At 30.8% G+C, this 72,089-nt stretch overlaps 1 protein-coding gene and 1 long non-coding RNA gene across 4 annotated transcripts; one reads left to right on the top strand and one right to left on the bottom strand.

Annotated features, from left to right (window-relative positions):
- The first annotated feature begins 34,546 nt into the window (after positions 1 to 34,546).
- Positions 34,547 to 37,796, top strand: LOC127718380 (uncharacterized). Its single transcript, XR_007989807.1, has 2 exons — positions 34,547 to 34,665; positions 35,643 to 37,796. It is a non-coding gene; the product is annotated as an uncharacterized LOC127718380 (long non-coding RNA).
- A 1,705-nt stretch (positions 37,797 to 39,501) lies between these two features.
- On the bottom strand, positions 39,502 to 57,248 carry LOC127718370 (low-density lipoprotein receptor-related protein 8-like). 3 transcript variants are annotated; one of them, XM_052224358.1, is made up of 7 exons: positions 57,098 to 57,248; positions 49,504 to 49,568; positions 46,391 to 46,562; positions 44,494 to 44,706; positions 42,625 to 42,740; positions 41,826 to 42,083; positions 39,504 to 40,987 (listed from the first exon to the last, which is right to left on the bottom strand). In XM_052224358.1, exons 2-7 carry the CDS (start codon positions 49,562 to 49,564, stop codon positions 40,794 to 40,796), a joined length of 1,014 nt encoding a protein of 337 aa, XP_052080318.1. In that variant the 5' UTR covers positions 49,565 to 49,568; positions 57,098 to 57,248; the 3' UTR covers positions 39,504 to 40,793. The 3 variants fall into 3 exon arrangements, 2 of the variants coding, with proteins under 2 accessions (XP_052080318.1, XP_052080319.1); XM_052224359.1 differs by having other exon boundaries at positions 39,504 to 40,551; XR_007989787.1 differs by having other exon boundaries at positions 39,502 to 42,083; positions 42,625 to 42,721.
- Between the last annotated feature and the right edge of the window lie 14,841 nt (positions 57,249 to 72,089).

Below are 72,089 nucleotides of genomic sequence, written 5' to 3'. Positions count from 1 at the left end.
ATCTCAACTTTTTATGAAAAAAGAGCAACAACTATCAGTAAAAATGTTATAATAGTACCAAGTTTACCATAAATAACAGGATTGCACTTTTAAATGTGATGGAACAGGCAGAGAAAAAGAAAAGAGACCTCAATTCTGACTTAAATGCTATAAAATACATTGCTTCTTCCAAAAAGGAGTTATCATATTTTCAATCTTTTTTTTCAACATATATGAATATACTAGCAATGTGCCGTACCAGAACCAGCAGTCCCAACCAACTTTTCTTTATCACCAGAAATCTGCTTATAAAATGGTGCCGTCATACATGTCTGTTATTCTTAGGGTACCACAAAATCATCAAACCGCAGCCATTTTTTGATGCAAAACAGTATATATAAAAAGTAAAATTACAAAAATACCGAACTCCGAGGAAAATTCTAAACGGAAAGTCCCTAAGTAAATGGCAAATTCAAAAGCTCAAACACATCAAACGAATGGATAACAACTGTCATATTCCTGACTTGGTACAGGCATTTTCTTATGTAGAAAAATGCTGGATTACACCTGGTTTTATAGCTAGCTAAACCTCTCACTTGTATGACAGTCGCATAAAATTCCATTATATTGACAACGTTGTGTGAACAAAACAAACCGACATAATAGGTAAAAATGTCAAAAATTGAAGTACAGCAGTCAACATTGTGTTAAAATCTTAATCGCAGCCTGCATTTAATTCCAGTTATCCTAATGCTTCGTTGTCGAGTAATTCTTTACTCAACTTCAATCAAATGCCACTCTAGGTAATACCGCAGTCGCCATTTTCTCTTACATTAAAGCTGCAGACGACATCTATCACAGCAGCACCAATAAAGACATCCAAGAGTCCAAGAGGATAAGTTAAACCCACCCACGATCTAGTCATCCCTTAGCCTGCATCTCTGCTAGCCAAGGGTTACGAACCAGTTCTATCCACCAACAACCAACAAACATTGAATTACAGGCTCCTGACTTGGGACAGGCATATACAAAATGAAGCGAGATTAAACTGGTTTGTTGGCGCAAAATCCTTCCCCTAACCTGGGACAGTGGTGTAACAGTACACCATAAGAACAAACTATAAAAATCAGTTGAAAAGGGTTAAACTCATCAGATCGATACAAAGAAGAAAACATCTAACACAAACACAGACCAGACGTGGCAGGGTATTTTCACATCCCCACATTAACAAAGTACTGATCTGAGAGTACTCGCAGTTACTGACATTCTAGTAGGTTTTAACGACTTTCAGATATGATCCTTTGAGAGAAACAATTACTATAAAAATTGGCCCTACTCCTTTCCAATATATGAAAAGAAGATGCTAGACAATTTTATAACGTCTGTATTATAGGAGTAAACACATTTTTTCTAGAGGCTATTGATGTGTAAACTGGAGCGATTAACTCACAAACTGAATAAAAGTCCGAAGGACTTCTATGTAAAGTTTGTGAGTAAGCGACCAAGTTTTAACATCAATTACGTTTAAAAAAAATGTGTTTAATCCTTATAATTCTTAAGCAAATTTTTTTTAATGAACAATGTTTTGTTTATTGGGTACTATTTACCATCAAATCCACAACAGACATGTCGCCATATTAACTTTGTGATATCCATAACTGTTTGATTAATGCAATAGAATCTAAAATGAAATTACACCTACCTCAAAAACTTCATTTTATTGAGATACTATCCGAATTTGAAGCGTACAAGTAATGGAATAAGCATCAGCTTGAAAGTTTTCATTCGTATGACGCCATGTTTTGCCATGACGATAACGCGCCAAGATCATTCATGACATTTCGCGGATTTTTATTTTATTTCAATTTCATACATTTTCCAAGCTTTAATACATTTTTCTTTTTTTATGCGTTAAAAAAGAAATCTCAGTTATGTTTTTGTTTTTTTTAATTTCAACTTGATTAGAGAACCCCAATTGAGTATCGCGAATGAAATGATCTAAGTGAAGGTTACGAAAGTAGTTTCGGCAACATGGTTTATCGAAGTGTAAACCAAAGGAAAATATTCTTACGGACCATTCCGATTCAAGTATTTATAGATATGTAAATCATATAAGAATTATATCGTTATGCCTTTGGAACTAATTTGGATATGCTATCCGTATTTCCGATTTACCCTTACGCGTACGTCCGTCCAGTGGACTATTATCTTGTGAAACAGCACGTTACTAATTTGGCTCAGCGTGTCGGTCTAATACAAAACATGGTTAATATTCATAACCATATCAAATTATCATGCTCTCGTGTTTGATATGCATTTAATTTACCACTGGACGTCACGAAGCCATCCATCTATTCATTAATTTGTACGTATGTGATTCAAATGATATGTTATTCGGTCACACAAGACACATTTGCGTTTATAGGAAGCAAAATATGCACCTGTAGTTTACTTTATTTCATGTTCTACAAATTGTTCAATATACATGATAACGATATTCAAACCGATTGCAGTTATCTAAATCAGGCCAGATGGTGTGAACAAGTACTATTGTTTCAACAATTTAAAGAATTACGACATCACGCGATGTTCCGTTATGAAAGTTCAATCTTAATATATATACATGTATGTGGATAAACGCCCAATTCTCTTAGACAGGAAAAGAATTTAAACTGGATTCAACTAAAACTTATCAAAAAAAATACGAATAAAAATTGAAAAAAATGCAAATGAATTAACAAAACCGGTCAAACCTGCATCGTATAGTCAGCTATAAATAGAGGGGCGAAAGATACCAAATAGACATTAAAACTCATATGTCGAAAATAAACTGACAACGTCATGGCTAAAAGAGAAAAAGACAAAAAGACAAGTAACAGTGATAGGAAATACAAGCCCTGGAATATCGTATGAATTGGGAAATATATACTCCGTATGGAGGCGCTGTTGGAATGTTGCTTCATTGAAATGGAAAGTTCAATTGGGACCTCGAAATCATCCCTTTTGTCGTAAAGTTTTGTTTTCAACCGACCCTCATTGTCAATTTGTAAATGTAAGTCAAGATATTAGACTGACGCAACTGTATCAGTTATATCCTTTATCTCAAGTTCGATGGGATAGATGCGTTCAACATACATGACATAGTCACCAAAGATTGAATTATTTAGTGAGTGAACATCATCTATACAGCGGAAAGTAAAGTTAAAGGATACTGCTAACTTCTTTTCTTTCTTCCTACGACGTTCCTGTATAAAGTCATAATCAGCATCATATGAATAAAGCAACAAGGAGGAGCACAGTTGGCACAATTTATGAAAACCAAATGTGACTGACCTGAATCAACGACAATCACTATATTGTAGGCTTGTGTCTTGGGGTGGTGGGGTTAATCATGTTTGTGAGCGCTCAACACTCCCTCTAACCTAGAAGGGAGGTGTTACAGAACAGCATAAGAACTAACTGTAAAAATCAGTTGCAAATTGCTTAACTCTATAGATCGGTAACGTAGCACTACTAACAAGTAACACAAAAACAATAGACACAAAGCACTTATAACAGAGTACTCGGAGTTACTGAAAGCTAGTTGAAAGACAACTACAACTATTACTTGTTTTGTTTCACTTGACTGGCCGGTGTTTAACCGGTTCGCTTATCATAGACCAGTCCATCTATAGACGGCTGTTATGGGATAAACTCATCAATAAAGTGTCCAGTTATGTTCTTTGATCCGGTTAAAATATGTTAACACTGTATGTATATTCTTAAGGGTGCAAATAGTGTTTCGACCTTATTAGTTTCCTTATTGCGCAGAAAGAAGAATTTTCTCTAAAAAATGTCCCTTAATGATTTTACTTGATGCATATTAGACATGTTAAATGTAACCAAAGGTTATAAATGGGTTTAAGTAACAAATGCAAATAAATCACAAACAGAATTATAACTTTCGTTCTATACCATGTTTTAGGTATTATCTTTCTTCTTTTTTGCTCTCTGTATTCAGTTTTTTTAGGGGATGGGTTGAGTGCGTCTTTTTGGTTCTTCTGTATTTTTAAGCATCTTTTTATTTATTGTAATCTATTATCTTTTCTGTCTATTTTTTCCTGTCCCATATCAGTCAATTAGTTCTTTTGTATAGCTCTTAGTTGACACTGATATTTGATTAGAAATCAGTAAAAGTAATTGTAACGGTAATCATCTTTATCACACATCTTCAAATAGACTGTCTGTCCATATGTAAATTCAAACGTAAGCTCCGCCCGATCAGTTGAACAAACATTGGTCATTGGTAATAATAATCTTGTTCTCCCTTACTAAAGTCCATGAAACAGGAAGCGAACTTTGTAATCGTACATTTATGCCTATGTATTTTATTACGGATAACTATTTTTTGGGGACATGTTTAATAAAATCATTTAATGAATGGTGATTTTTATGACGATGGGTAGTGTAATAAGTCCAGTGGCAAATAGTACAGGCATATCAGGACTAGAATATGTAAATGCTATATGAACATGATTCCTGCTTTGTACAAGACCAAAACACTTTTAACGTGAAAATCTACAAGGTAAAGTTTGCAGACTAGTCACTTTACAAGGGTAATAAATTGTCTTCCAAATCCTACTTCACGCAGGAAGATTGGGTTCGCCAAAAACATGCTACATTGTGCCAAAAAACAACAACAACAAATCAAAACTAACACGGTTATAAAATGTAATGAATATTGGACAATTGACAAACAATAAAACGACCAAAAAAGAATTTGTTTTAAATCAAATACTTTGCACTTTTGAATTTAATACCACATCTGCATACACCATAGTAAGCTATTCAAATATTGACTGATTTGAATGATTAGTTGTTCTCTTAAATGTAAATAGTATTGACAAAAAGTGTTTTATAAATGAATTAGAAACTAAAATTGGGCTTTATTATTTACTTAATATAATTTGAAGTGTGATACTCCGTTCTGTTAAAACGCAAAATAAGTTGTCACGTTTCAGTTACGCGCTTAATAAATATCAAAAGGAAACATACAAAATTGAACTATTCTGACAATGGAAATATTGTCTTTCGTTTAAGACAAATATGTAGTGTAATTTCTTAAATGTTATGAAAAACTGCAGCCATGAATTTGTTTTTTTTTTTCACGATGAAAATATTCACTATTTGATATCAGTTATTGTTTAAAATATAATATGGTACAATAAAGATATAATAATCAACAACAAAATAAAAACAAATATACAAAATAAAATCAACAAACATCAAAGCTGATCAAGGAATCAAAGGCTTGCATGTTGAAAATTATTCCTTACTTTTAAATAATACCCAACACATCTATAACAGTAGGATACTTGTGCGTTACTATTTGAATTTGTTTTAGTTTGAAAAAAGGAAAATTAATAAAATTTGATTTATGTTTGTGTCATGATGACACGGGTTCTTTTATTTAGAAAATTCTTGCATTGATATTAACAAAAATATGTTCACATTGTTTTGTATCCACTGTCTCTGTATGTCTTATTTGTCTCTTTGTCTAAACACAAAGTAAAACAGTGCTACAGGAACAAACTTTAGATTACAACTTAGATCGTACATATATCAAAGTTGTAACATTGGCTCAACAATACTCTCAGATGAGCAAATAGTCATTAATTTAGTTTTGTACCGAAATACATGATCAAAAGCAAGAATTTAAACCCTTGGTGTTACTGCTTCATCGTTCAATAAAAACCCAAGCATTTCACACTGTATACATTACAAAAAAACATGTATATATATTTTTTTCTCTATTATATTTTTCCACTATTTCATATTCATATATTTATTGCATAGCATGCCAGAATTAATATGTATGTATTTCAATAAGTGTATTATTTGTGAACTAGGAGACATATTTGTAAAAACAGAATTGCTTGTTTCTGTATCCTAGATATTTATTTCAATTGTATCATATAGTTATGTGATAATTTATCTGAATAGATATTGTTTAAACTAAAATTGATAGAATATCTGATCGTCTTCAACTACATTCTAGATGATAATGAAAATTTTGTGTTAAACATCATTTATTTTAATTTCTTTATCAGGATGAACTCATCTGTGTCATTTAGAAACGCATTCATCTATTTTTCACTTAAAAACAAGTAATTATTTAAGCAGAGTTAACGAACATACTTGATGTAACTTATGAATACATATATCTTTCATAAGTCCCTCCTTTCATATACCATCTGCTAAAAAATGATTTTTTTCAAACTATTGAAGTGCATCAATGACCCCTACATAAAGTGTTTAGTGTATCATTTATTTAGTAGTCATTAGAATTTTTTGTAGAGAGAAGTATGTTTTTTGGAGTGAAATATTTGTTGTAAAAAACAATCACTGAAGGAGAAAAGTTTTTAAAGGGAAATTTGGTAAGTTTAGAATACAAAATAATACATTTTTTTCAACATTCGGCTTGAATATGTTTTCTCGCTAGTATATTTCCTGTCTCAACTCGGTCAATATGCGCAATTCAAGGGGTTGATTTTTCGAATATTATGATAAATATACGGAGTGCCCTGCCTTTAATATTAAGACTAATATTATTCCTCAGCATTTTTATTCATTAACTTTGACATAATTCTGAAATAAACTCCTTCTACCGGCCACGAATTAAGAATGGGATGTGGATTCAGACATACTAACACATTAAGTCCAGCATACTGGTAATACAACACGTGACATGCTTCATTATTGCTACCTGAATGTAAATGCCGCTACCAATAAACAGTCAGCTAACTAGGTAATATTTTCGTTATAGATTCATTGCTATACATGCCTTTCATAAATTTATCGCTCGATCATGTTGATTGCCCATTAGTGTATTTTATATGCCTTTGTTGAGAAGAGTAGTTAATTTGTCCTGTTTACAATAGCTATCCATTTGATTTAATCATTTCTGTATGACTGAATCTTTTATCTTTGTTTGTTGATTGTGATCTATTCATGCGTGATACGTTTCACTTATTATTAAATTTACAAATCATCTACAACCCCTCCAGGATAGCATATACATTTATAACACAATACTACAGCCTTCTTAAAAAGAACTCTTATGGTATATCGTTTGTCAAACACTTGTTATGCACTGCTTTTGTCAATTCTTCTCTGCATGTATTATAGCAAAACGAAATTATGTCTGACCACCAGAGAGAAGGGCGTCATTTTTATGACTTTGTCTTGGCTGATATGAAAAAGAGAGTACGAAAGTTGTTTTATTCATTTATCGTTTACATATTTATTAATTCATTATTCTATAATGATTTGCACATCTACAAATACTTGAATAGCTAAAATTGGCTCGTTAAAACATTTTCTCTTTGTTTACACTCCGATAAAGCATATTGCCAAAACTGTTTTAGCAGTAAACACTTTGTCGATTTTAACTTGGGTCTATTTATGCGTGATTCGATACACATCCATGCAATCCTATGGTTCCAAGAAAATTGAAATTGAAAAAAGGAACAGTAGTTCCTTTTAAAATACTTATCCAAAGGAAATGATGTATAAGGGCTTGCGAAAATATATAAATTGATGATTTATCAAAAATCATGCGAAATCACATGCATGGTCTTGATGCAGGGCTTCATATGACGTCATACAATAAACTCTCAAATCCAGAGTTATATAAGCTTTGAATTTGGATAATATATCATTAACATGGAGTGTTTAGAGTAGATATTGTTTCATTTGGAATTTGATTGCATTAATGAAAAATTAACAGATATGGTGGCTCTCTCATTATAGAGACTTGACCATTGTTAAATTGACGGCAAATGCAGAAAATGCAAATATTTGCGTTAAGAATTAAAAGGATAAAAATATACTTTTGAGAGGTTACTGATGTCTAAATTAGACCGCTGACTCACAAACTTAATAAATAAGTCATGTGGTCTTTCATTCAGTTTGTTTGTTAATTACCCCAGTTAACACATCAATAGCCTTTATCAAAAAGTGTGCAATCTGATAATAAAAATAATATCCCTGTATTCCTCAATGGCTAGTAATAAATTGAAAAAAATAAAATTACAGAAATGAAAACTTATGAATTTCTTCCTTACTTTTAAAAATAGTGATTGTTTTTCATTAAGTGACACTTTCTGTTTGAGCGATTCATCTTTTGTAATATTTCTTCCGTGTAAATCATACTACAATCAAGTAACTTCCATTGAATTTGTTTCGCTTTCCTGTTATCAAAATTCTTATTCAAATTGTCCAAAATATCTCCCCATGGTAGTTCATTTCCAAAATGTAAATCCTACTTAAACTTGCTATTTACGGAGTTGTATTATATTCGTAAAAGTACCTAATATGTTTAAGGCAGGATTTTTTGGCATTAATAATAGTTCTGTTTTTTTCTCAGTTGATAAGAATTTGTCATTTTCATTTGTCTACCAGATTGACTTTCAACGGTTAACGGTTTTTTAAAAGTCAATTTGTTCAGGCGTTAATGAAGCTTAAATGTGGCTATCCAGTTCCTTTTATCTGTTAGCTTGTTTAAAATTTCGAAAGAAACTGAAATATCCAAATAAAGAAAGGGAAAATTAATGCTTGTATTAGATTTATTTAAAATTAGTTCATGATGGTTAATGTCAGCAGTAAATTAAGAAATTAAAAGCAAAAGTTTAAGTGTTTTTAAAATTATCAATTAGATATAATTTAGACAGATCTTTACTGAGTTCTGTCGTCAACTATGATTCATAACAATATAAAAACTAAAATTGAGAATGGTAACGGCTAAGTGTCAAAGAGACAACAACCCGACCAAGGACAGAAAAGTCTGCCATTCAAGGGGTGCAATTAGCGTCCATAAAAATACCTAAAACCTATCGATAAAGTTTATTGCCAAAAATTACATAGATATTGTCAAGAAGAGAATGAACAGCTTTAATTAATCACATTTGTATCACGTATACAAGGTATTTGGTATATCTCCCTTTTTGCGTGCATTAGAAGGTTTTATATGAGTTGCACTTAAACATTTGCAACCAGATTTTTCCAAGGATCATTTAATTAAATACGATAAATTTTGCATGATACAGTGTGTAGATGTGTGGAGTACAGAAGGTAAGGATCATCGCAAGAAAATAGAGTTTTTGCATTCAAATGAAAGTTAATTCCGTTATTTCTATATGTTTTATTACAAAAATTGAAATTAAGTTCATTCATAAATGTAATAGAAGTAAATGAAGTAGTCAGCAGTTAACAGTTATTTTTTTTAATCTAATTTGATATTGTTTAAGGAGTTTGTGTTCATCAAAATTCAAGTCACCATTGAAACAACATGAGATTAAATCAGCCATGGCTATACATACAATTATTAGTTTACGCAGTTTGTTGTATTTATGGTAAGTATAATTTATATATAAAAGATAATAGATAATTGATGTTTGCAATAGATAGTGTTCCGTTTTGTCAGGTAATTCCTTAAATCCAATTAAAACCTTAAGGTTGACCACATTTTACATAAACTTTGATTTATTGACCATACATGTTCTTATTATCCTTCCAAGATTTTATGTGTTAAAATGATATGGGGTTATTGCATGAATATTGTTGAATGTTGTCCCGAGCATATTTTTATATTGCACTAACTTGTAAGCGCGATTTACATTCTACAATTGAAAATATTCATTAATATTAGGGATGTCAACGTGACTCGAGTACTCGAGTATCGCTCGGTAGTACCGAGCATCAAATATCAAAATGATACTCGACTAATCAGTCTCCTGTTAGAATGTTGTTGCTTTCCTAAGCTTAAACAAAATATATTGTAATTGAGAGCGCCTCCCGGGAAATTAAATACTAATTAAAATTAATAAAAATAAAAAAACGATACGATTGTTTGCGTTTAACTGTCATTTAAAATTCACCCAAACAGAGGTAGGTTTTGAACAAGAGGAGTTTTCCAAATCTTACAATTTTAGTTAATCTTAGTCATTCCTCCATCTCTATACCGTCAGAGCATATACTTTCATCAGCAGGACTGTAAGTAACCTATCAAAATTGAGAAATCGCCTCGTTCCAGAAAAGTTGTCAAGATAATACTTTTAAATAAGAACAAATCCAATGCATCCTGTGTCGACCCTCAGAAAATGATTAAAGGCATCAGTACGTATTTATTACCACCCCTTTGTTAATTATTGAATGTGTTTTTTTACGGTTCCAAAATACTGTTGTTAGAGTAATCATTTTTCTATAGATATTAATTAATTACTTGATTAGATTATTGCCCGTTTACATAATTAGTACATGTAGTAAATGAGCTATTAATTATGGTATAAAATTCCTGGAACTATTATCTAGTCCTAGGTAATAATTTTGAGGGTTTACATTCATAAGACAACGACCCACAATACATAAAATGGTGATATATATAAATCTTCACCGAGTTGACATCCCTAATTAATATTCATACATAGGTTGAACAGCTGTTTCACAAACAATTTTGCCACTGACGACTTCAATAACTACAACTTCGTATTTCATGTGTCCTTCAAACTGATTTCATTGAAGTTCCACAGAATTGTCTGATATGGACATACGAAAAGTCGGGTGTAGTACATTTATCCTTCATTAGTTCTTACAACCACTGTGTTGCTGCATCTGGTAGTTATTTTTTGTCAGCAAGGGTATTACCAGCCCAACCACCCCAATTTAATGTTGATATAAAATATCATTGTTTGGTACCTTTCCAGAAAATTCAGTATTACTTTGTTATGTATAATATAGTATCAGTGTAGAGATATAGTCTCTATTTGCAGGTGCTGCTGTCATGTTATTACATATCAATGGAAACTTAACAAATGGAAAGATGATTATTCTCAACTGACTCTGCTTGTCAATTTTGAGACTTTTTAAACATGTTTTACCTCGCCGCATTTCTGCGCTTGTCCCAAGTCAGGAGTCTCTGGTCTTTGTTAGTCTTGTATGATTTTCAATTTAAGTTCATTCATATTTTTTAGAGTTTAGTATGACATCCATTTGTATTGAACTAGTACACATGTTTGTTAAGTTGCCAGCTGAAGCCCGCCTCCGGGTGCGGGACTTTCCCGCTGTGTTGAAGACCCTTTGGTGACCTTCTGCTGTTTTCTGATCTTTGGTCGGGTTGTTGTCTCTTTGACACATTCTTCATTTCCATTCTCAATTTTATTAACTGTATATGTGGTACCCTTTATTTCAAGTTCTATAGCATATTTTTACAGTAGATAGGTTCAATATAATCACCAAACTTCGAATTATTAGTGAAGGTACATTATCTCTATAGCAATACATTATACAGTAAAATAATAATGCAGACCCCATTTGACATGTTTGATGGTGCTACATGTTACAATGTGCTTTTAAATGATATTTGTAAATAATTCAGCTCAAGCCGGTGCTAGGAGTCGTCTTAAAATTGCAGTGAGGTGAGACTTTTTTTTTGTCCCGTGTTGAAGACCTTATTGTGACTTTGAGATGAAGAACAGCAATAAAAGCGCACTGTCTGCAGAAAAGTGTTTATACGAAAAAAATATATTTGTTTTTGTTTTTTGATATCTTGTAATTACAATGGAAGATCTAACGGATATTTGGGTAATTTCATTTACACTTAGGATGTAATTTTTCAACATTTGTTTGAGGTGTAGTTAACTTTAAGTTTTTACTGTTTTCCTTACTCTATATTCTGTTTCGTAAATACTAGTTACAATTTACTAGTTATTTTTCATCCTCAAAGGTTTTGCCATTGCAGGTAGACAAGAAAGATTGTTGTTTACCACAGCGAATAACATTAAAGAGATAGATCTGGATACAGGAGTTGTGAAAGAACTTGCTTATCAAAATACAGAATCACATTCTCTAGCTTACGACGTGAAAGAACGATATGTGTATGCTTCAAGACTTAATGAAAATGCCATAGTTAGGTATTGTCAATTGGTAATTGTTTTAGACTGACATTCTCTTACCTGTCGTTTTTGCTATATAAAACAAACCAATATGTTGCCATCACGAAAACCATGTTACATGCTTCAGTAAACAAAAGAAAAAGTAAAGAAGATTAAAATTAAACAAAATCACATGTTGTTAAATAGAAAAAAAAACAAAAAACAGTTAAAGATGTAAAGAGATTATTGTAAAAAGAAAAATATCTTCTTTATATCTGAGCACAATTCTACTCAAAGAGCAGTATTATCATATAGAAAAAAAGATAGTTTAAACCAAACAAACAATTGAGTAAAATATAAAGCTACATTTATAAAAACAAACAACAACATGATCGAAGGTTGATATTAAACTAATATATATTTGCTTACAAAATCTTTCATTTTTACAGATTTCCTTATCCAAATAATCAAACTGTAAATTTTGAAATTGTTGTCTCTACAAACCGTCCATATTACGTAGCATTTGACTCAGAAAGTAGTCATCTGTACTGGACAGGATTGAACACGTTAGGAAAAGTAAAGAGATGTAATTCCCATGGATCTGATGTAACCAGTATTTTTAATTAAACTTTCACAATTGCACTTACATTAGACACACATGATAGGTTTGTTATTTTAGTTACTATAGCTTCTTGGATGTTTCTTATTTCTTTTTTATAATGCATTTGCAATCAGCCAACTCTTGTACAAATAACAGGTACACAAATAAAGTCATCTGTTACATGTCTTACTCCATTTCATAATTGCGCAAAGGGTTATGCATATATTTCTTTTTGCATGATTTATTTAAAAACACTATATGGATTTACTTGAACTAAAAAAAATTGCCTCTTTTATTTATTGCAACTTCTTTTCAAAATTCAAAATGAGGCAATAAAAAAGATAATTTTCAATATTTGTTTTAACTACATAATAGATGGATATACTATAGTACAGAAACAAGTGACTCATTGCTCAGGGTGAGATTTGACGGAAAAGAAAGACAGGTAGTCATTAACCTGCAATCATGACTGATAGATATACAAATAGGTATGTTATCTATTGAGAGGTTAGAAAATTCAAACTATTACAGGTCAGTGTGACCGTATTGTATCTTTTTATTGAAAAAGTAAAAACATCAGCATTTAAAAATAGACTACTGAACGTATGCATTGAATATGTCCGATCAAATAATAAAATAATTACCACGATTTCTCGTAAAAGAAGGGAATGCATGCATTTAAAGGGGAGTTGTCTCATTGGCACTCATATCACATCTTCTAAAAGTGGATAAAAATTATTTGTTAATAAGCGAAAATACTATTCTTAACACACATTTTAGAATGCAGTAAATGTGGTTCTTTTTCAATGTAGGTTAGCCATGGCGTTATCAGTTTATTTCCGATCTATGAGTTGAATGTCTCTCTGGTATCTTTAGCCCCTCTTTGACTTATCCTACCTGGTTGTTAATTCAGATTTTGTTGAAAAGCGAGTATATTGGATGGAATATGACACGGGTGACTTGCAGTCGGTTTTGTATAATGGGTCTGATGACAAAACAGTGGTAAACACCAATGTAAAAATCGATAAACGGGAAATTGACATCGGCGGTGATTACGTCTTCTACACAAGTTCTAAGAAAATTCTAACTGAACATAAATCTTCAGAACAAATCCCAGCTGTTATCCGCACAGAACAAATACAGATTGATGGACTTTTATTTTATAAACAAGAAGGTAAGAATTTATCAGGAATTTAACAAATACACTTTATCATTTATTTCATAGAATAAGATTATTTTATCTTATACAATTTCAATAACATGTATAAATTATATATAACGTACATATTTATCATCATCGACCGAGACATAATTTTACAATTTACCATGCAAAAGTGTGAACCAAAACTCAGTCTTTTAAATAAACATGAAATTGAGAAAAGACCGACATCGACAAATTATACATTGTAGAAATATCTTAAACTAGTGTTATTTTCTGTTTCAATTTTATGCATTTTAATTGGTACAATGCCCATTACTATGTTATAACTTAATTAGTTGTACTTGTGTTTTTGCAGTACTATAAATGTGAATTATCTTTATAAATGTAAATAATGTTAAAACTAAACAGCCTTAATTGATTCATAATTGTGGTAAAGGTTCAAGAACATTTTAAAAATTTAGCGATCAATTTCTGTAACTATTTATCATATTGATTATTAGATATTTTATATTAATTTTTGTTAACAATATGTACTTAATTATGCTTTAAAGCTTTATATGTATTAAAATGCTCTACTAATTCCAACTATGTATGCTTATGAGTTATATACGCTTCTTTATTATTTTATTTTATTTTCAATTTTCCGTTGTTGTTAAATAGTTTAATACATGTGATTTCGAATTTAAAATTATTTTAAATTGCATTGATATAATTGCAATACAAATTCATGTTTGATTGTGCCAACCAATACTATGTCTGTTAATAGAATGATTTTGTCAAACTACACAAGTATATAATCACCCTAGTTACGTTAACTTTGCACAAAATAGAGGCTATTATCAATTAAGAAGTAAATTCGTTGAAGGGTCCGATTTTGCTTCGCGTGTACACTTGGTACAAATATATATTAGTATACTTTTTAAAACAAGCTGAAAAATGTTTGGCATATATTTTATTAATATTTTCATTTATTTTGTTGTATGACTAACGTCCAGATAAATGCACAAATGAGCGACTATAGTCGTACAATGAAAGGTAGATAATATTGAACTGACCATACATTAAGACAAAAGCATACCAACTACACTATTTTTCACTAAATTAAATGTATGAAAATGTCCAACCAATGTAATGTATTGAGTTAAAGGGTCTTCAAGTATTCATCAACAAATGTTATTTTAGTTATCATATAACGTTAAATGATATGATGACAGTTTGCATATTCTTTTTGTATTCATGTTTGTAAATGAGTATTACATGTAATTAATACAAAAGCTCCACACCTTTATGTACAAAACCTGTGATCCATTCAAAGTTCTCACCTAACATGTGTATACGTATATTTATTATTCTAAGAAAAACTGTAAGGAATAAATACATGTATTGATCATTGATTAATACCAAAAGCGATTTTTTTTTCAATTTTATGATGTTTTACTTGAACGTATTTTGTTTTATTTTGATGCATATATTGAAACCGCAAAAGGGGTAACACGATCGAATCTAGAGAATCGGGAGAAACGAGCATATTACAAAAAGAACATAGTAAGTATTATGAGCTACGCAAACCAGTTTGTTCAAGATTTGAACTAGATTTACAAATGGATTACTTATAAAAATTGTGCAAACCATTTTCCTCTATTTTGACTTCCACATCGACTCTATCTAGTGGTTGATATATTTGGAAATTGTGTCGTTATTTCAGCATGTCTATGTTATTAAGCAATGACCCAAGGTTTCCCACTGTTGATTGAGATCTTTATCGAAAATTGATTTTTTTACAAAATGGGAACGAAAATAGAATAATAACTTCAATGGGTTATTATATATCCTACAACTCAATATTATCCAAACATATTAAAGCGTGTTAAATCTTCAAAAATGGAATAGCAAGAAGTACGATGTTACGTAAAAAATGAACATCGAATGACAGGGTTCTCACTTTTTTCGATATGACGTAACACACCTTTCCTGTTTACTTAATATCATTAATAAGGTGCTCCGTATGTGATAGTAACAGGTACATGAACCCTGCAACGGTTTAATTTTAAACTATATTAAAGGTAGGCATCATCCCTTTTCTGGCATTCTCAAAGATACCTATATGTATATAATTGCTATATGAACATAAAAACATGCATTATGATGACAATGAGACAACTATCCACCAGAATAAACGCTTCTAGATAACCTTTATGTCTAAATCAATGACCAAACCCAACACCGTAATGCAAGGTATAACAAAATGTAACAAAATTCTACTACGAAAATCGACAGTCTTATTTACAAACAAAACAATATATAAAAAACAAATGAAATAGACAGCCGAAACCCCGACAATCACTGAACCAATGCTCTTAATATGAGACAGGAACATACAAAATATGGCGGGTTAGAAATGTTTGCCAGCGCTCAACTCTTTCGTAACATGGTAGAATGACGTAACAGCACAGCAAAATAACAAATTGTAATAATCTGCTTGACTCATCAAATCGTTTTAAAACACACACACTAAAAAAATAACGAGACTAAAGACCTTAATGTCTGCAAAATCTCTTTCATTACTTTTGTTTTCCTAGCTCATCTGTAAAGTTCAGTCGTGAACTCCGCAGGAATAGTTTTGTTATTTGAATGTATTGTTATAAAAAAGAGGCGAAGATTACCAAAGGATAATTCAAACTCATAAGTCGGAAACAAACTGACAACATGGACAATGACATGTCAAAAATACGAAAAATGTTGTAAAGACAAACAAAACTTCACAAACAACAGCAAAGAAAACTAAAGACTGAATTACACAAACCCCACCAGAAATCGGAGGTGATTTCATTTTAACGTGTTAAACATACAAAAAGAACATTAATTACCAATATCAGTAATATTATTAAAAGCTAAAGCATACATGTGCGTATTTTCATCATTCAAAGGTCTTCCTTTCAGAAAACAGACAACAGACTACTACCAACAAATTAAAGATCTTAAATGGTAAACTACATGAAAATGTTGGAATTGTTAGACTTAAACGATACCCTTCTGTTGAAAATGTTTTGCTTAATCAAAATTGGTTTCAACTACTGCAGACCATGTTTTATGTATTTTTAAATGTACTATTTGTCTTCATAATCTTTTGGAATGTCATACCGGGTACCAATTACGGTTTCGCTAAAATAATTCTTTTTAAACATGTTAAACAAATAAACTATTTAATAAATATACGGATCTCCTGACAAAATATCGTATTTCGTAACTTATACCCCCGTCACACTAGGCCACAATCGCACTACGATCTGTGAACAAATGCAAATTTTGACGATCGTAATGCGATCGTGAAGATCGCAATAATGTCGTAGTACGGTCGTGGCTAGGTCTTCATGATTGTGATGAGCGTGGCCAACTTCGAACATGTTCAAAACAATCGTGGTGTGGTCGTGGTGAAATCAGGTCGTAGTAGAAGTATAATGAGAGCTCTGTAAGGTCGTGGTAAAATCGCAAAGGTCGCTATACCATCGTAGCGAGAGCGTTGCGAAAGCGCGATTCTAGTCGGATAGACTGAGCTACGATCTCACAGCGACGTTACTACGACCTCACTACAATCATCAGGTTCTCACCGCGACCCACCCACGCCTCCACTACGACTATGCTACGTTTGTACCACGTTGTTCAAGACCATAGTATGATTCTAGCACGCCCATGTTGTCCTCAACACGCTCTTCTTACGATCTGACTACGTTCATACTACGACCATCATGCTCATTGTCATTGTCACATAAGATATATAAAAGCGCTCCAGGTTTTGTTTGTCTGTATGTAATTTCCTTTTTCTCCAACGGCTCAACCATGCTTGAAACATCTCTGTCATCCCTACTATCGTTCACTAAAACATCGTCATCTGATCTTGATGGACCAAACAAAGGTTATGATTCAGGTTGGATTGGTCGGTCCGGCATCTCTACTGGGTCAGGATGCGTTACTATCAGAGCTCCCTCTGCCTCTACCTCTACCCCTAACACCACGCCCACGAGTTCTGGTAGATTTTGGTGGCATGACTGTGCTGTTTCCGACAAATCTACGTTTTAAAGAGAAATAGAAGGAATGGAACAGTACTTAAATTGAAAACGATGTTGACATTATTGCTGAGAGCGTAGTAAGATCGCAGTATGAACGTAATATAATCGTGGTAAGATCTGTTGCAATCGGATAAATCGTTGTACGGTCGTAGTGGAACGTGATGAGCGTAGAAAGGTCATGATAATCGTAGTAAGGTCGCAGATAAAGCGTCGTGAGAACGTGGTATAATTATAGCAGGATCGTTGTAGAAGCGTAATGAGGACATAGTAGCATCGCGAAAACAACGAAAATTAACATTTTCATGCCGCTCATACCATGTATACCACAACTTCATCACGATCTGAATTTATTTAAGATCGCGGTGAGCGTGGTGAGATCGTGGTTAAGTGTGACGGGGGCTTTAATGTTACATTTTGGCTTATTTAGATCTCTTTTTGGTTGAATAAGACATAGGTAAATTAGTGATATTTTGAATGTCAATGACAATAAGTTTCCTTTAAATTTTGAAATAAAACATCAAATGATTGCTTTCTATTTATTGGTTTCTGATCTGAACTATATTCAAACTTGCAGCATTGTTTAAAACAGTATAGATAGATGAAATAAAAATATCAATGAACACATTATCGAACGAAAAATATCATAGGCATCATATAAATCTGACAAGAATTTTTCAATCAAATCTTGTGAGATTGTAAAGTAAAAGTCAAAAACAAATTCCAAGACAAATAATACAACAGTTGTGATATACGTTGTATTTGATAAATATTGATTTTCAAATGTCCTTTGTTATATTTTAATCTTAGAAAAATCCTTTCTTAAAAGAGGTGAACGAAAAGATCATATAAGATTGCCTGCTCTGTTTGAAGGTTGGTTCTCTGTACAGTTTAATTTTTAATTGCAACAATTCATAGCTGTTTTATGATAACTGTACACTGATTTTATTTTTAACATAACCTTATAAACTATAGCTTATTGTTGTTCATCACTTTTTAGTGTGACATTTTTTTTTATCAAATATACTTTGAGTATTTGTTAACATACCATGACATGTACTTGAAAGGTTCTTTATATCTAATACTAAACTGTGTTCCCTTTATATTTTATTGTATGTGTAATTATTATGTTTTAACTGAAAATAAAACTGTTCAAAAATGTCGAAAATCGTTTAATTAGCTCATGTAGTTCAAATGATCAATAATGTAATATTGGACTTATTTTTTTTACATCTTTTGGTTGTTTGAAATGAAATCATACACAATAATCCATATTGGAGGTACATTTGCTTCATAATTTTTTCTATACTAGATTTATATAGTTCCAGCACCTCAATGTATTTACCAGTAAAGTGAATTGGTGGATTGTTAGACGTAATATTCTGAGTAACAGAAAATATACGACATCAAAACTTTGTGTGCAATCAATCAGTATCAGTTTATCGTGGACCCCGCTGGAATATAGGTTCTTCAATTAGAAGTCTCAGATGACGACCAACAATAACAACGTAGACAAACATTAATACCTTACAATACACACTAAATAAAATACTGTAAATAATAGTGCAAAGAAAGATAACTCTGTCGAGTCTAAGAAACAAGTATAGTTGCATTATATAACATTCTAGGTAAAGCTTGCTGTTCGGTGTGAGCCAAGGCTCCGTGTTGAAGACCGTACTTTGACCTATAATGGTTTACTTTTATAAATTTTGACTTTGATGGAGAGTTGTCTAATTGGCACTCATACCACATCTTCTTATAATATATAACATTAGTGATGTAATTCATGCAAAAATATATGTCTACATGCGATCATAAATATTGTTCAATGAAGCAAACATGCAAAGCATTAGATAAAGGCAACAGAAGTATACAGATGTTCAATAGTCATAACTCGATTAAGCGAAAACAAATCCGGAATAAAAACCAAAATCGAGGGGAACACGTCATAAAATACACGTATCATTCTGCAGCAGCAAATGAAATATATAAAAATAAGGTAATGTGGTGTGATTGCCAATGAGACACCTATTTACTTTAGTTCCAATGAAGTGGATGTAAGCAACTGTAAGCAACCGTATGGCATTCAACAATAACAAAAGGTCATTCTGTAAAGTCGGCTGTAAAAGGCCCCGACAAGCAAAAATATGAATAATTTCAATTGGAAAACTAACGGCCTAATTTATTACAAACTATAAACGAAAGTCTAGCAAGCAAACTAGGCAAATTACTAACAAAAATAAAGCAAGTAACGAGCTGTCAAGATGACAGGAAACTTGGTTTCTTCATTTCAATAGGCGCTTTCAGGCTGTTGTCACATGCGACATTCTATGTCCGTTTACTTATTTATCAAGGACTATAACTTAAGAATGGCCAAAAAAAATATCGTCAAAATCAAACTTTTTTTATCAATATCATTATATTACGTGACGATTTTTACTATATTATTGTAATTTTGAGTATTATCACGAACACTATAATACATAGATACAAAATTTAAAAATCAAACATTATCATCAGCAAAGCAGATCTACAAATAAGGCAAGTTACCGACATCTTAAGTCGATTCCATAATAATGGTGTTGTCCTTTAATAATGTGTTTCACCAGCTTTTACCTTTCATCTTAAAGACTATGATAAGAAACATTAAAGGCAAAAACTGATCAGTAACACAAGATCTAAAGAGGTTTATAATGCGGAATCTTCAGTTAAGACCTTACATGAGTTATTTCAATTTAAAAAACGATTTTTTTTCACTTTTTTAATGCAAATTCTATAGAAGATAGAGAGAAAAATGTAAACTAAAAAAAAACAAAAAAAACTAGCCAAACAAAATCAACAAACATCAGATTTAAATCATGAAATATTTTCTAATCACAATATTCTTGGAGAGTTTCCATTGCTTAATATACACATAGACCTAGATGAGCGACTCAGGATTCTTAGAGCCTCTAGTTGATATTGATCATTCGATCTGTGTGTCTTACAATGTCTTCCTCGTTCCATTAAGATAATGCTATATAACGTCCAATATATCTTTTTAAATTCTGTTTTGTGTAAGAACATATTTCCGTCGAATTGATTTTCCATAGTCCTCGTCCTTGACATTTTATCCACGACATGATTAAAATTTTTATCGAATAAGTCTGACTGTGATTTTATATTTTTTTGTAGTTTTGATCTGCGAAACCGTTTGAAACAAAATGGAAACACGTTAGTATTTTAAGAACCTTCGGAATCGAAGTAATTTAGATTTTGTTTTCGATTTGAGTTAATTTACCGAAAATAGAAAAATAAAAACATTTCAGAATATTTTTGGACTTGGTATTATGGTATATCGCAAAATTTAATTCTTTAAATAAGTCAAAGCGTTGTTATGTTTGGAGTGTGAAATACAAATCAATGGACAGAATAATGAAAAACGTAATTTCTTGTAAATTTCGCATTTTTTACCTTACCTTGTATCCATAATTTAAACTATTTAATTCAAATTACAGATTACTAATACATAAAAGGATATTTTGTTACTTTTAAGCGAAAATCTAAATGCTATGATTGTTATAATTTTTTTAAAAGCCTAACGATAGTCTTGTACATTTTTATACCACTAAATGTGATTTGCTTCATCTTAAAATCATGAAACGCATACACAATACTATATTTCGCAGATAAAGTACGAATTTTGGCAGTGAGTCTCAATTTTTCCAAATCCGCACTCTCACATTAGTTTCCTTCTTGTTAATTTTATTAAGCTCATACACAATTCTTATAACCACAATGCACAGACATAGTTGGCATTTGAACAGTATGTCATTTACCACTTTAGAGCTATCCTTTTTTAACTTTAATTGCAAATCTAGAGCGTAGTGATTTGTGTTATCAGACATACTCTTCTTTTATAATCAAATAAACCAGCAAAAAAAAAGGCTTCTTTTTTTGCTGTTTTCGAGAAAATTCATCTGTAAATAAAATGCCGTTTTATTTTGACATGCAGTATCATTGATTTGTTCTTTCTATTTAAATCTTCTGTTTTACAATGCTTAATTACTCGAAATGGAAGGTCGTTTGTTGCCTTAGTTGAATTTTGGAATTTCTCCGTTTTAATGTTCTGCAACTTTGTATTTGATTTTTCTTACCAACTGTTTTGAATGAAGCGACACTCATCAGTTATATATAGACGAAATGCGCAAATGGCATAGCACATTAAAAGCCTGGTACATATTTATGTCATGAGTGTTCACAGCCACTGTGTTGATACCACTGCTGGAAACTTTTCGTTTCCATCGATTTACAAACCCCGTACTTTTGCTACGCACTTTTGTGTCAACAAAAAAAAGTCATTGCGAAATATTTCCTTTTTTTGTAAATTTATTGTTTACAAAATCTTTAATTACTTGAAATTCTTATGTTTTAAATTGCTTTATCCGTATACGTAATTTTCGGTATATAATAAATAATCTTTAACTTCACATCAGATTTGACCTTTTAACTGTTTTGATATGAGCGCTTCTAATGAGTCTGATGAAGACGAAAAACGTATCTGATGTAACAAAATATTAGCATGTTGACTATGATGAGTTTTAACACGTCTTGTTTAGACCAAACGCGCATGTTGTGTACACTTTTATAAGATTGTTATCTAGGTATGTAAAGTTAGCTACCATCGTTACTCAATATTCAATATCCAACCGGCTGCTAGCAAAAAGTAAATTAACAAACATACCGAAACCCCGAGGATAAATTTAACGGAAAGTCCCTAATCAAATGGCAACATCAAGAGCTCAAACACATTAACCGAATAGATAACAACTGTCATATTCCTGACTTGGTACAGGCATTTTCGTATGCTCTATGATATTTGATAACATTAAAATCATGATAGTCATAAATACATCGAGTTAAAAGAATAAATCTATCGTGAAATATAAACCCGTATGTCAATCGCATATTTGTCTTTATGAGATTTTAATCAATAAAATGCAATCAAAGATGTACTTTTAAACATGATATTTATTGAAACAAAAGCACTTTAGTAACAATTAAAGAAATTAAAAGGAATTATTATTGAAAAACAAAATCAAATTGTCACTTTTCAGTAAAATAATGGTATAACATTCAGGTAAATAGTTATCCAAGGTAAAAGGGCACAGGGCGATGACTAGACTTCCCTGGTCCTTCAATCTTCAAAATATTGGGAAAAAGATTAAACAGTTTTGGCGTAAAATACGTTTTTTTTTAATTGATTTTCAATGATTCTAAACTTCTCATTAACTTTGTCTTCGATGTATAGAATTATCACCTAGTATATTCGATAAGTTGTTCCACCACTGCAATTATATAACTGTCAATTTTTTTTTCTTTTTCTGTTCGATGAATATCACCAGCAAATTGGTCAGCACTTTTTGACTGACAAGCATATATTGCATACCTTATTTAAATCTTAGCCTGGTATCTTTAGTGAATTTTTATGAAAGTGTCGAAGAGAGTGAATATATCTCTTAATACCGTAAAAGTATATTGAGAAAGAAAAGAAGCAAGATCACTTTATCGTAGGTAGGCCAGTCTTACCCGTTTGATTTTATGACTTTTCCATTCCTGTTAATGAGACCAATTCAGACTAGACATTCGCACATATCTGCTTATGGCGATCCAGGGGAACAAGTCTCGTTTCGGCTGTAAGCTCGAATGACTTTTAAGTCTTTTCCATATTTTTGTGTTTTAAAACGTACATTAGAATAAATCTGTTCCTATATTTTTCTTTGCGGTGTGTTTTCTCTCCGTAGAAACGAAGAATATGAAGAAAGTCTTCTAATCGGTTCAAAATGGCCCTTTTATCAAGTTGTCAAAATAACAGTTATAGCTGTCAAATCGGAGAAGTCCGGTAGAAGTTTATTTTAATAAATGTCCTATCTAAATGTTCGTAAGTCATAATACCCGTATTATGTCCAAGTTTGCTGTTAGTCGACTGTGGTACTAGAACATGTCCTTTATTTCTGGTTCGATAGTTCTATAACATAGACGTCTTTAGTCAAATGACCTCCTCGAATTGAGATTTCGTTTGTTCCATTTTCTTTTTCTAACATCGTGACTGATATTTATGGTATGTTGTTTGTCAACATTCTTTTAAAGTGCACTGTGCGATTAAAGTCTTCTATAGTAAGTTGCAACTTTCTGGTTATTTCGTAATTCAAATTATCTTAATTATTTTGTTTGCCATTGCAGGTAGAGAGGAAAAACTATTGTTCTCCACTAATAATAAACTGAAAGAGATTGATCTGGATACAGGAGTCGTGAAGGAACTAGCTAATCATAGTACAATAGTATATTCCTTAGCTTACGATGTGAAAGAAAGATATGTGTATATTCCAAGATATCATGAAAATGTCATCCATAGGTACTCTCAATTAGTAATTAGTATTTAATATCTGTTTATATACTGGCATTGTCCTGATATTGTATTAAATAAAGCAAAAACATATGTTGTCAAGAAATGCATTATATGTGTTTCGAAGAACAAAATGAAAGAAAAGAAGATTATAATTGTACAGAAACATATTTTTGTTAACTAGAAAATCTGATTAAGATGTGAAGGAATTATCGTAAAATGCTCTCTTTTATCAAAACATTCAAACACAAAAACTAACCAACTCCCACAAAAACAGATAGTTCTTTTCAAAAAATTTCAAAATTAAAAGACTAAACCCACATCAAACAAATTGAAAGAAAAAAATGTCATTTTTCTGACTGGTACAAGCATTTGATAATGTAGACAACAGTTTCACAGCTAGCAAAACCTCTCAGTCGCATGCAATGTTATTATATGTACATCGATGTGTTAGCAAAACAGACATAATAGGTAAAATGTCAAAAAATGGGGAACAGCAGTCAACATTATGTTATAATCTTAATCACTATAAAAGCAAAAAACTATTTCAACACAGATAATCGAAATGGCATTTACACATTCTATAGACAAAGCACATAAGCAAAAATGAAAGACAAGAATACAAAAAAATAACCATAGCATAATGACTAAATGGCGGATGTACAAATACAGAGCAACGTTAAAAGTATATTACATAAAAAAGACTAATAACATACAAAGACAACTAAAAAAGAAAACTACAACAGATAATAAAGGCGATAAAAACGGTCAGTATCTTGAATCTATAGTTCAATACCAGCATATATTATTTGTGAAGTTGATACTACTTTATTATCAGCAAGGTCTTGGTATTATCTGATAAACTTTCAAAGAAAAGGACGAAACAATCTTTGTCAACTTTCTGCTCGAACACTGGTGATCTCTCATAAAGTCTGAGCAGCAGCTTTAAGCTCTTGAATACCTAATGAGTTGGGAAATATATATCCCATATGCACGTGTTGGTATAAAGCTGGTAATGGGAAACCACTCAAAAGACATGTGAAAGTACGAGGTATAAGTCTACAAATAAGGCGGAGGAAGCCGTGTCTATTGCTTCTTAATTTCTAGTTCTTGAGGAAAAATTAATGGAATTCAATTAGAAAAGTGTGTATCATAAACATATCTGAATGTTAAATTAAACGAGATGACATCTTTTATTTACTTGAAAGAGCTTCAATTTATATGAAAATGGGAAGAGGTCGGCAAGGAGAGGCGCATATATCTCAGCATAACTCATCTATGCATGCATGCAGCAGTGATGTCATCCATTATAGTTTAAAATAAAATACAATTGTCTAAATGAGTAGATACTGAAAACTGCCGGGATAAAGAACATCAAACATACTGTAATACGATCGAAAGTCAATAACTTTTGTATTTTTGCTTTAAAGACAAATCCTTCTATTCAGATCTACCAATAATATCATCTTTATATTTTATTTTTACTTGAGGCTAGGTAAAATCTTTACAATAAGCAAATAAAAAAATGGGGTCACCGACCTCGTTTTCGATTAAAAACGCCATCCTTTTTATTTAATTTGGAAATCGGGACTTGTAGACAATAGCAGTGTAACATTTTATGAAAAGTTTGAACCCGATTAAAATTGTTTGTTTTGTTAACCTAGTTGTTAGTACAAACTATATATTGTTGATATTACTATCTTCTGAGGGGAAAATGATAACGATAAGTTGCTATAATAATTTTCCCGTATTTTTAATTGTGTAATATCTATAAAAAAAAAGTTTTATAAAGATTGACCAATGTTTTCTCGATGAGAATTCAATAGAGTATGCGTTGTTTATATTTAAACAAAACCAGGAAATAAAAAGGTAGGGTCATCATACTGGAACAAGAGATATTTCAAAAAAGAAATTGGCGGGAATTCATTGTGCCAATTCTAAAAGCAACGTCGAATGACGTTAGGCCGGTTTTGGCGATATACTAACAAGTTATGGATAACTCAGTTCCCGTTATTTGCTATTTTGTTTGTTTGTTTGTTTTCAAATACAATAAATGCACATTAATATACACAGTTCTCTCGTACTCCGTTTTAGTTATCACAGACAAGTAATGTAAAAGCGGTGGGTGGAAAGCAATGCATTGTACATACGAATGCTTCTATGCACATTTTGATTCAATTAATAAGAGTGTTTATTTCTTGAACAGAAATTCTTCTTTAAATAGCGAAGAATTCTTTTCATATAATTAAATAAACAACGATATGAAAGTAACAAAAATATGAATACTGACAATAAAGACTGTGAAAGGAAATAAAAAAAATGTTTTACGATTTGTATCATTGTATTCTGAAATACTTCTAAAATAAGCTTTAGTTAATCTGCTTACGCTGTATCGAAAAACGGTATATGTAATTTTCAATACTCTGCAGACCAAGTGCATCTGAAAGACAAGGCAGAATTTTGCTTTCGATAATTTTAATTTTGGTTAAGAATATTTGTTTTTAAATTTAAACAAAAATTGTGCACTTGGTAACTAAAAATATTGATGTTCCATTTCACAAGCGTTCAAAACACAGTAAATCGGAGTAGAATGGTTACATTAAAAAAATGTACCGTGTTCGATGCCCATGTGTTAACTTCTATACAATTAATGTACTTTATTTGCAAGAATGCGTCGTTGGGTAACTGTAACCGAAATCTATTACTATATGCGTGTAAAAATGTCAGCGCCATATACATTCAAATACGTCAGTGCAATTTGCAATATCCATATATAAGTACGTAAAATACCTACTGCTATAGATACATTGAATTTAGATGGCATGATTGATGAGTTCCTTTCTTAATAATTTGTGGAAATATAAATACAATTAAAAACCTACTATAGAGATTGACGCTAAAGAATAGGTTCGTCCATACCTGTATGAAGTTAAGAAAATTAGTGTTATATAATAATTTGATTGGCCCATCTTGTTGTCGAATATCCAGATTCGGTTTTGGTCTTTGACAGTCACTTTTGTGTGTGTGTTTGTTAGATTGCTGTATAGTTGAGATAAATCCCTTATCTCTTTTTGTTCATGTGATTTATTATTTGCTGTTTTGTTGTTTGTTTGTTTCAGCTACACTTAATTCAAATTAATATACACATAATTTGTTCATATATTCAATCAAGAACACGTCTATAATCTGAAGACAATTTCATTTTCTTCTCGGCAAATCATCCTATCAAAACGATTGTCACTTTCTCCATCGGCGCAAAGAGGAATAACTCTCATAAACGTTTCCAGTTTGCGGAAACCGCGACGTCATAAACTGTTAACAGCATAATATTGGTGCACTTGTAATTGCGCACAAACAATAGAGGGATTTGTCCTTAAAAGAATTTTCTCATTTTTTCAGATTCCCTTATCCAAATGATCAAACTTTTAACTTTGAAATTGTTGTCTCCACAAACAGTCCATATTACGTAGCATTTGACTCAGGAAACGGTCATCTATATTGGACAGGACGTACATCTTCAGGAGGAAAAATTATAAGATGTAATTCAGATGGATCCGATTTCACTGTTATTGCTGATGTATCTACTTCTCCAATGGCACTGACATTAGACACACATACTAGGTTTGATATTGTAGTTACTCTGTTATATTGAATGTTGGGTAACTGTGATATCCTGTTGTTAGACAATTATAGTTGTGTTGCATTGATGAGATTTTTAATTTACATGAACTACGCATATGATATTAATGTAACATCAACTGTTCAAATGTGTTGACACGGTTTATCCGCTTTTATACTTATACCTCGCAATTGACATCAGTGGTCATCTCAGTACCAAAATCTATGACAAACGAGACGATTTTAATTTTGGGTCTCTTATAATTAAGAATGATTGTAGAAGTTTTCTATGTTGTAGAAGTTATATGCATACCACTGAAGTTGTGTGTGCTTGACTTAAACCAACTTATAATTTCCTAAGGGAATACTTCATCATTTGAGATTATTCATGTATACCACTTAGGTAAATAAGATCGTGTGGGAGTATAAACGAAAAATGACAGAATTTGTTCATACCTAGAAAAAACGTAGTACATATTGTGATATGTTAAAAAATATGATAAACAATGAAAACAACACGTTATACATTTAATGCGTCAAAAACGCTTTTCGTAACTTACCGTCATCAGGAACGCTCAAAGCCGAATATTTGAACCAAAGGATGTAAAAACGAAACAGTTGAAGAGCTGTATAATCAAAAATGACATAACAATACTAGCCAAATCCTTTTAAGCCGAACATGGCCTGAGGGAGGTGAAACCTTAGTTTCTTTATAATTTCAAAATTAATAAACGGGCAACTTTAGAAAGGTTTGCTATTAATCATGTCAGTACTGAAGGACCGATACTCTTGGGCACTGATAGTTCACCATCAGATGTATCGACCAAGTGCTGTAAAAAATGAAAACAACACGTTATAAATTGAATGCGTCCGAGGCGCTTTTCTGAATTAACCTTCATCAGAATGCGAAATGTAAGGTCATCGCTACAGGTTTTGAAGAATTCTGTATGGGTTATACAACATTTTAAACATTTATGTTTTTATATGACGGAACATGTTTGCGGGAAATATTTTTCTTGACAACTTTCACTTGAAGCTATCATTGTTATCAAACGTAGTGAATTTTCACGTGCAAAATTCTATGTAATTAATAAAACGTGGATTTTTCTATTCTGTTTTCTTAACTTCTTCATGTTCATATCTATGTTTTTTCTCGAAATTCAATATGAGGCATTAATAAAGATTTTTTCAATGTTTTCTTTTATCAACATTATTAGATGGATCTACTTTAGCAAAGCATTAAGTAATGAGTTGCTCAGGGTGACATTTGACGGAAAAGAAAAGCAGGTTGTATTAAACCTTACATCAGATGTGATAGGTATAGAAATAGGTATGTTTTCCTTAGAAAGGTTAAAGAATTCGAACTGTTATCGATCAGTATGACCGTATTGTATCTGTGTAATGTAATGATTTTTTTTACAAAAAACTAAATTTAAATTTGAAACTACATATAGACAAAGAATAAAATCATACATCAGGGTATATGACCAAACGGATCATTAAAAAAATATCCGGAATTTACTCCAATTTATTAGCCACAACAGTTATGAAGACTCCTTAGTTGAATAATTCAATATTAGTAGAATAAGAATAAAAAGATGAACACGTCGTAATTTCTAAACATTTTAGCATTCCGTATCTAGTAAAAGATGAAAGATTTTTGCTAAGCCGTCGAACATTAATTCAAAAGTTAAAGACTAAATATATATACCAGACACACAATTTCTCCGTGAAAGTGAGCATGAGTTAAAATCAATAGATATGATTTGATAATAAAATTCAAAGAAATTTAAGATTCTTTATCAATCAATTGTATTTGTAGTTTCTCAAACCGACACGATCTCAAAATTAACGTTAATACACAATTTAGCAAGAATGTGATTTTATTCAATGCTGGGGACTTCAGTGTGTGATCTCAAATGCATGTTGTTCTGGTTGTTATTTCAGATTTTGTTAATAAGCGAATTTATTGGATGAAATATGACACGGGTGACTTGAAATCTGCTTTGTATAATGGGTCTGACGTCAAAACAAAAGAACCAATGTTTTATCCAATAACCGGGACAATGATATCGGGGATGACTTCGTCTTCTACACTAGTTCTAATAACATTTTAAAGTTACACAAATCTTCAGGACAAATTCCAACTGGTATTCACACAGAACGAATACAGATCTATGGAGTTTTATTTTATAAACAAGAAGGTAAGAATATATCAGTGATTAAGCAAAGAAACTTTATTGTTCATTTCAATGAATAACATTATTTACCCGAGACAATTATAATTACAATGAATTACATGTATAAATAATGTTTTACAGTAAATGATTAGCATCATCGACCGAGGCATAACTTTACAATTTACCGTTCAGAATTTTGAACTCAAACTTATCATTTTCAAATAAACACGAAACTGAGAAAAGACAGACAACGACAAATCATAAATTGTAGAAATAAAACATTTATTAAACTGCTATTTTCTGTTTCAATATTATACATTTTGATTGGTCCAATTCATATTATAATGTAATAACAAAATGTGTTGTACTAGTGCTATTGCAGTTGTATCAATAGTTGTTGTTGTTGAGTGTTGTTAAAAGATGAAATCCTTTTAAATACCAACAATGTTCATGGAAGCCATCCTTAACTCGTTTGTAATTGTATGTAGGAATCAAGAAAATGTAAAAAAAAAAAAAAAAATAAGCAATCGATTTTTGTAACTATTTATCATATTGATTGTCGGATATTTCACATCATTTTTCATTACTATGGGTACTAATATACGCTTTCAAGCTATATATGTATCAGAACGCTCTACTAGTTCCAACCATGTATGCTTCTGCAAATGTATGCTTATGCAAATGTATGTTTACGCGAATGTATGCTTATGCAAATGTATTTTTATGAGTTATATACGCTTATTTATTTATTCATTCGAATTTTCAGTTTTCAAAAAATGCATTTCTGATATTGTCTAATAGTTTAAATTCAAGTGATTACGTGTTTAAAATTCTTTTTGAATTAATTGATATAATGACTGAAACATAATGCATAAATGTTCTAACCTATACTACGTGTGTACATATAATGTTATCAATAAGCAATTAAATTTGTTGAAGGGTTTGATTTTTTTTATACCTTTACAAGTTGGAAAACATATGCCATACATTTTAAATATGTTGTCATTTATTTTGTTTTTGACAAATGTTATATGACTAAAATGAGTGATCATATATAGTCGTACAATGAAAGGTTAGTAATATTAAAATTACTGATATGCATTAAAAGGGCACCATCTCCACTATACTATGTTTCACCAAATTAAATGTATGAAATAATCCAATCAATTTAATGTATTGAGTAAAATATTTTTTTATATTTTCATGAGCAAATACTATTTAAGTTATCATATATCGTTAAACGATTTCTAAACGTTCGCTTGTTTTATTATTCGTATTAGTAAATGAGTATTATATACAATACATGCACATTCGCTTTACACTTTAATGTACGAAAGTCCTAAACTCTTCAAACATGTCGCCCAACATGTGTTCAGAAACATTTATCATTCTTAGAAAAATATAAGGAATATATTTATCAATATTGATCATTGATAAATGTAAAGTGTGTCCATTGTTGTTGCTTTTTTTTAATTTTAAGCGACTTTTCGCTTTAACAAACTTTTTTTGTTTTTTCATTTTAATGCATATATTGAAACCACAAAAGGAGAAAAGCGAATATAGAGAATTGTGGTTGGAAATTCTCTTTGGTGTCAATAAATCTACGAGTAGAAGACAAGGAAGAAACGAGCATTTTACAAAAAAAAAAAAACATAGTAAGTATATTGAGCTAGGCAACAATAGTTTTATTGTATAACACGAATATTTCGAGTTTGTTTTCAAAAAAGGGAGTATCTTATAGTTGATGTGCTTCCCTCGGTTTTAGTTTTTAACCCGGATTTGTTTTCTCTCAATCGATTTATGACTTTCGAACATCGGCATACTACTGTTGCCTTTTTTTATTATTTTGAAAGTATTTACATGTTATACAAAATTTATAAAAATAAATCGTATCTTATTTTATAAATAAATTAATGTCATTCACCGATACATGTCACTCTATCCGGATATTTAATAAATACTATTTTGATATGAACAAAAACTATTTTAGTTATCATATGTTGTAATACGATTTATTATCGTTCGTTTTGTTTTGGTATTCATATTTGCAAATGAGAATTATATACAATACATTCGCTTCACACTTTAATGGACGAAAGCCGTAAACTTTTCAAACATGTCGCCCAAAATGTGTTCACAACATTTATTATTCTAAGAAAACTATAAGGAATAACTATCAATATTGATCATTGTTAAATGTTTAATGTGATCATTGTTCTTTTAAATTTAAGCGACTTTTCGCTTTAACAAACTTTGTTTTTTTTATTGTAATGCATATATTGAAACCGCAAAAGGAGAAAAGTGTGGTTTGAAATTCGCTTTGGTGTCCATAAATCTACGAGTAGAAGACTATCAAGAAACGAGCATTTTACAAAAAAAAAAAAAAACATAGCAAGTATAATGAGCTAGGCAAAATAGTTGTGTTGTATAACACGAATATTTCGAGTTTTTTTTCAAAAAAAAGGATTATTTTACTATTTTGAATGTATTTTCATGTAATACAAAATTTCTAAAATTAAATCGTATCTTCTTTTATAAATAAATCAATGCCATTCACCGATACATATCACTCTATCCAGATATCTAATAAATGCTATTTTTATATGAATTTCAATGGCATGGCATGTATGGAAAGCCAACACGAGTCAAAATTCTTAATTCGTTAATTGTCAATTTGTACCATGTATCTTTGAAATTTCAAAATTCTTAATTCGTAAATTGTCAATTTGTAACTTGTATCTTTGTAATTTCAAAATTCTTAATTTGTAAATTGTTAATTTGTAACTTGTAACTGTGTGTTTTCAAAAGTCTTTATTGGTAAATTATCAATTTGTATATTGATGTTTTGTAACTTGTAACATGTCGATTCGTGAAATGTCGATGTGTGAAATGTCGATTTTTTTTAGGTTATAAGCCTCCTGTAAGTTGGTGCACCTCCATATGAAATATATACATAAGTAATTTAAATCAATTATGTACAGAACATACATATAAAAGAAAACAAATAGATAAATACATTGTTTGTTTCATATGGAGTGTATACCAGGGACACGGTTTTATATAAAGGTGATGTCGAATAAACATGTAGTTATAAATAATTACGAATTTTGAAATAACAAAGATATAAGTTACAAATTGACTATTTACGAATTAAGAATTTTGACCCCGTTGGCTTTCCATAGCCATGATCATGTACTTGGTATAGTCCTAATTATAGTATATTTCAAGTTTATTTATAGTTTTGCCTAACCTGTGAAAAGATACAGAATATTTAAAATTTTATCTTGAAATTTATACATTTCATTATAATTTCAACAAGTGAGGAGGCCAGGAAGAACAATATAATATGTTATAAAGCTAATACTATAAAAGTAAACTGCAAATCCAAAAAGTCTGCTGAATTATAATGCGCATTCTTCACGTTCAAAAATCTCAGTTTAAGAAAAATTAATTTGAGGATCCGTAATATCTTTACATGTCTTAACATTTGAGAATGCCACGTTCTATTGCAGAACAACCGGAATTAACGATTTATTAAACAATTATTGATTTAAATCTTATATTAATTTTTTGCTTAGTCAATCATCGAGTCCTTCGTTTCTCCAATAGTTTTAAATCAAATTTGACAGTATCCATACAAAATAACATCTTCTTCACTGTTTTAATGTAACATACGCGATGCCATCAATTTTTTCTTGACTTGTTTTTATTGTTTTTTTTTAAGTCATAATATTCAGCGTCATTAGTAATATATTAAATGATATTGTTTGTTGAATTGATTACTTGGTTTCTTTTGGAAATAGCATCAACTAAATTTTATGGACATTATCTGGACATCGTGTAATATCTGCATCAAAAATGTTCCATTTAATATAGCCCTCCTATTGATCTGTTTGTAGGTTGCGTTCACAAGATACTATACGCTGGTTTAACTCCTCTCCATTTGAACTCTGTTATTATTCATTCGTTTGGTGTGTTTTGGTTTTTGATTTTGCCATTTAAATACGGACTTTCACTTTCACTCTTGAATTTTCCTCGGAGATCGGTATTTTTGTTATTTAATTTTTGGGTAGTTATCTCAGCACAAATCACACTATTCAATTTCTTATATATTGGGTAATTTGGGATTTTTGTTCACAAATAAGATCACTAGACCCTCCGAAAAGATGGAACAGAGGTCTTTAAAATCTTAATCAAATGAGATTTGCTACATCATTCATTCACTGTCGTATAAATGACAGCAGTCGTTTTTCTTTCATAACATAAACGGAATTTCCCAACGAACTTAACTGATAAAGTAACACGCACAAAAAAAAAGGCAATTGCTAATAAATTGCTGCTGACCAGGCAAAGTGTGACTTTTAATCATTGGCTCTTGGTACACGTCACGCAATTACAAGACGAGGCTTTCTGCGCAACATGATTGAAACCTTGAAATTCACATTCCAATAATAAATGGTGTTTTAAGTATATTGCATCATCATGATCATAGAATGATGATTAAAAGAAATGTTTTATACAAAATTGATAATTTTGTATAAAAGAAATAGATGCATGTTAACTATGCTTAGAATCTATCAATAATGTGTTTTGTCTGTTTTTTAATGTACTATTTTAATTCAACTTATTATTTTGCATGCACTGTTAGATGATATACTTTGGCGAAAAACTATCTAACAGACAGGTATACAAACTAATATTAGAGGGAAAGAAATTTTCATTATAATAAAGAAACTAACAACAAATGTGTTCGGTATAGGAGTATAGGTATGTTTAACTATTGAAACATTCAAAATGAAAATACTATTAAATGAACTGTAAAATCGCTAAACTACTGTTTCTTATATCTATTTTGAAAAAGGTTAATTTTAATTTTGTATAGGTTGATTGCATCAATTGTATTAATGATTGCATTCATGAAATTCAATTTTTATAGTATTGATATATGAAAATAAGATCATGCTGCCAAAGAGACAACTATCTACCAGAGAATACATGGCATGGATGTAAACATATTTTTATATAGAAAACCTTAAGACATACAACATTGATCAAGATATATCAAATATATCAAAACAATTCAATTAAAATCTCCACAGTCTGCTTTTAGAACAAAAAAATTTAAGGAAAAACTAATATGATAGACAGCAACGCACGACAATCACTGATCCCAATGTCCTGACTTAAGGCAATCACATACAGAATATGGCAGGGTGCATATGTTTTCTATAGCTCAATCCGTCCGTAATGTGGGAGAATGCCGTAACAGCATAAGAACAAACTGTAAAAATATGCTTGACTCATCAGATCGATTTTAACCATACATAAAAAAAAAAATTAAGCAAAACACTAAAGTCTGCAAATCTCTCCAGTTGCGGTTTGTCTGTCTCCAGTCGTCTGCAATGTTCAGTCGTGAAAATCTAAAGAAATGTTTTGTGATTTTAATTTTCTATTTAGAAAGGTTACATATACTAAAGGGATATCCAAACTCACAAATCAAAAAACAAACTTATAATGTCCTTGCAAAGCAATAAAACAACACACAAAGACAATCAACAGTACACAAAACACAAAAAAAGAAAACAAAAGATAGAACTATGCGAACCTAACCTATAATCGAGGGTGATCACATGTAAAGGTATCAAAATATGTTTGTATTTGTATGGCTATTATTACCAACATCAGTAATGTAATCAAAAGGCAAAAGCATGATAAATTTTATCATCTTAATATTTTCCTTTCAGAAAATAGACAAACGACTACCAACTACAAAACAAATCATACAAAGTCATCCAAAAGGGTTAACTATATGAAACTGTTGGATATCAAAATTGTTTGATGTAAACTATTGTTATTAGTCAACATATGTATCAACTACTGTATCGATTGTCTTCAGAATCGTAAACCAGGTTCTAATTATGACTTCGTTAAAATAACTCTCTGAAGTTATTAGATTCAACCTGTATGCGTTGCTCTGACGAAATAATCTACCTCGTGTTTCAATGTTCAATTTTGACATCATAAGAATTTTTTGTCATGTATTCAAATTTAGCATTTTGTCGTTTTTATGATACCACACAAACTAATAATGCTGGTTGCGAAATGTTTCTATAGTCGACTCATCACTTCCCCTTAAGATAGTTGAAAGACCAAATCAAGTACACAGTTGATGAAAGTTGTAACCAAAACACTTGAACAGGAAAATGAAATCCATTGATGCATAATAGAATATAAAATTGCATTGTATTATCGACATAGAACTGTGCTGCGATTGATATAAAAAATGAAGTCAGATGATGGTTTTATATATTCATTTGAAATCATCATAATGATTTTTGTCATTTCAAGACATTAACCTCATCATATATACCAGGGTTAAACTTTTGTCTATCGTCAACAACTAAAGAGAAAAGTTTATCTCTGAGCATACAAAACTAATGAAAATTATAACAAAGTTTAAATGAATTTCATTAAATCATTCCAATAACACGAGACTTATCTTACAATTGATGAAAACTTCTTGTTGCACCCGTAGTGATAGAGAGCTGATTTATATTTGTCTCGTGTCTCATGTTGTTTGATAACTCTGTTAATTTCGTATTGTATTATGTTGCTGTTGTTGCAAACATGTTGTGCCCGAGTGTTAAAATAACAAAGACGCATTTATAAATGTGTCATACATGATATGTGCAAACATCAAATTTAAAGATAACTGTACGCATGTGTAAATGATTGTTTTCCATTTATTGTTTTCTGATCTGAACTATATTCAAATATACAGTATTGTTTAGCACAGTAAATATACATAGCAATGAGCACATTATCGAAACAGCAATGTCATAGGCGTCACGTAAATTTGGGAGGAATTTTGTGATTAAAACTTGTTAGGTTGATTAATTATATTTTTGAAATTGTCTTTCTTATATATTATTCATTAAAAATTCTTATACATGTTGTATTTGAGTACTGTAATCTGCCAAAATACTCTTTATTATTCTTTAAAAGTCGTTTTAAATGATGTGAATATTAATTTTATTTATTTTCTTATATGCTTTGTCTATATGGCTTTTTGTGTTTCTTTGATTCATATGACGTGGCTCTGTACTTATACATCCCGTTATTGTGTTATTGTGACATGGTGAATGTTTGTTTAATGTTTGTTTGTTTTATAGTGATAAAGATAATAACACAATGTTGACTGTTGTACCCATATTTTTGACATGTTTGCCTGTTGTGTCTGTTTAATTTGTTCACACATCGTTGTCAATATAATGGCATGGTATGCAAATGTCATACAAGTGAGAGGTTTAGCTAGCTTTAAAACCAGGTTTAAACCATCATTTTCTACTTAAGAAAATGCCTGTTCCAAGTCAGTAATATGACAGTTGATGTCCATTCGTTTGATGTTTTTGGGCTTTTGATTTTGCCATTTGAAAAAGGACTTTTCGTTTATTGTTGCATCGAAAAGGTTCATTATTTATGATTCATGAACATTAGTTTTATTTTTAATTTACAAAAACAAAAATATTGCTTGTTCTTGTTCATCAAGATTGCAAATGAGACAACTCTCCACAAGAGACCAAATGACACAGAAATTAACAACTATAGGTCATCATACGGCCTTCAACTACTTTTTCTCATTGGCAATCAAACCACATCTTCTTCTTTATATTTGGGATTTGACATTTTATTCATAAAATATACTACAGATTCTTATATTCATCAGTCATGTCAGTACAGTCCCAAAGTCACAGTTGTTCATTTAATGCGTATAATGCTCATGCTAATAGTTATTGTTACCATGACTTTTACTTTTAAGGTTCTTATTATTATCTTATATTAGAAGTATTGTATCTATTATCATTATGTTTCAACTGACAATAAAACATTTTCAAACATGTAGAAAATCGTTGTATGTGCTCATGTAGCTTAAATGATTTAACTCTATACTTATTTTGAGTCGTCCTTAGCACGACTACTCGGTTGAGTAAAAGTTTTCCTATTAGAATTTTCATATGACAATCAACTATATCAAAGTTAACATACACACAGACCCTACAACATGTACAAAACATAAAAATAAAATACTATAAATACTAGTGCAAAGAAACTTTACTCTGTTTTGTCTATGAAACAGATACATTTTTTTTAATCTATCAAGGAGCACAACTTCTGGACGACAAAAAAATGAAAATCGTCAATTTCAAACTTGACCAGCATTTGTTCATCAGTATCAGAATATTATGTGACGATTTTTACCAATTTGTTAATGTGATCTGGCCTATATTATTGAACCTATGATAGATAGACTGTACAAAATTTAAAAGCAATCATCATCAGCAAGACATGATATACAAATAAAGCAAGTTACAGCAATCGTAAGTTGATTCCTTGTTGATGATATTAGAGATTTTCAATTCTTGAAGATGCACATAGACCTAGTTGAGCGAGTTATGCTACTTAGAGCTTCTGGTTATATACGGATCCTTCAATCTGTTTGTCTTATATTGAGATGATATATGACACCAACTTATTTAAATTTATAAAAGATGTTTCATTAAAAAAAATGCAAATGGTACATATATGAAAAACGTCTTTTAGATAAGCAACTAGGTTAAACTTTGTATTGCTAAATTCTTGGTACTAATACTTTATTCATAGAATTTACAATACGTGATTTCTGCACTTATGATCGGGAAATCAAGTCTTTTCCTGTCTTGGATCTAAACTAACGTGCCTTGAAAACTTTGCTTTCGAAGGATATTTATATATGCATGTGTGATTCGACGTGAAAATGCTAAAAGAATTTACCATTTACGAAATAAAAAGGCTGAAATCACAATGTTTTGAATCCTATGCTAACTAATGCATTGCTTCTTTCAAAAAGGAATGTTCGTGTATTCAATCTTTCTCTTTTTTAATATATATGTATATACTAGCAATGTGCCGTACCAGAACCAGAAGTTCACACCAACACCCCTTCACTAGAAAACAACACATGATATAGTGATCTCATTCATTTCTGATTTTCTTAGGTATCACCCTGAACGGCAGCACTTCTTTAATCCAATACGGTATTTATATAGCCTAATGCTTTGTTGTCGAGTAATTTTTTATTCAACTTCAATCAAATGCCACTATAGATTATATTGCAGTCGCGAATTTCTTGTACACAACAGCTGCAGGCGATACATGTACCTATCACAGCAGCACGGATAAAGACTTCAGTGATACATTTTTGTTAATCTTGATGTTTATAATGAGTTGATACTACTATTCGACTGCAATGCTGCTACTTTTTATCATTATTCCGTAAAATATACAAACTGAGTTCGATGAAAGTTTTGGGGTTTCCGATGATAAAATTTAGTAATGTGTGGCATGACAGCAATGTATATTAGTTTAATACAATATATCTAAATTAATATTTCTAAATTAATTTGATATGCACACATTCGTTAAACTAGATTTTTCAGTGTTAGTAAAGGCGTTTGTTTGCAAAAATATGGACTAGAGTATATCTAAACTCATTCACATCAAATGATGTTCGTTATGGACTGTTCCCAAGATTGAGAGTTTTCAGCGCAAACAAATGTTATATTGATTTATTTACCATCATTGCCTTTGAATAAGTTTGAGACTAATATATGAACTGGGTATATATAGTAGCATACAAAACAAACGTTGCATATATGTAAAATTACATTGTTTGATGATTAATCTTTCCGATAAAAATATCTTTGAATAACATTTCGTATCTATTCAAAAAAAGATGAGACCCGAATTTTTTTTTTTATAATCTTAAGACTGTTTTCTTGTTAGTACAACACTAATAGTTAAGCCATGTGTCTGCTTCTGAACTAAAAACGTAACGATTCCTTGTAATAACTCGCAATTGAGAAGCCTGCCGAATGAGTCATTTACTAATGCAATGAAAACAAATCCATTTTTAAAGAACAACATGAAAAAACAGCAAAAATGAAGAATTCGTCATCTAGAATATATTTTTAAACAACATAATTTATATGTTTATATTCAATGTTTACAAGATATTCACAAATTTAACTTGAAATACATGTATGAAATGATATATATCTTGAAATTAATGTGAGATAAAATAGTTGATAGTTATCAGGAAATGTGTACTATAGGACGTTTTAAAGACATTTCAGATAAATATTTAATTAAGGTTTGTTCATTTGTGAGAAATAAGGTTGAAGAGTAGAGTACCGGACTAGGGATTGCTCTATCAGATCTCTGTTACCATTATGTCATGTCTATAATATTTCTTATCTTTCAAAATTATAATAAATCTGTGTAGTTGTACCAATGTAGATACAGCCTAGTTCTTGGTAAGGTAATGTTTATTAAATTCCAAGATCAATAGCTTGCATCATTATGTTGACACTATGGTGTGACAAATTTGTCTACATTATTAGAGATGATTTTCATTCCAAACGAAACTACATAACAACCTCAACTTTTGTTTAGTTATTGAAGTTCGCTTTTCATCAAATGGCTAATATTGTATATGAATATTCAGCACAGCACATTATTATTTACTTTCGTTTTATTGTATTAAGTGCATATATAAAATCATTTGTAGCCTGTTTGATTTTCTGGTTTTAAATCATGCTCAAACCAATCAGAATTCTACAAAAAAAAAATAATGTAAATTAACTTAAAATAGATATAATGAAAATATATAATTCTCAAAAGAAGAAAACTCTTACGGGTACATTAAAACATATGTCTTATCATTACACAAACTCTACATTTATCAATAAAAGTATAATGTATTGTTTTTACTAATTAATTTTAAACACATTGCTTTTATTTACTCGGAGATGCCTTGTATTAACAACAAAAACAATGTGTCGTGTATGCCAGTATGGCTATTTGCAAACAAAAAAGTTATCGTAATTGTAAATAATAATTTGCATATCAAAAGTATCAATGACATATAATAATTTGAACAAGTAAAGAATACAACCAAAACAACCCATTTTACAGTATAAATCCATTATTCTTGTTTGTACTCGTTCTATATAAGTATAAGACATTCGTTCGTTTTCGTCAAAGTCTTTCCCTAAAATATACAAAACGCAATAAAAACAATGTAAAATGTACACCGCTATTTTCAGTGTGTTGTTCAGATTTTAATAAAACACATGTTCACAATATAACGAAGTCCATTTTTTCAAACTTAGTGAATCTCGCCATAACATAAGTTTTATGACAGCGTTTCACATCAAACACAATTCTAGAAGGGGTAATTCAATATATGATTTCATAAATATTGTTATCAAAAGTTCAATGTTAATAGCATTACAATGTTTTGACAACAAACAAGCTTTTTAAACTCATTATGATGTGGCTTTAAATATTCTTAACAACATAAAAATAACATTTGGTGAAATATACATTGTCACAATCTATGAAAACCAAAACAGTTGAACGTATATTAGCAAGTATCTGCAATTAGGAAAGCATTTGTTTTAAAACAAATAAAAGCTTCAAAGCGTTAGTTATTAAAACACGTGGAACCAGCATAACATAATCATCTTAAAATCGAATAGATATAACACACACTACAATGTTTTAAAAAATATAGGATACAAAACTTCAGAACATTGTCACACTTGTTTACTGGCTTTAGATCATTATAAGGTGTTCACTTTCATGCAAATATTAACATACATTAAAAAGCATCAAACAAAAACGATTGCAACTATACTATTTACGTATTCTTTAATTTAGAATGAATCGTTTAGCTGCTAAAGTATAAAAAAAAACATATTATGATTTGTAGAAATTCATTATAATATGTAAGAGATATCAACTAATGCATATATTCTTTCAGCGTAATATTGTTTTTCAATGAAATGATAAATTTTAAAACAATTCGGTCAGACATGTATTCTTACCTTGGTGCTTATAGAACAAAACACCATAAATCTGTGCTGTATCTCTGTGAACAACAGTCAGAGTGTGCCCTACAGATTTGGCAATCTTAACAATTGAAACCGAGCTTGAATAGAAGATAAAATCATCATTGGTATCAAGGCCCCAATTGTTACGCAAATTGGTGCTTACTACGGTTTGGACATCCGATCCATTATACCAAGCAGATTTCAAGTCGCCAGTCGAATATTCATTCCAATAAAGTCGCTTATCGATAACGTCTAAAATGAAAACAACACAACAGGCATAACAGTTTTATCAGTAAAAGCTGTGTTTACTTGCTGAATTCCTTTATAATGGTGTGAGAACTTGAAAGGTATTTTACTTTTTGAAAGATTACCATGCATATCTTCTCGCATATTCGATCATTTAGATGTATGCAGTCTTGCAGGAATACAATTATTTGTAAAATAAACTCATCATAGATACCAAACAAAAAATTATGCAGACAGGATGAGCGTTTTGCATACACCAGTGACACTCGAAGTTGAAATGCAGAATAAAGTCCAAAGTTGAAGAGCATGGTGGACACGAAATTCCGATGGTTAATAAGTAGCTTACATGTTTAATTCGTGAGCACCACCGGACGAATAGATCAAGATCAACACATGATTTCTTTCGAAATCCCGGTTTAACTAATAACCTTTACATACTTGTAATTAGTTTTTTATATTTCTTCTACGTTTAATAGATACAACGGGCTCATATGAGCTAGACATACATATTTCCTTTTTTTTCTTTCTTTAGATATCTATTACATACCTACTTGTATTCCATACGTCAGTAAAGACTGGTTATATATAACTCGTCTTTCTTTTCCGTCAAATGTTATTCTGTATATCTTTCCGTTATATTGATCCTGACCATAATATATCCATCTAACAATGGCATACACAATTTCATTACATAACCAAATACATAAATTAACGTGTATGTTGCTTCTTATGGAAACAGTTTTCGCCAAAAAAATACCTCTTAATTGGTTCTTTGCAACATTTTAACGTCGCAATAACAACAATTTAAAATGATTCCGCTTAAATTATGTACTATCTAAAAATAATTTCAAGTACAACATTTATTGCACATTGCAATTACGTTTATCTTATTGTCCCTTAATAACAGAACAAAAGAAGCATAAAAATGATAACAAAGTAGAAAAACTGGTTGAATGACTGACAATTTCGTTGATATGTTATAACTATTTGTTTTTTATATTTGTTCAGTGTACAGAAAACGACGATTTATGCAATTGATATAATGCATTTGTCATGTTCAGGACGTTTCGGAGTTAATTACGCAAAATATAACTATCGGTAAAACATAAATGTATAAATAAAACATAGTATAAAACATGTAAAGATATAATTCCTAACTAATTAATTAGTAATGGAATGTAAATATTTTTTAAGCGCAGAAAGGTTACACGTGTCTCAGTGTATCATGTACAACTGATTGAAAATTCAGTATAAGTGGTATATCAAAATTACGCAGTGTAGTTTATATTATCAACATATTATGTGTTCTCAAAGTCAAAATAACTCACTGATTCCGGATATTGGCAGTAAAACTTAATATTGAATAATAAATTGTTTAAATGTTAAATCATACTGATATAAACGAAATTGTATTATGACAATAAGGATTGTTGTGTTCATAATGTATGGTGAAAACTTGCTCTAGCTACGTTGTGTTTGTTAACATACATCTACTAAATAATATTCCATAAACACGATACATTGGAATTTCTAAAACATATCGATGCTTTAATGTACTAAATCAACTCAAAATCGTTATAATATTGTTATGTACAAAAATACATAGACAAACGTTATAATGATTAAAATGTTTGGATGCTTTTATGTGTATTACTAACATATTGTGTTATTCTGTAAACAAAATTAAAGTGCAAAAAGATGATTCAGTCAAAAAATAAGATGATTCAGTCAAAAAAAAAGATGCTTACCTTGTCGAACGATTTAAGGTTGTTCCGTTTATTTCGTACTATTCTGACATTATTTACGACCGTGGTTGTCTGTTTATTTTCAAGTGTGTAACAAATAAATTGGTACTTTCTACTTCAAAACAAATTATTTGAAATTTTAAAATTATCAAAGGATGTAAGGTTTAAACTCCCTCGTGCAAAATTGACCTTAAATGGATTCGGTAATTTTTTAGGTTCTTTTTTTTTTCATATAAATCTTCAAATGTTTCCTTTGTAGCTTAAAGCGCTCCTGATAAAGGTTAATCCTGAAATGTCCTTCAGACGCTGGCGCAAATATAACATTTAAATCCTGGTATTTATGATGACTTAAGTTGTTTTTTACATGAGCAACACGACGAGTGCCACATGTGATGCAGTATATGCCTACTCTTCCAGAGCACCTGAGAACACACCCAGTTTTGGTGGGAGTTGTGTCTTGTGTAATATTATTTGTCTGTTTGTCTTCTTCTTTTTAGCCATGGCGTTGTCAGTTTATTTTCGATCCATGAGTTAGAAAGTCTCTCTGGTATCCTTCGCCCCTCTTTCACTTAGAACTACTGTTTACATAACGTTACAAGCATTCCTACACAGATGACACATAACGTTTGATCAAAACATCCAAACACATACAGTTACTTTTTATAACAAACCTATTTTCTATATCAATTGAAAGTACACCAGGTTCTGTTTCGTCAAAAATAGTTGTTTTATTAGTTCCATCTGCATTACATCTCATTATCTTTCCTTTTCCATCTTCTGTCCAATATAGATGGTGGTTCACTGAGTCAAATGCTATACCCAATGGACCGTTTGCAGAAACAACAGTTTCAAACTGAACAGTTTGATTATTTGGATAAGGAAATCTTTAGAAGGAGAGTACACACGGATAATAAAAACAACACATTTGCGGAAATAAACAATACTTAATGTGACATAACTATAAAATGACTATGCAGTCATACTACTATTAATATTTATAACTATCCCATGTATATATGCACATACAAATCGTATTGATTTCATTATCTTTAGTTTAACCTTTCATAATACAAGTTACTTAACATATATGCCATCATATTTTTGTACTTCTCTTGACAATATCGTAAAAAGTAAAATCACAAAAATACTAAACGCCGAGGAAAATTCAAAACGGAAAGTCCCTAATCGAAAGCGCAAACGAATGGATAACAACTGTCATATTCCTGACTTGGAACAGGCACAGGCATTTTTCTTATGTAGATAATGGTGGATTAAACCTGGTATGAAAGCTAGCGAAACCTCTCACTTGAATGACAGTTGCATCAAATTTAATAATATTGACAACGATGTGTGAACAAAACAAACACAATAGGTAAAACTGTCACAAATGGGCATACAATAGCAACACGAACCCCAACAAAAACTGAGGGTGATCTCAGGTGCTCCGCAAGGTTAAACACCCGGTGTGTTGCTCATGTTATTTCAAAGCCGGTAAATAGTATAATTCGGTAGGTCACATTCGTACAGCATTTGTTTCCCTAAACTATCATATTTGTATTCATATTGTATGTTTCTCTGTAAACTTGTATATTTAGTGTCTATCAATGTTTTTTTTATAATAAAATCGATACTTTAAATTGTTGTACAAGTTATAAGTGAGTTTTAGTCAAATTTTGTACAAATTGTAATGTGTACAAGCACTTTTTGTACAAATTACAATTTGTACAAAGTACAAATTATAATTTGTACAATTGTTTTGTTCAAATTATAATATGTACAAAATGTTAACTTGTTCGCAACATATATATATATATATATATATATATATATATATATAAGTTACGTCCAAACAAGTGACCACTCTACGATAGATTCATTCATTGGATCTACATTGAAGGTGATACACTGCTGAAATAATTACTCTAAATATCAGCACAACAATGTTAAATCTGCAAATTTGCGGAAACAATTTTATATTCCTCCCTCGTCGGGATTCAAACTCATGCTATTGGGATATTGTGACAAAACTGCATGCACTATGTCCAGTGCTATAAAGTACTCGGCCAACTAGACTGAACTAAACACTCAGCTTTTGTAGCCTAGTGTTACCTTTTCCCGTCAGGATAATCTAAAGTTGTTACACAATACATGTTATATGAGGCATATTTTCGTGTGTACAGTGGGTACAGTGGAACCACGAATCTAAATGTTCAACAAATTATATTTGTTGTAAAGTAATGTATGCAGACTTTTCCAAAACAACGAAATTAAATATCCAAGAAAATTCTAGTTTTCCGAACTCCACGAAAATTAGTACCTACGAAAATAAATGAATCCACAGTAGTTGGACATAAACTATTTTTGTATACTACTAACGGGTATAATTTTGGCTAGGAAATGACATCACTATCATGTTATTGTCTTAATACGAAATACGTGACAACTTCAAGAAGAGGGAAGTAACTTAAACAAATCGTTGAATGATAGTCTTGCACGTTGTCTAACTTGTTGGACTAATCAACTACCTAAGCAATACAACTATATATTTCATTTCTATTAAAACAATACTTTATAATATCTCCGTTCCTTCTTGGAATATACAGATATCTTTCGTCATAATCGTAGGCTAACGAAAAAACATAGTTTCCTGCTACATTAAGAAGTACTTTAACTTCTCCACTTTTCAAATCTATCTCTTTGACATAGCCATAAGTTGAGTACAACAGTTTTTCTTCTATACCTGCAATGCACAGATCATATATGACTTCAAAGTAATTTAAGTTTTTCAAACACAGTGCTTACAATCGTTAAAGAGTATTCGAAACGGATATGGAGAAAAATATATATCGCAAACACATCAATCAAGAGAGATTGTGTGCACCTTTTAACATTTATTGAAAATATATGTGAGTGCAATCTTTAATGGAAACAAAAAATTATAAGATACGCATCATAAACGCAAATTGAGTTGATTTATTAATTATGTTAGTATCAATAACACACTTTAATGTTAACTATTCTCAATAAAAAAAAATGATATGTTTCAAGCTGTCTAAAATATCCAATGAAAAAAAAAGCGAATCTAATGTACCGATGTTCAAGCTTCGGATATCGATTACGTTATAAAAGACCAATCAACCAAAAACTGAAAGAATCAAAATCAATATGTTGACAGGGTTAACGTACTCTGATATACATTCATCATCAACCAAGCAAATGGTTATCAAAGGTATTTAGCTTATGATTTAATACGCCAAACGCGCGTTTCGTCTAATACAAACTAAGTCAAATTTTCACAACACGAAATAGAACACAGTCGGGAAAATTACAAATCAGACAACGATTCGTGGTATTATTCGTTATTTCAAGATCGCTGGGATACAAGAAATGCACACATTAACTGTAGCAGTTACAATCACTCCTTATTTCAGTAACGAAACAAAAATTGATGATGAACATAGGGTTTCCCCTGGGTCAATTTTCTTTTTGGCAACATATTTAAACCTAAAAAATATTTTTCGCCACTTTCATTTTTTTCCAACAACTATAAACATGAACATATTTTTTTTACACAAAAAAATCAGTTTGCATCATTGGTGTCCATTATATTTCTACAAATCTATTTTAATCTACATTGTAATAAATAAACACCTCATAAAAAATATATTTCATTTCGTTTGAAATTGGGGTTTTCCCGTTTGCTATTTGTAATTATTCTATATAGATGGGAACTTGTATAACTAGTTCTGATACTGATTCTGCAACAGTACGTACTATTTATAAAGTTTGATATTAGTTGCATAAGGCACGAGGAAAGCGTTGGCGGTTTCTACGGGTGGAGTGTAATGGTACTATATAAAGTTTGGCATTTAAATGTTTTAGTATCGAAGGTGCTCGCAGTTACGTTTAATCGAAGTTGGTCACATTGATATATGTACAGTTGCTGCTATGTTTATAACATGTATTTATATGTTGTTTGAATCGAAGAAATCTGTACAATAAAGTCAAATAAAATATTGTATCGCAAGATAAAATAATATGTTACTGCGAGCAACTAATCCTATTCCTGTGTTTGTCTTGTTTATAGCCTAGTGAATTTATAATAGAAATACGTTAAATTCGGACGAGTAGGGCGTGGGAGAATTTAAAAAGCATTTATTTAATAAAGGATACAATACAATTGCAATATAGTTCATGAAAAAATCATTTGGAACATCTTGGAACACAGGATTCATCTTCAATAAATTTATCCTATACTTCCCTTCGTTCGAAGGATAATGACTAAAGTCAAAGATTTCTTTTGAATATATACATTTTCTCATAACAGCAGTATTTTTTCCGGACCATCGTTAAAAGAAAAAGTTGAGACGTAAAATTATACATCATACGCGTGCGTCACTTTAAAAATTGTTAGTGCAGTATTCACTTCAAAGCAATTATTTCTATCAAAGTTGTAAATACGTCCTATAGGTCACAGGTGACGTCTTTTAACCACCATTCAATTAAACAATACTTTCAACATCATCATTAATTGGTCCATAATTACATAATAGTTATTGAAAAACTGGTCATTATCGTGATATATGGACTGCCCAAAGGACAGTGCTATTGACTAAGACAGCGATAATTACTTTTCGTTATCGCAGTCAATACCACTGTCCTACGGGAAGTCCATGTATCATGATAATGACCAGTTCTTCAATAACTATAATATGTTTATTTCATTGAGGAACTATGTTTTTAAAAATTCTCATAAATTCAAATTCAAAACAAACTTGAGTTATTGTACGATTTCTATAGGAAAGAGTATGGACCAGTCATAGTGATAACTATAAGTCACTACCATTCATTTTATTTTTAAGTGCATTTTTTTAGTATATAAAAACAATATGAAGTTTTCTATAATTTTATAATAAACGAAAACATATGGTAAAGAATTCAATAACTTCAATATAAACATGATAAAATTGAAATCAGGCAAATATTTTATTAAAGGGACATCTCTCTAAATAGAGAAACCAAGCCCCACCAGTCATTAACATGTACAAGTCTGTTAACGACCGGTTTTCCGGTCCGTTCATTTCTGTTAATGACCGATAGACATTATTACTGAAGAATAAAGAATGTCATGTGGCCCCTTGTTATCCAATAAGAGAAGCTAATTCTTAACCGATATGAAATAATTGCCGATACAATTTAACCAACTAATTATTGATTTCCTTTTTTTTTTAAAACGTAACGAGTTCAAAGAGAATTCCCAGTAGTTTCTGATCAGGGGGAAAGACCGAGAAACCTGGAAAATATTAACAAAATAGAGAAAGACAAAATCTTATATTTTTTTCGTCAAATTCTTTCGCCAATAATGATTATCAATCGCCACAAGTTTTGTTTTTCCCCAACAGAAACCCTGGATGAACACATACAAGTGTGAAAAAAGGGTTATAGAGATTCAAAATGCTTGCAATACAATTGATAAGAAATATAAATGTTTCTCGATTAAATTCAACGAGCGAACGTTTAACTGAAAACGTTAAATAGATTTAATAAATTGATAGAGCAATAATAACACGTAGAAAAAATATATCAGATTAGAATGATCAATTTTCCTTCTTAAGATGATATTATGATGATGATGATGATGATGATGATGGATAATAAAATGATATGCATAACATACTTACAATGCACAGCACACCAACTGAGTACCGAAATCATGACCAACAAAGTCTTGTGCTCCTTCATGATGCTAACAAGAAAATAACACAGTATTAAGAATACGGCTGTCCTGGAACGTATAAATGAAATTTATGTATAATTCAGAAATGTACTCGATAGTAGAAGATGCAATTATGATTTTTAATAATAATATGTCCCTTTCATTTCCTAAATTTCTGTAATGTATGCAAGTCATTGGTTCACACAGTATTATGAAATATATACTTTGAAACACATAGTGCAGTAAGTGCCATACTCAGAACCAAATATAAGATCCTTTTTTTTTCAGATAAAAAAAAAATAATAAGGAAAGTGAAATAGTGTCAAAATTTTACGACAGGGCATTGACATCTACATAAAAGAGGAGATTTTGCGGGAAATTTACAAAATCGTTTACATTTCAACAAATTTAGGGCTAAGAAACAAACAGTGTAAGCTTCAACAATATTCAAGTCAGATAATTTAAAAAAGAAAAAGGCACAAATAAAGCTTAAAAATCATTACCAGAAATTTTAGATAATGTAGCCTCAAAAATATTTATAATAAACATTCCAAAAAGCATAGAAATTAAACAAAAAAGAAACCCACGGTCAGACACTTCATTTAGAGATTTATAAAGTAACATTTACAATTCACGTACAAACACATTAAGTTCAAAATGATCTGGTGACGTTTGATGTAAGTGTTATCCCGTCAAATCAACAAAATGTGCTTAAAATTTTCTATGTTGTGTTTTATTCTAAGTTGTTTGTCTTTTGGTCTTTTTCTGTTTATTACTAAGGAGTTGCACGAATCTGTTCATTGTAAAATTGCGTTGATCGCGAATTATTGCATTTTAATTGCGTAGCTGCCTTACAGTACATGGTGTTGCAATAGGATGTTCAGATGGATATATGGTATCGCCAAGTAAGTAACAATCACGAGGAAACGGAAATATCTCGTGTGGACTGATCGCATCTATCAATCTGTAAGTCATCGCGTTATTGTTATGACCTAGGAAACCAGATTTGATGTATCTTATTTTCTTTCCTGTGTCTTCTTTCCTGTGTCTATTATGATTTGCGTATGGATACAGTTTACATGACGATGTCCACTATAAAACAATGCCTGTTTTTCGGTTAGGCGATTTATTCTATGCGAGGTGCCATCAAAATATCCAACTGCTTCATCTGGCCATGCACCCTTCAAAGATTCCCATTCTTCAGCCGAAGGTCTTGTTATCATTGATCTAAAAGCTTGAAGACGAATTAGCCAAATTTCATGGATCGTTTTAAAAACTAGTTTTGCTAACACCAGACATCAAAGCCATTTGTTCAAATGTAGGGTAACACCTTAACCAAATCAAAACCATTAAAAGTTTTTTTTGCCAGCTTATAAGTACCGCATCTTAATTTCTTATTCTGCTTAGCGTTTTCATGAATATCAAATATACTTCATTAAAACTATATACTGTTTCACCGGTATTTCCGAAGAAGTTGAATTCATGTCTTATACACTGCTGGTAAGTATCATTTCCTTGATATGGGTATAAACTTTCATCAGCTAGTAATCGTGCTCGAAAGTCTTTTCTACATCAAATATATAAATTATGAAACTATTGAAAATAACAACATCAGTCTCTGCATTTCCATTAACCTTTTTTTTTATTGTTTAAAAAAAAGCTGTGGTATTAAGGTAATTAATGTAAGGCCTTTTCTTATGTTCGTTTTGGAATGCGTTGTTGTTTTTCTCGTTGATGGGGTTAACAGCATCAAATAAAAAATTATTTTCCTCTGAAACCCAAATAAACCCAATATATATTGTTTTCTTTGTCTCAATATTATTTTGAAAATCGAATATATTAAATAAAATAAATATAAGCATTACTGCACATCACATTTTAGATATATTTCGTTGAATTTAACTTTGCTGTTGTGGTAGATTCATGTATTGTTCAAACAATATAATCACGATAAAGGAGTAAAGGGGTTGAGTTAATTAAACATTATAAACATTTACCATTTATCTCACTATTTTTTTGGTTTCGGTTTTGGTTTCGGTATCGGCTTATGGTGAACATGTCTAATTGTAAAAGAAAAGCTGAATTTTTGATATGGTGTTGTTACTTAACATTTGCTAAAACAATAGGCTATAAAGACCTCGCATATTTTATAGAAGATTCTTTGGTCATAGCTTTGATGTCAAATCAAAGATAATATTCTAAATTGTTACGTGTTTTATAAGGGCAAGTGACAGTAACTTCAAAATGTATAACAACTCACTATAGAAAAAGGGATTTAAATTTAAAACGCCAGGTGCGCATTTCGTCTACAAACGACACATCAGATATGCTTAATCTTAAGGAAATGCCGTTTTAAGAAAAACGATTTAGAACACCAATGGGAAAACAAAGTAGAATCATGGGTAGTAACGTCGTCATATCAAGGAGTGTTAAGTATAGTAATAACGTCATAGTTTGCTTTAGTAAATTTGAATAATAAACAATAATAAAATGTAATCATTGCATATTTTCCTACAAGAAGCTATGCACATACATTCTCTTAGTAAATAGCAATTTGCAAGCTATCGTGAATGCACATTTTGTATAAAGTATAAATAATTTGAGGCATACTATGCTTTTGGGCGACAATTTTCAACGTGGGTTTATTATTTTTCCCACCTTAAAAAATGTCTTATATTATTATTCGTTATATGTCATAGTTGCTATTATATACGGTTGATTCATTGATATTCGTTGGATACTAATTTTCGTCGATTTCGCGAGTACACTGGAACCACGAATTTAAATGTTCAACGAATTACAAGTTTTCTAACGGAATGAATGCTGACTTTGCGAAAACAACGAAATTAAATATCCACGAAAATGCTAGTTTTCCTCAATTCACGAAAATTGGTACCTACGAAAATTTATGGATTCACAGTATTCTGAAAAAAAGATCGCCGCTTTTGCTAACAATTTAATATTTATGAACATTTAGTGTCATGGTTTGCTTAGTTGTGTCATTTTGTGTTCAATATTTCAATTATGTTATTCGTACACAATAGAGAGAAAATGATATCGGTATCCATCTATGACACAAAAAAACAGTACATACACAGCAAAAAACACACAAAGGAACAGCGCTATTATTGCTGTCCTTGTCTCAATTTTACATTGATAAATTCATCACGGAGCATAAGATACATGTGAAATAGAAAGACATGTGTGAAATTACGATTGAATGCTATGCTTTTGACTTGATCAATATCGAAATCTTAAAAATGTATTTCCATTTACATTTCTGCTGTCGATACCTCCTTCCCTTCATTAAGGTTTTTATAACAAATATTTTACTGTAGATTAACGTACTTATTTCTCACTTGAATTTTAAATGTCTAGTATTGATATCGCTGAACATATCATAAAAAAATATACTTCAATACTTTAAAGGTAAATTCGTTTTATATCGTGCAGTAAAGGATCAATGACACAAAAGAAAAGATTGTAAGTATTAAAGTTACCAAATACAGTTCATAAGTCTCGACGAAGATAAAACTAAATGACTGTGTTACAAGTAGCTTAATGTTATGACATGTCAGAAATAATGATAGTCTGCATTTGTGAATTCTGTGTGAAAGTTTTCTATATGTATCTTGTCTGTTTTAAGTACCATTGTAGTTTTTTTTTGTTTTTTACAAAATATTTAGGAAGATTCTAAAACTTGTAAACATGAAAGAACCACGTAGAAAAAAAAATTCCTTGTTGACTTCCATTTAAAGTTATTTGCCTACATTCAATGACATTTTGTGTGTGTTTATTTTAAAATAATTTATAACAACAGGGTAAAAGCTTGACTCCTTGATAAATAGTTGAACGACAAAAAAAAATTAAATACTTTTCCATTCTCAATATACTTATGATGATGATAGTATAAATTCATTTCAGTTTGTGAAATGTAAACAGTTATATATATAACGTTTCAAACAATTCTCCAATATATTAAGTTACATAACATGCATGTAGATTTGATATAAATGAAAGAAAGTCAATGAGACATAATTTTGATTTTGCTTTTGCTACGAATTCATGCAAATATTATTTTGGGGTATTAGTTTCAGAGTTATTATGTGACATCCCGTGATAATTTGAAAAAAAATATATGTCTAGAAGCCGAAATATTTGCATATCAAACATCTACTATAATATTGAAGAGGGGATAAAAAAGAACCTAAAGTATAGCGAAATCAGGGCAAGGAATCATAGATTTGCATGAAGGAGATATATTCCTTAATTTAACATATTTTCAAAAATTGTTCAGCAAAAAAGATTAAATCCAAGTAACATTCGTATTTTCAACAATCATGCAGCTGAAGTATCAAGTCAGTGGTAGTAGAAACATAAACAGTTTATCAAAAACCTAATGTGCATTTCCACAAATAACGTCAGCAATGATCGAGACCAACATATTGAAATATCTAAAAATATCATTCAAATGATTAAAAGCGGATCAAACAAAAAGGACAAGAATTATAGCTAATTTTGGACAACGAGCTGAAGCTTTGCAAGAGGGAGACAAATTTCTTAAATCAAAATTATTTCCAAAATTTTATAACATCAAATTATATTCAAATACAATTTGTATTTTCGTTAGGGTATTGGCTACTGGGGTGATGATATCCCCGTGCAGCAGCCCAGCAGCAGAGGTAACAAAAACAGTACCTAATAAAGACAGCTGAAAAAAAACCTTTCTTCTCGTTATAGATGTCAGATAACACCTGATGTTTGTACAAAAGCTACAAGGAAAAACGTAACGTCAAAATTTACTACTTCATACAGGGATGTTTTTGTCAAGTTCTATGTATAATACAATGTAATTCAAATATTTATTTGTCAACACCATTTTTCTTTAGATTCAGAAAAAAATATTTATAAAAAGAACCATGTAAACTCTGGTGTATTCAGTATAAGTCTTCATTCGGAAAAGCATTATATTTGTATCAGTACGACTTACATTCATAAATAATCAGACGTAGTCATATACTTAATCAGTTTAACCTCAATAATAAAAGATGCTATGAACTAAAAATATGTTGTACGTGAGAACACAGCTTTCTTATCCGTTCATGAAATCCGAGATCGTGGATTTTTGTCCTCTCTTTGTTTCAAACGAACAAGGATTGTTGTTTTATAGGGCAAAGACACAAACATTTTTTTTTAACATATTATTATAATCTTGAATGTCTAGCTATTTTACGAAACTTAGATATTACGTCATACTTCTACTATTTTCATGTTTTGTCTAGTCTCTATCTTCAATAATGCAGCATAAAAGTACATAAAAATATGCAACAATATTTTAAAATCACTTTATTTTGCTATAAAATAACGGGGTTATAGATGTTTTTGCATCGCGGGTTAAAAAAATGTAATCATTAAATGCTTTTCTCTAAAAGAAGCTATGCAAATATATTTCCCTTAGTAAATAGCATTGTGCAAAGCTATTGTAAATGCACATTTTGTAAAATAAATATATCAGTAATATAAGGCATACTACGCTTCCATGCGACAATTTTCAAAGTTGGGTTATTATTTTTCCCACATTAAAAAATCTCTTATATTATTATTCGTTATATGTAAAAATTGCTATTATATGCTGTTGATTCATTTATATTCCTTGGATACTAATTTTCGTCGATTTCGTGAGTACAGCGGAACCACGAATTTAAATGTTCAACGAATTACAAGTTTTCAAACGAAATCAATGCTGACTTTGAGAAAACAACGAAATTAAATGTCCACGAAAATGCTAGTTTTCCTCAATCCACGAAAATTGGTATCTACGAAAATTTATGAATAACAGTATCCTGAAAAAAGATCGCCGCTTTTGCAAACAATTTTATGTATTGATGGAAATTTAGTGTCATGGTTTGGTAAGTTATGTCGCTCAATATTTTAATTATGTTATTCGTACAAAATAGAGAAAAGATGATATCGGTATCCATCTATGACACAAAAACAGTACATACACAGCAAAAAACACACATATAGAAAAGGAACAGCGCTATTATTGCTGTTCTTCGTCTCAATTTCACAATGAGGAATTCATCACGGAGCATATGATACATGTGAAATAGAAAGACATGTATAGCATAACGATTGAATGCTATGCTTTCACTTGATCAATGTCAAAGTCTTAAAAATGTATTTCCATATAGGTATGTTACTAATTTACATTTCTGCTGTCGATACCATATGCTGAAAAATGTAAATTTATTTTTTATTCTTGAGACACCTTATAAGCATTTAACTATGGAGGACTTATTACTATCGGTTTAATAAATAAGCTACTAAAGATGACACTAAAAATTAAATGATGTGGTGTGATTGCCAATGATACAACCAATGATATCCACTAGATACAAATTCTGAATATGAGTGAGGAATGCACTAAGCGTGTTGGTTTATTAAAAAGAAAACAGTGCCAGTATCTAAAATTAAAATAATGCCACTATATGTTTTTGACTGATTCGGTCCACAAATAATATTTCATATACAGATGAACCGATGATTTATATTATTTTTTAATCTAAATGAATGACTTGAAATCAAACAGACCCGGACAAATCGTAACCAAATAACTTAATGTGGTTCTGGTCTATTCATATTCATATTTATATTTATATTTATATTTGGTCTAACGACTATCAACAGTCTTCTGAGGTAATTATATCATGTATATGGCGTCTTGTCTAGAATACTCACGAAATGCTGATATATTAACACGTTTCCTTGCAGTGTTAATTGTTTCTTTTGGACTTTTAGAAATTTGGATTTATGTTTAAGAATGTTTTAAATCAAATTGGAGAATGTGAGCCAAATTGGTGATCTTCAATTTAATAGCTAATGCACAAGTAAGAATTGTAAAAAAAAACAAATATAACGAAACTGAGTCTTGAAGATGCGATGTTACGGTGACGTTACTAAATATGTTGAAGTACAAAAAAAAAAATTACATATCGATAGCACCTTACGAACCTTTAAGACACTTTCAAAATATTTCGACACATTAAAATGTTAAAAACAGGATAAACGATAGCCTCTACACAAAAACACAAACAAACAAAAATACTAAATTAGAATTAAAAAAACCAACTATACCTTAGGGTTATAAGGTAGTGAGACACTTTAATGTAGGAAATGTCACGGAATTTACTACCTTTTTGGTTGAATGGTTTTGAAATGCCTGTATGAAGTCATTAATATTACAGTTGTGTTTGAGTCTGATGTTTTCATCATTTGATACTGAACTTCAACACGGAACCTTGGCTCAAACCGAACAGCAAGCTATAAAGGGTCCCACAAAATTACTAGTGTAAAACCATTCAAACGGGAAAACCAACGGTCTAATCTATATAAAAAACGAATAAACGAGAAACACTTATGAACCACATCAACAAACGACAACTACTGAACATCAGATTCCTTTATGCCCGAATTGAGACAGTGGATATATAAAAGAATACCTATTCAAGCGTAATGTTATAACAACATATTAGTCTTCTTTTGTATTTCAGACTTACCTGATCTCTCTTTATCGATCTCCTTTCCTTCACTAACGTTTTTTATAATAACTATTTTACTTTAGATAAACGTACTTATTTCTCATCTGAATGTTTAAATGTCTAGACTCGTAATGATATCGCTAAATACATCATACAAAAACATGACTAAGCGGAGTGTCTGATTAATACATGATGAACATAACTTATCAGGAAATATTTATATCTTAAATCACAACTTAAACGCTTAATCTATTTTTGTACAATAAGCTAGCATCCAAATATTCCCTTATAAGTTATGTTCATCATGTATCCTTCAGAAATTGTTCAGAATATAATCATATTCTAAAATATATCAACACAATAATATAATTTGCAATGTTAGCTTCAAATTTTATTGTTTCGAAAAACAAAGTGTATTTACCTATAGATAATTCAAAATTAACGAATTGACGTGATTATTGTAAATTAAATGATCTTTACAAACGATAATGTAATTGATTGATCAATTTAACCCACCATTTAATAAATCATGTCAAAATATAACTGTGAAGATTTTGTTTAAGTTTTAATCAGTGTACACAAAAATATTAATTAAATTTCTTAAATTATCAGACAATTTCTAAATTCATAGCTATTTAGAAGGATGTACTGATTCACCTAATTTTCAAGTTACCAGTGGTATTTATCAAAATAATTTGTCAGGATACAGTCATAAACATTGCTTTATTTATTTCTGCTGACAGAAATGATTAAATTATTGCAAATTTAGATAGATAATATAGATATTATCATATCAAAACACGCGAATCCACTAGTAAACTGCAAAACCTAATTTATGAAATGTTCCTAGAATTTTCATGTAAATACCATTGTACACCCATTATTTTTTTTTCGAACCAAAAAACATTTTTGTCTTACCAAAAGCAAAGGATTAAAACTTTGGATGTTAACTAAATAAAATATGATCTACGAATATAATATAAATTTCCTTATGTTCGCGTTTATAAATCAAATAGTGTTCCAATATATTATAATTATATTATAATTCAAATTATAACAGTTATCGACACTCGTATGCATGAATACATTTCAGAAAAGTTTTGGAAAAATAGGGATTCTATGTCGATATGTTACGTCGCGGAATTTAATTCTTTAAATAATTTAAAACGACGTCTGGCGGCATTATGTTTAGAGTGTGAAATACAAATTAATGGATTAAGGGTTAGTAATAATAAGCGTTATGTTCACGAAAACCTTTTTTTTCACCATACCTTTAAATCATCATTTAAACTAGTTTATTCCTATTACAGATAACTAATACATGTATAATGATTTTGTAACTTTTAAACGAAAGTCGATTGCATGTACCTACCAGTATATTGGGAGATTGTCCCATGTGACAGAAACATTGTTAACCTGTTCCTGCTCGAATGTTGCCCATTTTGGAATAGCGGGAAAATAGAAATAAAAGAAGATATTTGTAAAACGCTGACTTGATTAAAACGAATTTCAAAATTAAATAGGTAAACATGTACGTGTCTTTAAAAATAATGCTGTGTGGATGCAGTAGAATGTGTCCCCGTGCTTGTGGTGTATGCCCTAATATTTTTCAATTATGGGTTGTTTACACTAGTAATTTTTAGGACCCTTTATAACTTCCTGTTCGGTTTCAACCAAGGCTCCGGGTTGAAGACCGTACTTTGACCTATAATGGTTTACTTTTATAAATTGTGACTTGGATGGAGAGTTGTCTCATTGGCACTCATACCACATCTTCTTATATCTAAAAAATTCCAAATCTGTATAAGAAAGATTGACTTCTGTCAGAAACTGTTTTAAAGATTTCAGCAGAACTGTTCTGCAAACTGTTCTTAAATAGTTTTCCTAAAGTTTTTAAGAGAGGGGCAAACGACACGAGAGGGACATTCAAACTTATAGATCGAAAATTAACTGACAACGCCATGGCTAAAAAAGAAAAAAAAACACAAACAGACAAATAATAGTACACAAGAAACAACATAGAAAACTTTTAAAAGAGGTTATAACGGACCCAGAATGAACATTAAGTTGCTCTAATCAGATTGTATTGAAGAACTTTAGTATCATGAGGAGAATTATTCTTCGTTGGATTTATTTTTCTATTGTCTAAATTTTAACAAAATTCGGATTAATTCCTAGTCCGATATTTCATTTTGTTATGACATAACCTTGATATATATTTTTTAGATATAATTTTGTCACGGAATGTTTACTTGTACTGTTTTACAAAACTAATGTCAATTCTTTCTGATTATAAAACTGTTCTTTTAAGTATCTTTCCAGCCATTGAAAGCAATTTGAAATATTATTCACAGTTTAAAAAAGGAGCGAAAGATACAAGAGGGACATTCAAACTCATACAGATGGGTGTGGTCCTAACCTGTACAGCTAGTTAACTTGATAACCAGTCATTTAACAGTAAGTTAACCTGTGACGGGATTTAGGACTGCTCTGACCAGTCCTAGGACCACAATCTAGTTAACTTGAAAAGCGGACTTGGTCCTAGGACTGTTTTTTATGTCTGCCGAAAAGTTAACTTCGAAACCAGTCCTGCCAAAAGTTAACATAAGTAAACTTGGATGTTGACTACTCCGATCGAACCAGTTAACTTGTAACCAGGACCACTCTACATCGATTTTTAAAAAAAATATTGTTTAATGTCTTTGTTTCTTGGTATGAATATATAAAAATAAAGTAAAATTAATACTTCCGTGATAAAAACACGATTAAATACATATATTTGTAAATAAAGTACGCATAAATCTTTGCATGTTAAACAAATTTTTCCGTGACTGCCTTTCTATAAATTAAAAAACAGATATTGGTTACAATGCTAACTGGCATTGGATATATATTCCAATACATATCAAATTCTTTAAATCGTATAAACCATATTTGCACTTTATTATGTAAATCTATACAGCCGCATAGTATATCAGCATTATTTTTATGTCAGGATACAATATCTCAAACAAAATGACAGCAATATTGGAACACAATAACTAGAAAATTTTGTCCGCATAAATATAGAGTGCCAGCATGTCCTTCTTTTGTTTAATATATTGATACATATAAAAAAATCATTAGTTTTGATACCGCAGGCTGACTCGTACGACAAAATTATTTGACCGCATCAACCAAAACTTACCGTAATTGTACTTTATCATTTAAATCTTAACAAATGACAGCAATATTGGAACACAATGACTACAAAATTTTGTCTCGCATCAAAATTTCAGTAGTTTTGATACCTCAGATTGACTTCTATAACAAAAATATTTGACCGCATCAACCAAAAGTGACCATATTTGCACTTTATTTTGTAAATCTATATAGCCGCATAGTAGATCAGCAAGATTTTTACGTCAGAATCAAATTTATAATACAAATGACAGCAATATTGGAGCACAATAACTACAGAATTGTGTCCGCATAAATTTAGGGTGCCAGCATGTCCTCCTTTTGTTCAATATATTGATATGTTACAAAATTTCAGTAGTTTTGATACCTCAGGCTGACTTGTATAGCAAAATAATTTGATTGCATAAACCAAAATTGACCATATTTGCACTTTATTTTGTAAATCTATATAGCCGCATAGTAAATCAACACTATTTTCATGTCAGGATAGAATATCTAAGACAAAATGACAGTAATATTGGAACACAATGAATACAAAAATTTGTCCGCATAAATTAAGAGTGCCAGCATGTCCTCCTTTTTCAATATATTGATACGTTAAAAAAATGTCAGTACATTTGATACATCAGTCTGACTCCTATAACAAAAATATTTGACCGCATCAATCAAAAGTGACCATATTTGGACTTTATTTTGTAAATCGATAAAGACTCATAGTAAATCAGCAATATTTTTATGTCAACATTAAAGGTATAATACAAATGACAGCAATATTGGAACACAATAACTACAAAAGTTTGTCAGCATACATTTAGATTGCCAGCAAGTCCTCATTTTTTCCATATATTGATACGTAACAAAATTTCAGTACTTTTGATACCTCAGGCTGACTCATATAACAAACATATTTGACCGCATCAACCAAAAGTGACCATATTTGCACTTTATTTTGTAAATCTATATACATGATATAACCGCATAGTAAATCAGCAATATATTGATGTCAGGAATGAATGTATAATTCAAATGACAGCAATATTGGAACACAATATCTACAAATATTTGTCCGCATAAATTCAGGGTGCCAGCATGTCCTCCTTTTTTCAATATATTGATACGTAACAAAATTTCAGTATTTTTGATACCACAGGCTGACTCCTATAACAAAAATATTTGACCGCATCAAACAAAAGTGACCATATTTGCACTTTATTTTGTAAATCTATATACATGATATAGCCGCATAGCAAATCAGCAATATTTTTATGTCAGGTTTAATGTATAATACAAATGACAGCAATATTGGAACACAATAACTACAAACACTTGTCCGCATAAATTCAGAGTGCCAGCATGTCCTCTTTTTATTCAACATATTGTCTCGCAACAAAATTTCAGTAGTTTTGGTACCTCAGGCTGACTCCTAAAACAATTTTTTTGACCGTATCAACCAAAACTGACCATAATTGCACTTTATTTTGTATATCTATATAGCCGCATAGTAAATCAGCAATATTTTGATGTCAGGATTAAATGTATTATACAAATGACAGCAATATTGGAACACAATAACTACAAAATTTTGTCCGCATTAATTAAGGGTGCTAGAATTTCCTCCTTTTATTCAATGTATTAATACGTAATAAAATTTCAATAGTTTTGATACCTCAGGCTGACTTGTACATCAACATTTTTTGACCGCATCAACCTAAACTGACCATATTTGCACTTTATTATGTAAATCTATATAGCCGCATAGTAAATCAGCAATATTTTTTTGTCAGGATTGAATGTGTAATACAAATGACAGCAATATTGGAACACAATAACTACAAACATTTGTCAACATAAATTTAGAGTGCAAGCATGTCCTCCTTTTTTCAATATATTGATACGTAACATATTTTCAGTACTTTTAATACCTCAGGCTGACTCCTATAACAAAAATATTTGACCGCATCAACCAAAAGTGACCATAGATGCACTTTATTTTGTAAATCTATATAGCCGCATAGTAAATCAGCAATATTTTTATGTCAACATTAAAGGTATAATACAAATGACAGCAATATTGGAACACAATAACTACAAAATTTTGTCTGCATAAATTTAGGGTGTCAGCATGTCCTCCTTTTATTCAAAATATTGATTCGTAACAAATTTTCAGTAGTTTTGATACCTCAGGCTGATTCCTATAACAAAATTATTTGACAGCATCAACCTAAACTGACCATATTTGCACTTTATTATGTAAAGATATATAGCTGCATAGCAAATCAGCAATATTTTTGATGTCAGGATGGATTGTATAATTCAAATGAAAGCAATATTGGAAAAAAATGAGTGAAAATTTTTTTCCGCCTTAATTTAGAGTGTCAGCATTTCATCTCTGTATTCATAATATTGAACCGTCACTAAAGTAAGTAGTTCAAGATGGTGTGTATAACAAAACTATTTGACCGCATCATCCAAGTACCAACACTGACATGTCTGAATTTATTTATTATAAAAAGTATATGAGGTTCTCTTCTGGGAATAGTATACTGTTAATATATTATGTCGGTTGATTGATTTTGTTGGCAACTATTTCAATCATGTGCACAACGAGTATATTTTTCGGACGTCCCATATATCATTTTAATATAATCGGCAAATACAAATCTGACGAAATTGACGAGATTGTTCATATTTATACAACACCTTATGCATCTGGACACTGTTCAATTTTCGTTAGAATATTTTGTCGAAAACAGAATCGTAAATCCAATGCAAACAAGGTGAATTACGATTAAATCTCCATGTAATGCATAAAGTAAAACTAAGGAAGAGACTGTAAAAAAATTGGGAACGAAGCAACGTCGACAATGATGTTGAAGTCCCATAATATAAGAACATTGTTCCGATGCGTTGGATAACCTTTCTATCCACCTTCTAATTAAAAAAAAACAAACTTTCATTTCTTTTATGATAGCTGTATGTGAGTTTATAGCCATTGTTTGATATATGATATAAGAATATATGGAATGAAAAAAGGATTTTTTTTTTTAATGTGTATATTAATATCTATAGAGTCTAACGAATACAAATTTGCAATATACATGATATAGGCCCACTGGGAAAAAAGAACAATGCAATTATTGTTTACATATTTAAAATTCAAGTCTGATATGAAAAGTCTTAAACACGGTAATCTGTCATAAACAGACTTGTCATTAGGTCTGGTCAATAGCAGACTTGTACACAGGTCTGGTCAGTAGCAAGCATGTCCACAAGACCGGTTAAAAGCAGACCTGTCTACAGGTCTGGTCAGGAGCAGACCTGTCCATATGTCTGGTCTGGGGCAGACCTGTCCTCAGGACTGGTCAAAAGCAGACTTGTCCACAGGTCTGGTCTGGAGCAGACCTGTCAATAGGTCTGCAGCAGTCCTAGAAAAAAGACTATAGGTCTGGTCTGCCAACGACGAAGTTAACTTGCTTGTCTGCTTAAAATTTCTCAAGTTAACTTAGAAAGCAGTCATCAAGTCTGCTCCAAGTTAACTTTTGTACAGGTTAGGACCGCACCTATTTGTAGATCGAAAATAAACAGACAACGCCATGGCTAAAAAATAAAAAGACAAACAGACAAATATTAGTACACAAGACACAACATAGAAAACTAAAAACTAAGCAACACGAACCCCACTTAAAACTGGGGATAATCTCAGGTGCTTCGGAAGGGTAAGCAGATCCTGCTCCACATATGGCACCCGTCGTGTTGCTCATGTTATTACAAACCCTGTAAATAGTCTAATTCGGTAGGTCACATTCGTGAAAATGTAAAGGGATTGTAGTCACGACATAAGGAACATATTCAATATCATCTGTGAAGAGGATATTCCATAACAGTCAACCAACTCGTGATGGCGTCCGTAGGGATGATTTCAACTTCACCATTAAAATTCGTTACACTGTAATATTTGAAAGAAACAAACACTGAAGTCATCAACATGTAAACGAGTTGAAATAATCGTGATTTAAATACCTAAACATAAAGCTTTTTGAATTATTTGTCAATCAACATGTTGGCCATTTTTGAAACTTTAAATAGGAGTTATAATAATGATAACTTTTGCTGTGTGTTACAAGTAACGGGCTGTTTATATTTTACGCATATGTAAGTACAAGTGTGCACAAGGAAAATCGAAATCTACATTGTTCCAAATATCTAACTATCACCCGTGGAAAGCTTAGATTAAAGGTACCTTTTACTTTCGTAATGAGAAACGCTATACGGACGTAAATGTTTCTCAGATCAGGAAATAGATGGCAGATGGATGTTTCAAATGTATGTAAAATAGGCATCGTCAAAAATGAAATTTATTCATATAATATCCATAATTAAATGTACTTTTTTGTTTATGAAACTAGAAACATACAAACTGGAGTTTCTTATTTACCTATCAATATCCAAACTTTATTACAAAGAGCAATATGTACTGTTTTATGTTTCTTAAGATACATATTCAACGAGGTGTGCACAGATAAACGTCAATTTTCAATTGTGACATATATGCAAGTACATTTCGGCGTATTTAGCACTAGAAAGTTACTTAGAAGGTATGATGATAGTGGGGAATTTCTATAAGAAAGTGATAATATCTGTTCAAGGTTTCACATTCCAGTTGTATTGTGGTATTATTAGGAAATTTCTAAATGGATATATAGGTTATTTAAAACCCTACAAAATCTAAAATTACAAATAGTCTACTATTTATCAACGGAAAAGTTTTGTTGTGGGTTGTACTTAAAAGTTTTATTAACGTAAACAAGGTCAATTAGTCACATGGGAATGGTATTCAATTGTTAAAAATTTGAAGAAACTTCTTACGTATATCTTACAAGATTGAATAATTTAATTTATAGTAAAAAAATGTAAAAAGAATGTTAGTGCAATTCCAAATTTTATTTTATCATTAAAATTGTCATTTGAGAATTGGTAGAAGATTAAGATATAAATCAACTCGAAATATATTTTGTGTGTGGTAATAGCCATTATACTACAGACGATTAGATGAATTTTTGAATTATACATTTTTAACCGTTTTTTCTTCATTTTTATCACACAATACAATATACAATTTCTGTAATAAAATTTCATAACTGTTGACTCTTATGATGTGTTTTTTTAAACGAGAAGTACGATAAACTGCAAACACTTCACGTGAGTATCCGACTTCTTCCGGATAGTTGCAGATATTTCATATGATTGCTATTTACACAACTATCCGACAAAGTTGAAATGAAGTTGATGTTAGCAGATATAAGCAATCGTAACGCCTTAACTGATGAGAAAAACCTTTACCGTTATGGTAGGTCTTAAAAGCTCCAACATGACAAATATAAATCAATTCAATTGACAAAAGTAACGGCCTAAATTATAACAAAACAATTAACTAAAAACGAATATGACAGACATGCATCCTATTACCCTATGTAAATATTTATCTATCCTCCTATACATTTCTAGGAATATGAATGATTGAATGCAACCGCGCGAAGACCGAGAATATTCCATATTTGGTTAGTGAGTTGGGCTTATTTCAATACACGGTTAGTAGTCGTGTTACGTCCCTTTATAAAAACAACACAGTGTTGAGGTAAAAACTTAAATGTTTCAACAGACGAAGAAATTGATGATGAACGATTGAAAAAATTTCATAAGATATATTTAAATCATACAAGTTGTTATTGTTGTCATTTATTTTTGTATAGATCAATGGGAGTAGGGTTCTTAATCCAAACGTTATTAAAGACTTGATCACTTTGATAGGCCACTAGTCTAAATACCACATGTAAAGATAGTCGGTAAGATAAATTCGTTACATAGTGTGCTAGAGACCTGATACAATGCATATGGGGTCACTAGCACACTATGTGATTAATGATACTATTCTTAAAAAATCTTTGGTATGCAGACACACAGAGGCATACATTATATCATAACACAAATGACAACCACTGACCTTCGAGCTCTTCACTTTAGACAGGCACACACTTAAATGTGGCGTGATTAAACATATTTGATGGCGCAAAACCCTCCCACATACCTTAGTCTAAATACCACATGTCAAGATAGTCGGTAAGATAAATTCGTTACATAGTGTGCTAGAGACCTGATACAATATCAATGGGGTCACTAGTACATAATGTGATTAATGATACTATTCTGAAAAAAAACCTTTGGTATACAGAAACACAGAGGCATACATTATACCATAACACAAATGACAACCACTGAACTTCAAACTCTTGACTTAAGACAGGCACATACTTAAATATGGCGGGGTTAAACATCGTTGATGGCGCAGAACCCTCCCCCATACCTGAGACAGAGGTGTAACAGTACACCATAAGAACATGAAGAACAAACTATACAATAATTTCATCACATATCCAGTAAGTATATCTAGCATATTTCCCTTTTTCCTTACAAAAAGGATTACTACACTGTAATATGAGCTGCAGCAAATAAATCTTCAACCAGATTTTAGTAACGATCATTTAATTAAAAAAGAGAATTTCTAGATGATAAAATTATTCATTGTTATTGGTAGACTAGTTTACAGAATCGACAAAACATAACTGTCGACCAAATTGAAATGGCCATCAAAAGCACGTTGTTTATCCAAAACATCAAAAGTGTATTTTGCTCTCCAAATATAGTTAATTTCATTATTTGCATTATTTACTTATCCTTTATTACAAAAACGTGAAATAAATAAGAGAACAAGCACAAAACGATTTGTGGTATACAGTAAAATACAGTAATATACAGTAATATATAAATTCATATTATTTTGTAACTTTTTGTATTGCCACAGGATTTTGTTTTCTTCTAAAACGCCGTCAACATTGAAACAACATGAGATTAAATCACCATTGGCTGTACATGCAACAATCAATCAGCACAGTTTGTTGTATATATGGTGACCATAATTTATACAAATAAGATAATAAATGATTTAAGTTTGCATGAAAAGTATTCCCTTTTGGCAAGTAATTTTGTAATTCCGAGTGAAAACCATCAGGTTTGAATACATTTTACGTAAAATATTTTTATTGTCCAAAGATGTTCAGTCGAAGTACCGTAATTTTCTATTGTACCTAAAATGTTACTTTCGTTAGAATAATAATGCATACTTACTTTCTGATATTTTCTGTGCAAATTATAATGTTGCTGTACAATAAACATATTTTGTAGATGATATTCATATAAAAAAAAAATGCCTAGTCGGGCATTTGGAAAAGAAAAGAAACAAATTCCTCTTGTTGTTTTGAACGTAGAAATATGTTTGCTTTATCTATATACAATCTGAGCGACAGCAACAGTACTGAAGGTGTTTTATATTTTGCCAAATAAAATAACGATAGAGATTATTGAAGATAAAACAAATTTTACACTCAAAATGCTAACGTTAGCTGATTTTCTCTCAGTACAAACAATGTAGCAATTTTTTTAAAATGTATCACATCAAGGTTTTACAACTGTGTGCCGATGCCTGGTTTTATACTGGCTATATTCAATTATATGTGTCTTTGTTGTTTTGTTAATGTTCATATAAATTAAGTTTAATGTTTCAATGTTATAAGTAGTTTATAGGTAATAAACTTGCATCCATAGTTTATATTTTATAGCAAAGCTATGATTTGGTAAGAATACAAACCAATTTATTAAGACTAACTACAGTTTAAAATAATTGCACAAACGGTATATTATCCATTGCCATGTTTGGATGAATAACAAATATATCTATTAAACGGGGGTTGTGTGGTTTGTCTATTTGTTATGTATTTTTTTAATATACATTCGTGTAGATATTTTACAAAAATTCCGGTCTCTAAAAGTACTGTTTTTACAATATTAAGGTCTATGAACTACTGTTTGACTTTTCGTCCCGAAGTTATCCATGTCATTGATATGTTCCTTTTGTAAACGTTTAATTCAAATTTACAGTTTATACAATGTAGAATTACCAAAAATCCTAGGATTTTTCTATTCCAAGTTTTGGGGTTACTTTTGTGAATTTCTTGTTTTTTTCTGATTTACAACTTCGTATATCATTTGTCCTTCGCACTGTTTAGATTGAAGCGCCACTGAATTTTCTGATATGGACATAAGGCAGGTGTAATAAATTTAGGAGCCGGGTACATATATGCTTCACTAGTTCTTACAACCACTGTGTTGATGAAACTGCTGGTTACTTTTTGTTGCCGAAGGTATTACCAGCTAAGCACTCCGGAAATTTGAATGTTGTATAGTATCATTGTTAAGTAGCTCTTCAGACAATCCAGTATTACTTAACTTCGAATGATTTAGTGAATGTACATTATCTTTACATAAAGTTTAAAGATAATACAGGCCCGATATTGTGATGTTACATCTTACAACATATATCTAAATTTCCTAAGAATTCCACTCAAGCCAGTGTTATGGTACGTTTTACAATTGCAGTGAGGTGAGCGTTTGTTTGCTCCATGTTGAAGGCCTTTGATATTAAGAACAGAAATAAAAGCGCTGTTCTTTTGCTTTTTATGTGTCTTTTTCCGTGAATGTACTGATTTAATGTAATAGATGGGCACCATATATCCTTTTATGTTCTATTAAGACGAGTGTCACATTCTGTATGTTATACAAGATGTCTTCTCCACGTGACAACGTTTCTGTAACATAACAAATGTAACATGATATCATCGCTTGTTTTCCAAACCCTTTTTCATATGAAAATTAACCTGTTTTGTTGAACGTAACCATTTTTCATCTATATGTAAATGAAATATCTGCAGAAGGACATAACATAGGCTGCTTCACATTGATATTTGTTTGCTTTTTTCTTCTATTTACAATAAAAAGCCATTTTTTATGTACACTTAGTTTGTTGTTTTTCAACATTTGTTTAAAGAGTAGTTGACTCTGAGTGTACAGTGTTTCTAACTCTAGATTTAGTTTTGTAACATGGTAAATACAAGTTGTAATTTACTAATAAGTTGTTAAACGTCATAACTGAAGATATTACAATTTCATTTAGAAAATTGTTGTTTTCCACAACAAATAACATTAAAGAGATTGATCTTGGTACAGGATTCGTGAGTGAACTAGCTAATCATAGTACATTAATATGTTCAATAGCCATCGATGGGAAAGGAAGATATGTCTATATATAACTGCAGTTCTAGTGCGTTCTGGTGTATAATTCATATAACGAACGTTGATACTTTTGTAATAATCAAACAGACGAGGGTTAGGTCGAAAACATCATGCGGTATCATAGCATTGACTTAGTCTGTCGGGGTTTCTGTAGTTTCGATACGGCTATTGTTGCTTATAACTCTCATGTTTATTACGATTGCTCCATTTTTCGAGTCTGATACTACAATTATGACCAACTCGATAGAAGTGTAAGTTTTGAAAAACCAACACAATATAAAGGCAACAGTAGTATACCGCTGTTCGAAAGTCATAAATCGATTGAGAGAAAACAAATCCGGGTTACAAACTAAAACCGGGGGAAATACATCAACTATAAGAGGAAAACAACGAAACAACAGAAACACTGACGACAATGCAACAAAACATATTCCTGCGAATAAAACATCTACAAACATGATTAACTACTGAAAGCAAACACAAAAATGGTGTGAACTGTGTTTTTTTTGCAGTTGTTTTCAAATAGCCCGTTTCTTTGTTGGATGGCGTTTGTTTTGGTTGCAGTTCAGTGTCTCTTTATTCCATTGTTTCTTTCGGTTTAAGTTTGTTACCCGGATTTGTTTTCGCTTCATCAATTTAAGATAATTGAACAGCGGTATACTGCTGTTGTTTTTTTTTTGCTTTATTCATAATACAACATTTTGTGATGATACACGGTACTGGGAATTCAAAGTACTTACATTCGAGGGTATCCATTTTTTGTGGTTTGACCCAAAGTAACATACTTGCGGGTTTATAAATTCGTAGATTTTAGTTTTCTTCAGAAAATAAAAATCAAGTGAAGAATTGAAGCCATCAGAAACGCCGACTATTTATTAGAACCATATGATGTTATATAATGATTTGGGGACATTGCAAAACAAGGTGATTATTTTGACTTGCTTGTTTGTTTTTTTTTAAAAAATGGCAAAATTCAACAAATTTGAAATAAAATAATTGCTTTTGGATTCATATAAGCTTATAATTTGTCTCAATTGAAGGAAATTGCAAAGTAAACATTTGAATTGTTGAACGTGTGTAGTTAGAACTTATGTCACTAATTAACTCGAGATCGAGTGATCAAATGATTAAAGACTATCAAATGTGTTAATTGGGCCATAACCATGGCTCTTAAAGAAAAGAGTTGTAAAAATGATTCTTTTCAAAAGCAAGCCCAATATGAAATTATTATTTTCCGTATGAGTATTATTAGGATATCAAATGAACACTTCATCATAATATATAGTCATCGAAAATCTAACTTTCACTGATAAAAAATATTTTTTTTGTGAGAAGTAAAAGATTAAAAGGTGTACAGATTAAGTTTTTTTAAATATTAAATTGGTATAATCCTGCCTGCAATGGGGATCTTTTCATTCTTCATTTAAACAACAGTTGTTTTATTTCGTTGGACACTTAAATTCGTTGATAAAGTCATCCACGAAAACCACGAAAATTGGTTCCCCACGAATAAATGTTATTTTACAGCATACGTTTTCTTTCGACGAATATGTGGTAAATTCATGAGAAATTATAATTTCACTGTGTTGTTGAAATATGTATACTTAAATGACTTAGATATTTTGCGCTTTCTTTATATTATATTTTTAAATATTCAAACTATCTTTTAAGTACTATTTCAACAGGTCGGGAACTCTACATTTCCTGACGTCAGAATATATTTGCATAGTAAATTACCATACACAAGGCCAATATGGCCTTGAAAGACTCACCAATCGACTCAATGAACTACAATGCAATGGAAAACTGTCAATTAACAAAGTGTCTGGGACTCTCATAAAAAATGTTTGTGTTCTGCGAATATATATGTTTAATGTAAAATATATTTATAACATAATCTTTAATATCAATTCTCTGTAAATATAAAAATGAGCTGGCCATCATATGATACAGATTTTCATCAAATTTGACCTTAATACATTTGATGTCTCAATTTAAAAAAAACAAAATATGTGTCACTCCATAATCATAATGTGTCACCCTGTTGTTGCCATGGACACATGACTTTTCAGATAAAAATAAAGGTAATTAAAATCTTGTTAAATTTTTGTTTGTAGACTGCTTAATGTCATGATAAAGTTTCTTCAAGCTTATTTTAATTTTTTCAAAAGATTTAATTGGCCAATATGCAGATTTATCAAGGTTTTCTACTTTTTAAAGAATTGAGTGGTTCCATAGATCCTTAAAATCTGTGGATGTTTTCATTCCTTTCCACACTGATTTCAAAGTATTATGTGACTTCAATATAATCTTTACCATATAAATAACCAAATAAACTTGTAAATTGAATGGGATATTCAAGCATGTCCTTAAAAAAGTATCAAGAAAATGTTCATTATTCATTATTGAGAATATAGAGTTATTTCCCCTGACAGAACTCTTCTGATATAAAAGCACACATGGTGTACACAGGAAGTATACACAAATGGAAAAACTTTGCAGACAACAGTGATCAGTGATCAACAGGGTGTTAAAACATTATGGTCAGTAAATAACCATGTCCCTTTGTAGCTTTAAAAGCTCACAGATATGTGAATGCGCAGGTGAAAATACCCCACTGACTTCTTTGTCATCAGAATTGCAGTTC

The sequence above is a fragment of the Mytilus californianus genome, unplaced genomic scaffold, assembly GCF_021869535.1.
Source record: "Mytilus californianus isolate M0D057914Y unplaced genomic scaffold, xbMytCali1.0.p SCAF_10, whole genome shotgun sequence".
NCBI classification, from domain to species: domain Eukaryota; kingdom Metazoa; phylum Mollusca; class Bivalvia; order Mytilida; family Mytilidae; genus Mytilus; species Mytilus californianus.
The sequence above is the reverse complement of the archived record's forward strand: the minus strand, read 5'-3'. Positions and strand labels throughout refer to the sequence as shown.

Coding starts and splice junctions, on each gene's coding strand:
- LOC127718370 (XM_052224358.1), bottom strand. CDS start 49,564: ATGAAGGAGCACAAGACTTTGTTGGTCATGATTTCGGTACTCAGTTGG. Junction 46,563..49,503: donor CAGTTGGTGTGCTGTGCATT/GTAAGTATGTTA, acceptor TGTGCATTGCAG/GTATAGAAGAAAAACTGTTG. Junction 42,741..44,493: donor TCAATTGATATAGAAAATAG/GTTTGTTATAAA, acceptor TGCCATTGTTAG/ATGGATATATTATGGTCAGG.